We start from the raw sequence: 72,089 nt of genomic DNA on the forward strand, positions 1-72,089 counted from the left end.
GATCCACCTTTCAGGTAGTTGAAAGCAGCTATCAAATCCCCCCTCATTCTTCTCTTCCATAGACTAAACAATCCCAGTTCCCTCAGCCTCTCCTCATAAGTCATGTGTTCCAGACCCCTAATCATTTTTGTTGCCCTTCGCTGGACTCTCTCCAATTTCTCCACATCCTTCTTGTAGTGTGGGGCCCAAAACTGGACACAGTACTCCAGATGAGGCCTCACCAGTGTCGAATAGAGGGGAATGATCACGTCCCTCGATCTGCTGGCAATGCCCCTTCTTATACACCCCAAAATGCCATTGGCCTTCTTGGCAACAAGGGCACACTGACTCATATCCAGCTTCTCATCCACTGTAACCCCTAGGTCGTTCTCTGCAGAACTGCTGCCTAGCCATTCGGTCCCTAGTCTGTAGCGGTGCATTGGATTCTTCCGTCCTAAGTGCAGGACTCTGCACTTGTCCTTGTTGAACCTCATCAGATTTCTTTTGGCCCAATCCTCCAATTTGTCTAGGTCCCTCTGTATCCTATCCCTCCCCTCCAGCGTATCTACCACTCCTCCCAGTTTAGTGTCATCCGCAGACTTGCTGAGGGTGCAATCCACACCATCCTCCAGATCATTAATGAAGATATTGAACAAAACCAGCCCCAGGACCGACCCTTGGGGTACTCCGCTAGATACCGGCTGCCAACTAGACATGGAGCCATTGATCACTACCCGTTGAGCCCAACAGAGAACTGCCCCAAAATAATTCCTTTTGGAACTGGAACTTTTAAAGGTATTTAAGCACCTAGTGGGATTTTCAAAATCATCTAGGGACACCTAAATTTTAATAGGTGTTAAGCACCTGGACGTTTTTGCAAAGGCAGAAAGTCCCCTAAATACATCCTGATGATGATGATTTAGGGTAAAATTCACAGGGCCAGCAAAAGGTCTTTGTAACCCAACTGTCAGTGTGTGTACCTGATCTTCAGAGGATATGAGTCGGCTACTGTCATAGCTAAGCAGACTTGGCACTTTAGAGCAACTTGTAATAGTTTAAACTTTTTAGCTCTGTGGGTCTCAGTTTCAAACCCCAGTGTGTTGGCTAAGATGATGGCCATTTCACATGCATCACATAAGTCCAACCTAATTGGCAAGGACTGGAGAACATAAAAGAAATCAGAAATTTTGAAAGCTGCCTAATGGAATTGGGTGTCAAAATCCCCTAAGCATCTTTGTACATTGCAGCCTCAGGGTGAAATTAACTGAATCACTTCAGTCCCACCCAACCTCTAATTTGAGGATTTAAGGGCGATTTAAGTATAACAAAGGCCTTGTGCTGGTCCTGTGCACAGCAGTGAATTTCTCTCTTGTCTATTTAGTCTGGATTTTAATAGAGCCTAAGGGAGTTGGGCACTCAATGCCAGTGAACACTTTTAGTCTCCTTTGACAATCAGAGCCTGAGACTACAAAGCCTTTGGAGCCTGGGATTGTCTCACTATGTGTTTTTTCTGGAGCCTAACACAAACGGTCCTTCATCCCTGCTGGAGCTTCTAGACACTAAAATCATCATCATCAATCATCATCTCAAAGAAGAGCACAAGGGAAAGATTTGACATCTTTCCTAGGCCAGATGAATGGAAACTCTGTAATTTGGGGTATGGAAAGCAATGCACGTTCCTTGGTCAAAGTCACTCTCCAGATTTCTTTTACAGCAAAAATAAGAGAAAATCAGCACATTTTCTCTGCCCCTTCCTGCCAGAAATGCTGATGCAGGCTGTGTCTAAGCCATATCTGGTTTAGGTATGTCTTTACAGATCCGAATCCAGACTGGTTAATTCTAACTGTTTTTTTCAACCAGCCATTCAAACTTTTGTGAAAATTCAAATTTTCAGACCCTTTGGAAAAATTCAAGAATATTTTGCATTAACATTTTTTCACCATTTTTCAACCAAGTTCATAGGAATTGAATATTCACATCTGTTAGGCAGCTCTAATATGTCTTATTGATTGATAGAGGGTGTGTATGGAGAAAGCGAGCCAGAGCACTATTTGATTGTAGCCAGAGTACTCCCCATGGATGTGGGAGTCCCCCAGTTCAAGTCCCCCCTCCGCCTGAAAGGGAGAAGTAATTTGACTAGTGATCTTCTATCTCCTACGTAAGTGACCCAACCACTGAGCTATGGGATATTCTGATGTGGGTTCCATCAATCTTTTCTGTGGAAGCTGTTCCAATGCCTAAACCCTAAGGGCTAGATTTATAAAGGGGACTCAGGCTCAGTGCTGCAATGGCCAACTTTAGGCGGAATCTAGAGCTCTGAGTCAGGTGCTCAGAGTGCTTATACAATGCAGGGGCAGAGTTAGGTACCTAAGAAAGGTTTTAACAAAGGCCAGCACGCTGAGCGGGTAACTGCCTGAGTATCTTCACCCTGATGAGATTTGAAAGCATCCATGAGCTACAGATCCTGCTCTTCCCAGTGTTTCTCATCTACCTTTCCATCGTGGCCATGAATTGCCAGATAGTAGCTTTCAGTGTAGTTGACCATCACCTTCACACCCCCATGTATTTCTTCCTGGGGAATTTGTCCTGCTTAGATGTCTGCTACATATCCTTCATTACACCCCATATGCTGAAGTATTTCCTGACAGGGATAACACTGTTTCTGTTAGTTCCTGTTTCATGCAATTATATTTTTTGGGGGTTCTCAGTAGCTACAGTGTTTCCTCTTATCAGCTATGTCTTACGATTGCTATTTGGCCATATGTGACCCATTGCTCTGTTCATCCCTCATGGACTTCAAGGCCGGCATCCAATTAGCGTCTGGGTCAGAGAGGCACGAGCAGCAGGTGGGGGCGAGGGGGCCTTGGGGGAAGGGGAGGCGCAGGAATGGGAAGAGGCAGAGCAGAGGCGGGAAGCGGAGCAGCATGGGTAGGGCCAGGGGGTGGAGAGGCACCCGTTCAGTGACAGTACTCCAAAGGCAGCAGGACAGGGCTCCTCCAAAGGGAGCTGTACTGCGTCCCATCTGGGAAGGCTTAGCCTCCCTTGGCCTAATATACCCCTGTTTCTGGTGAGAAAAACCTCTTCTGTGTCTTGTTGCCTCTGAGATCTGCACCTGAGACAGGCACCAGTCCACCCCTACAGTTCTTCAGAGGATGGGTTTATTGCCACTGATTTCACAGATTCTTTGATCCTAGCTCCAGCCTTAGCACAGGGGGCAGATATAAAGTATGTGGATGTTTTCTGGGGCTGTTTTTCTATGGATCCAGGTTCCTTTCCCCTGCCTGTCAGGAGAGAAAAGATCAGCTTTGAGATCATAGACGCAATAGTTTGTAGGCAGCTGACTCTGGGATGTCAGACATGGCAGCTTGTGGGAGGTAACACCAGGGATATGCATCACTGTTGTAGGGGGAGATGCATAGAGACCATGCTGACAGGGAAGGAAAGATGTGCTTGCAGAGATTACATTTTTAAATGATAGATCCTTTTCTATTCTAAAGGGGTTTACAGGTATTAGGAAGATAACAGCCCACAGGCCTATTACTGCCATCACTGTCTGAGACCTTCGCATGATTAGTTCTGTGTCACTAGTCTTCTTCCATGGCAAGGGCTCTAGGTTGCTAAAACCTGCAATGCATTTTTCTCTGCGGCAGGTTGGAGATGGAAAATGGACCAGAGAAGTGCCCAGATCTGCATATAAAACCAGAGTGAAATTCCCACCGTGGACTTCTTTCAGTTAGAGTCTTTCATGTTTTTAAGCTTTTGAATAACTTTAGACTGGAATTTTCTCAGTCGGCCCATTTCAGAATTGTTCATGGAGTCACACATTCTGGGACCAGAAGAGGCCAGAGAATTTTCCCCAGAATAATTCCTAAAACTAGCTCTTCTTTTCTATAAGATCTATCTTGATTTACAAACTGTTAGTGTTGGAGAATCCACCACAACCTTGATAAGTTGTTCCAATGGAGTTGGGCACCTAACTCCCTGAGAGCTGAGAGCACCTCCCATTTACATGAAGATCCTAAAATGCTTAAAGGTGACTTACTTCACAACAGATCAAGGTGTAGCCCACGCTGAACTAATGAGGCACCTCTCTACTGGCTAGAGCACATACAGAGCACATCTGCTACAGGCTTTGAATTAATGGCTCTGATCTTTTATCTCAGCCAGTAGACACTGATGTGTTTCTATTGAGAGGTTATGAGTTCAACCCTTGTATATGTCCCTCTAAAATTCCCACAGCAGCCTAAGAGATGCAGCAGCCTCTGGAATCTCTGAAGTCTAGATAAGGGAGTGATCATTCCCCCACTGCCTTCCACCCAAGTTCTCCACCTAATTACTTGCATGGCCCCAATCATCATGGTACCCATGTGCCTGACAATCCTTAATGGATTAACCTCCCCAGACCCCTGCAATGTAGGGGAACTATTGCTAATCTCAATTAAGAGAGGAGGAGCAGAGACAGGGATTTTCAAAGGACCTGAGGAGTTTAAGCATCCAACTTCCAACAAATATCAGCGGAGGTGGGCACCTAATCTTCTTCTGCCTTGAAAAGCCAAGACTGAGAGGAGGTGAGAGTTATCCGTAGTCACAGAAAGTTGTCTGTAGCAAAGCAGAGACTGAACCCAGCTCCTGAGAGTCTAGTGCTCTACCTTCAACGCCATCTTCTCCAACTACTCAGACCAAGCTGAAGCCATCCTAAATGGTCAAGGTTTTTAGAGACAATTAACATCCTTTTGCAAGACATGTCAACAGACTGCAGATGGGAAAATCTGTTTGTGGGAGTTTTTTTGCCCAATGTTTTTCATCTGAAAACGTCAATCAAAATTAACGTTTTCCTTTAATTTAAAGCAACATTTTCTTTTGAAAAGACTGTCATGACAGGAAAAAAAGGTTGGTTGGAATCAAAATATTTAATGAGAAAATTGTTTTTTTCAATTATTTCTTTTCGCTTTTTCACGAGAAATTTTCAAAATAAAATGAAGCTTTTCATTTCACTTGGATACAAAATTTTCACTTCTTACACTTTGCATGGTGAATTGTGAGAGAAAGTCAAACTTTCTCCCACTTTTCATACTTTCCTTTCCACAATTTTAGGGTGGAAAAGTGGGAGTTTTATTTTTTTTAAAGGAGGGGAAAAAGAAAGAGACTGAAAATCCAAAGCCTAAACATCGAAAAAAAATGGAGAGGTCTAGAGCATCAAAGTTGAGGATGGATGAATGGACACTGTAAGGAACAGGGACACTTTTGCAGAGCAAATCACTCCCTGTCACTCCCAGGAGAAGATCACCACTGGAGGAGTGAAGAGGGTCTGCTGAATCAGGATTCTCCTGAATGCAGCTGAGCACACAGTGTTTAATTGAGAAAAAATATGAAAATTCCCAAACAAAATTTGTTTGCTAACATGGATTTAAGAAAAATGTAATATCAGTCACTTAGGCTATGTCTACACTACCGCACCGGATCGACGCTCCAGGGATCAATGCACGGGGAGGGGGTCAATTTAGCGGGTCTACTGAAGAACCTGTCAGACCACAGATTGCTCTCCAGTGAACCCCAGTACTCGATCCTGAAAGAGAAGAGTAAGGTAAGTCGATGGGAGAGCGTCAGCCTAAGCTATGCTGACTCCAGCTACATTATTAACATAGCTGGAGTTGCATAACTTAGGTTGACTTACCGTAGTAAAGTATACATAGCCTTAGAGCAGTGGTTCCCAAACTGGGGTTCATGAACATTTTTTTTCCAGAAAAATTTCACTAATGGCGGCCAGAGGACCCCAGGCATTGGAGGCAGCAGGTGGGACCCAGTTGCAGGGCAGACAGCCCGAGCCCCAGGGAGAGCAGGGCCAGGCAGTTGGGGCTGGCAGCCTGAGCCCCAGGGAGAGTGGGGCCAGGCAGTTGGGGCTGGCAGCCCGAGCCCTGCCCCCATCAGCGGGGGAGCTGGCAGCCCAAACCCCAGCGCTCTGCGCGGGGCTGGCAGCCCGAGCCCCAGGGAGAGCAGGGCCGAGCAGTTGGGGCTGGCAGCCCTAGCCCCAGCAGTCAGCGGGACCTGCAGCCCGAGCTCAGCGGAGCTCAGTTGACTGTGGCGGTCAACGGGGTCCAGCAGCAGGAGCCCCACGGAGTGCGGAGGAAATTTAAACTTAAATCCCTGGAAATATTCATTTTTAGGAGTGGGTTCATGAGATCTCAGAATTTAGAGAAAGGGGTTCGCAGGCTGTTAAAGTTTGAGAACCACTGCCTTAGAGGGAGAAGTGGGTAGAAGTACAAAAAGGCCATAATTGTTGTTGTTATTGCTGTTTAATTGCAGATATATTTTAAGTCCACAAAATGGACCAGTAGAACCTCACCACTACAATGACTGACTTTGTGCTCCTGAGACTCACCCAGAGTCCTGAGTTACAGCATTTTTTTGTCATTGCCTTCTTCATAGTATATGTGACCACTTGGTTGGGAAATTTCACCATCATCACCACGGTGATCTCTGACCGCTGGCTCTCCACCTCTATGTACTTCCTCCAGGCCAACCTGGCTTTCCTAGATGTCAGTGACTCATCAGTCAATACTCCCAGATTGCTGTTGTGTCTCCTCCTACCAGTGTAAAACTATCTTGTTCAATGCCTGCCTCCTCCAGATCTTCTTCTTCCACTTCATAGGGGTCGCAATGGTATTTTTCCTTATAGGGATGGCAGTTGATTGGTATGTGGCCATCTACAAATAACTGAGATACTTGATTATCATGAACCGGAGTGTGTGTGTGGGGATAATGGCACTGGCGTGGCTGGGTGGATTTGCTCACTCTGCTGTTCAGATTGGACTGCTCCTCCAGCTACCATTCTGTGGGCTGAATGTCCTGGACAATTTTTACTGTGATGTCCCACAGGTCATCAAACTGGCCTGCACTGACACCCATGTGATCAAGCAGAAATTGGTCTTCAATAGTGGAGTACTCCTAACTGTATTCATCATTTTGCTCATTTCCTACATCATCATCTTAGTCCAGATCAGGTTGCATGTCACCGATGGGAAGTGCCAGTGTTTGTCCACCTGTGGAACCCAGATTACTGTGGTGTATTTAATGTTCATACCCACCATCTTCATCTATGCTCAGCCCTTCAAGAAGCTTGCCCTGGACAAAGTGGTTTCTGTCATTGACACAGTAATCACTCCAGTGCTGAACTCTATGATCCACACACTGAGATGAAAAAGGCCATCAAGAAACTGATGAGCAGATTCCTGTTCTCATGCAGGAAACTAAAAACATAATTTATTTTTGAATGTTCATTTCTATTAGAAACTAGACCTTAACATATCAGAGAGGGGATGGATATGCCACATGAATTGTGTATCCTATCGAAAGAGATCACATCCTGCACACTATTATGTTGTGTTCATAAATAAATTATGGAACAAGGGCCATAATCTCCACTGAAATCTGTGGAGCCAGTTGGTGCAAATCAGCATAGCTCCATTGGAGTAAATAGATCATATCCCCAGCTGGTGTAAATCAATGTACAGTAGTTGTTATGATGAAGTGAGGTTTTTTTCCACCTTGTTATGTTGCATGTGTCTTACTGTCCTATACTAATACTGTGTGTACCTCAGTTTCCCTGTGTCTAGGTGGTGGGAATTGGGTGTGTGACTTTTGTCCTCAGGTCAGGTGAGGCTGCCCAGCTGTCTGCACATAGGCGACGGCCGGTGCCCTTCAGAACCTGAGATCCAGGAGGGGGATGAGACCAGGTGACACTGCCCAGGAAGCAGGACAAAGCCCGGGGAGGAGCAACAGGCCTGTTGGAGGTCAGGCAGTGGGGTTCAGGGCATTTTGTGGTGTGGGACTGGAAGAGGGAGAGTCCAGGGTGTCTGTCCTGGGCCCCCCCCAAGATGAACTTGGCTGAAAGTCACTGATTTCTGTGCTAACAAGTTCTGTTCCATGCTGTGTACCTCTCGACTAATAAACCCTCCATTTTACGACGTTGGTTGAGTCACAGCTGACAGAGGAGTTGGGATGCAGGGCCCTCTAGCTTTCCTAGGAGCCCCACCCAGGCAGACTCGCTGCGGGAAGCACCCGGTGTGGAAAGGGATGCTGAATGCTGTGAGGTCAGATCCAGGAAAGTCGAAGCTGTGCAAGCTTCTTGCCCTGGCGACAGTGTGCTCAGAGAGAGGAGGCTCCCCCGGAGTCCTGGCTGGCTTCATATGGAGTAGTTCCAGAGCATCGGCCCGGTGACTCCATGACAGTTGCATTGGAGCCAATAGACCATATCCCCAGCTGTAAACCTGCATAGCTCCGTTGGAGTCAATGGGTCAGATCCCCAGCTGCTGCAATTCAGTGTGTTCCCTGAATATTTTCCAACAGCAGAGGATTTGACCCTGAGAAGTTTTGGTAAAAAAATATTCTATGAATATTTCCAATACTGAAAATAAGATCATAGTCTTCTCAGGAGAAAAAAAATCAAATTAAAAAATATATGTAATTTAAATAATTCTTAACAGGTAGGAGTCTTTTATTATAAAATGTTCCTCTAAATTAACTAGAAAATTCTAATATTTTATGGTTTATCCTTTTCTCTCTTGTACAATTATACAGCTTATTTATATTTCCCATGTGACAAGCCGGCAGTATGATTTAACAAAATTCATCTTTATTTTTACTAAGAATTAGTGGGTTGGATTGTTTGTTTGTTTTAACACAAACCTTCCATTTCTATTTCTATCTTTACAGGTTCAACTAAAGTTGTCTTTGACTATCTAATCCTGATGTAAAGGTGTATTTATAAATAAAGCTGGGCAATCTTTGTTCTTTAGTTGAAAAGGTTTTTGTTAATGTGTGGTTTTTTTTAAATTGACAATTGGGAAATAAAATTTTTTATACTTTTCCAGATTTTCAGAGAAAAAAAAATAAAAAATATTCTCTCATTTACTTCTTTAGGTTTTATTTTTTTCCCCACTTTTCTCCTTCTCTACTGCCCTTTTTCCTTAGAAAAAGAGGAGAAAGTAAAAAAGAGAAAACCAGGAGAGAAGTAGGGAAAAAAAGGAAAACTGACAAAAACAAACTAATAGTTGTTAGATAAAAGTGCTATTAATACTACTACCACAAATAACTACTTTCCAAAACTTTTGCAATGAAATGTTTTTGAAATTGTTCCGTAATTTTCTGAATTTTTGTTTGTTTGTTTTCCAATCAGATCAAAATGTATAACTTTAAGTAGTTAAAATGCAGCTCCACTTGTAAAATCTAATTAAGTAACAAAAGACCTCTTTGTAATCCACAGACCTGCAATCCAGGGGTATCAGAGTTGGATTGTCAGGGTCAAAATAATTTTGAATTTTGACCCCTGCTAGCCCTGCAGACCCAGCAGAGCTCTGGGATGGTGGCTGGATGCTATTTACAGCTGAAATATCAAGAGAATTATTAACTAATTTCCAGCCTATGAAACCTGTGAAAAACCACTGACTCATCAGGGATGCCCATGGCTGGAGATGGGACAATTGAGGGTGTGAGATGGGCTCTGAGGTTTCACTGAGCATTCTCCCTCTTAGGTGCTTGGCTGGCGGGTTTGAACATGCTCAGGGTCTAACAGATGGCCATATGTGGGCTCAGAAAGGAGTTTTCCCCCAGTTCAGATTGGCAGTGAAGTTGGGGATTTTTCACCTTCCTCTGCAGCACTGGGTGATGGTCACTCACCAGGATTATCTGGGTATACCTCAGTCATTTTCCTACCATTGAGGTGTCCTCTGTCATTGGTGCATCCCTGTCCCTCCTATTCTCTGCCTGTGGCACATAACAGCCTAGTTTCCTGTGCGCCGTAATACTTTGTTCCAATTTCAGTGGCTGGATTTAGTGTGAGGGCGCTGAGTGATGTTAGCAGCCTGGGCTACGCAGGGAGTCAGACCAGATGATGTAGCAAACAAAACATGTTTGAACACAGCCAAATGCAAAGGTATTCATCAAGGAACAAGGAAGAAAGAGCTAAAGGGCTCCTTAATCTAGGGGAGGAAGGCAGAACAGGAACCAGTGGCTGGAAGCTGAAGTCAGACAGATGTAATTTAGACACAATTTTTTAACATTAACCATCACAACATGCTACCAAGGGAAGTGGTGGATTCTCCATCTCTAGATGCCTTCAAATCCAGATGGGATGCCCTTCTAGAAGATGCCGTGGGGCACAGGGGCCATTGAGTCCTCACCAGACCACAGTTTGGGTGGCTTCCCTTTTCTAGCACTCACTGACTCCTTCCCCTGCTTGGGGCATACCAGAGTGTCTCAAAACAAAAAACAGTGCAGGGACAATCAAAGTAAATAAAGGGGAAAGGGGGGTTAGTCTCTTGGTCACTCCTTTGGGGCCCAGCTTGTCTGTAGGCTTTTTAGTGTCCTGCTAAAGATTAGAGTCCATCCTTAGACCCTCACCCCACCTTTTTGTAACCTTCATTCTGTATCAGGGGCAGACAGTGTCAAGGGCAGCTGGGTCCATGACTCACTCTCCCTTTGCTGATCTGCCCTTGTAGCCAGCTTTCTCCCAGCTGTCTGCTCCTACTTGCCAACCCTTCCTGTGGCAGGCTTTCCCTTTTTGAATCCAGTCCTGCACGTCCCTGTCTAACACACTGTACCTCACTCTCCTCCCATATTTGGGAATATAGTCCAGGAATATGGACATAGACTTCTCTTGTTATAACTCACTAGACCCACTCCCCACCCGGAGGGGAAAGAAGCAGGAGCCTTTCTATTAATCATCCTCCATACATTTCTTAAACAAGCACCTAAGTGACAAAGGGATGTAAGTCCCATTGACTTTTAATGAGACTTAGGCACTTTGGAAAACATTACCCAAGTGTTCTGATCACTCATTCCCACTTCCCTCTCAGAGCCAAGGAAAGAAATAAGGGGTTCTGACTACCGCTATCCTTCTCAAAACACTTCATCATGTTCCCCTCCCAGGTAGAGAGGGAGAACCCAGGAGTCCTGGGTTTTTCTCTCTCTCAGGAGTCAAGGAAACATCTAACTTTTCTCTGAGTCTCACATGCTTTCCAGCAACTCAACACTCAGTTAACTCCACACAAAGAAAACACTTGCAAAATTTAAATCCAAAAACTGAAACTTGTGTGAACTTTTTCATAATCCCACTTGGAATCAAAATGACATGTGCATAATGCCCAATGTAGCATCTTTCTTGACCATGTCTAGTGAAACTCTGATGGATTCCAGAGGATTTTTCATCCTAATACCAGTGTTAGTGGAAGGGTCAGAAATGATATAATAAGATGACTTTTGAGGCTAATTCCTCTTTCAGCCTAGTGTGACAGTCTGTATCCCTATGTTCACCCTTTTCACAAAACTAGAATGGATTTTGTACAAAGTATATCTTGTGAGGTATCATTTAAAAACTCATAATGTGCTGATCATTATTGTCATGGTAAAATATGTGTGGTAACATTGTAGGTAAAGTTATAAGATTCTACTGTATAACGTTATTGACGCATATTCCAAGCAGGCACAAACCAGTCCCTCAAAAACAAAAGGCAAACTGATGCCTCAGCCAGGTGTCAATGAAATTAAATGGACTATCACATGGTTAAGCGGCCATTCTTTGGCAGGAAAAAGGATGTGAGCAAGGAATTTACATGCTGGCAAAGAAACAGGTGGAAGTTCCCGTCGCGCAGACTTTCTGTCTCCTGAACCCCTGCTGGAGATGATTCTCAAAGAGGAGGAAAAAATATAAAAATGGAGAACAGACGCCCCAGATGTTCTCTCCCTTCATCTCTACTCATGTCAGCCACAACACCTGAAGAACAAAGGAAACAGCTTGGGACTGGAGGGGTGTTCCTGATGGACAGATTCAGCCAGTAAGGCTGCTAGAACATGTGGCGAGAGAGACTTGCACTTTGAATCCATTGAACTTGTTTAAGGCTGCTAAGTTGGCAGTGCTACCGGTGCTACTGTTCTTGGAGCTCTGGTGTTAGCTGCACAGAGAGTGAAGCGTGCTGATTCAGCAGATCTCCATGTTATGCATAAAGAAAGACCACAGGCGCTGTACAGTGGGGAGGGCACTTTGCCCGGTTAATTGTCGCCAAAGCACAGTACGAGGGCCTAATAGAAACACTTAACATACGTATGCCCATGAGAATGGTACTGGTTCAGTCAGGACACCAGAATCCTGTCCCCCTACACCTGCCCAAAGATGCTCCTCCTATGACTTCTCCTTTTATACAGTGAGTCATAGGACTGGAAGGGACCTGGAGAGGTCATCTAGTCCAGTCCCCTGTATTCATGGCAGGACTAAGTATTACCTAGACCATCCCTGATAGGTGTTTGTCTAACCTAACCTGAAAAACCTCCAATGATGGAGATACCACAACCTTCCTCCTTGATACAAACAAGTTACGTATCACACTCCAGATGTTGTTAGGTTTCAGAGTAACAGCCGTGTTAGTCTGTATTTGCAAAAAGAAAAGGAGTACTTGTGGCACCTTAGAGACTAACCAATTTATTTGAGCATAAGCTTTCGTGTAGCTCACGAAAGCTTATGCTCAAATAAATTGGTTAGTCTCTAAGGTGCCACAGTACTCCTTTTCTTTTTGCAGATGTTGTTAGTTACCATCCTCATCTGGATACCTGCCAGTTTGAATAAAACATCCTTATCCATTATCCTCTCATCCCCTCCTTATCTTTTGAGGTGTCCACGTGTTCCTGTGCCATCTCTTAGGAATGCATTTATGTGGTTACCTGAGAAATCTGGGTATTTTGGTCAGGAATATGCTTGATTGGTTTGATGACACCTAGTGTGTGCTACTACCTTGCCAAGTCCAGGCCTACTCTGGTTCACGGCCTTTGGTTCATGCTGCTGGTTTTGCCGAGGGCTCCAGCAAGGCCTGCGGGTGGCATTGACCATTCCATTCTCCAGGTTACACTGCTCATCCAGCTCCCCTTCTGTAGGCCCAATATGCTACACAGTTTCTCCTTTGTTGCCCCCCTGGTCATCAAACTGGCCTGCACTGACATGTACATGATGAAACTGCTGCTGGTCTCCAGCAGTGGGCTGGTCACCACAGGAGCCTTCATCGCGTTGTTCATATCCTGTACCATCATCTTGGTCCAGATAAGGGCACACGTCATGCAAGGGAAGCACAAAGCCCTGTCCACCTGTGCCACTCAAATCAAGGTGCTGAGATTGCATTTTGGGCCCTGGATTTTTATTTATGACTGGCCTTTCCAGAAGTTCTTGATGGACAAGCCAGTGTCTGTGCTGCACAGTGATCACTCCAATGCTGAACCTGAAGATCCATACCCTGAGAAACACTGAGATGAAAAGCCCATCAGGAAGTTAATAGAGAGGAAATCAAAACTTTGATAGACTTGTGTAGTGATTAGTCGGAAGGCTCCTGCTTCTTTCCTCTGGCTTCAGGTGGGGAGTGGGTCTAGTGAGATATAGCAAGAGAAGTCTGAGTCCAGATTCCTGGGCTATATCCCCAAATCTGTGAGGAGAGTGGGATCCAGTGGGTTAGACAGGGGTGTGGGGGACTGGATTCATAAAGGGAAAGCCTGCCACATGAAGGGATGGCAAGTAGGAGCAGATAGCTGGGAGAAAGCTGGCTACAGGGGCAGATCAGCAAAGGGAGAGTGAGTCATGGACCCTGCTGCCCTTGACACTGTCTGCCCCCAATACAGAATGAAGGTTACAAAAAGGCTGGGTGGGGGTCTAAGGATGGACTCTAATCCTGAGCAGGACACGAACCAGCCTACAGACAAAGGGCCCAAAGGAATGACCAAGAGACTAAGCCCCCTTTCCCCTTTATTTACTTTGATCCTCCCTGCACTGTTTTTGTTTTGAGAGACTCTGGTATGCCCCAAGCAGGGGAAGGAGTCGGTGAGTGCTAGAAAAGGGAAGCCACCCAAACTGTGGTCTGGTGAGGACTCAATGGCCCCTATACCCCACAGCATCTCCTAGAAGGGCATCCCGTCTGGATTTGAAGGGATCAAGAGATGGAGAATCCACCACTTCCCTTGATAGCTTGTTGTGATGGTTAATGTTAAAAATTTGTCTAAATTACATTTGTCTGGATTCAGCTTCCAGCCACTGGTTCCTGTTCTGCCTTCTTCCCCTAGATCAAAGGGCCTTTTAGCACCTTCCTTTCTTGTTCCTCGATGAATACCTTTGCATTTGGCTGTGGTCCAGCACATTTCATGTGAGTTGGCCTGACTTGTTAAGTGATCCAGAGCACGCTGTGTCACTTCCCTGTCCTCATCATTATTTACCACTCCACCAATCTTTGTGTCATCTGCAAGTTATATCAGCAGATGTATTTACTTCCAGATCATCGATTAAAATGCCGAGTGGAATCAGCATTGAAGAATCTCACTAAAGCAGGGGACAGCAACCTATGGCAAGTGTGCCAAATGAGCTGATTTTCAGTGGCACTCTGCTGCTGGCTTGGTGTCCCATCTGCTGGCCCCGGGTCCTGTCTGCCGGCCCCCTGCCAGCCGGGGTCCCGGCCACCAGCCCCGGGGACTCTGCTGCTGGCCTGGGGTCCTGGCTGCCAGCCCCCCTCAGCCTGCTGCCGGTCTGGGGTCCTGGCTGCTGACCCCGCTCAGCCTGCTGCCAGCCTGGGGTCCTGGCTGCTGACCCCGCTCAGCCTTCTGCCAGCCTGGGGTACTGGCCGCTGGCCCCTGCTAGCTGGGATTCCATCCACCGGCCCCGCTCAGCCCGCTGCTGGCTGGGGTCCCAGCCGCTGGCCTAGGGCTCTATTCCTGGCCTTGGCCTGGGGCTCTGCAGCCGCTCCCAGCTTTGGCCCACTGGCCCCAGCCTGGGGCAGTGAGGGGTGCAGCCAGGGGCAAGAGCGGGCTCAGCTCAGCACCCGCACCATAAAAATGGTTCCAGCGCCACTGCAATGCTTTCAGCATTTGGATCCACATACCTGTGTAAACAGGTATTTTCACACATGAAATCTGTCCTCTGTCCCTCTAAGAGCCAGTTAACAAATGATAACTCAGAAGCCTGTGTACCCATTAAAGTATCCAAATACATGCCAGACATTGGAAAACTCAGCAAGGAAAAGCAAGGGCAAGGATCACACTAATCTGATAAGATCTGCATTTTCATTTAATTTTAAATGAAGTTTCTTAAACATTTTAAAAACCTTATTTACTTTACATACAACAATAGTTTAGTTATATAATATAGATTTAAAGAGAGAGACCTTCTAAAAACGTTAAAATGTATTACTGGCACGCGAAACCTTAAATTACAATGAATAAATGAAGACTTGGCACACAACTTCTGAAAGGTTGCCGACCCCTGCACTAGAGGATGAGTCCTCATTAATGACTTTTTTTTTTTAAAGTATGCAGTGTAGTTGCAGCCATATCAGTCCCAGGATGTTAGAGAGACAAGGGGGGTGAGGTAATGCTGAGAGAGACAAATTTTTGAGTCACACAGAACTCTTCTTCTGGTCTGTGTGGAGCTCTGTATGGCTTGAAAGCTAGTCTTTCTCACAAGCAGAAGTTGGTCCAATAGAAGATATCGCTTCACCTGCTTTGTCTATTTTTTTAAATCAATCAATTAACCAATTCTTAATCTGTTTAATATGTGCTGTATTGATGTTCTGAAGTAACATTTTTTTTAATTAGAAGGTCATGTAGCACTAAGTCAAACACGTGTGATGCCTAAATACAATACTAAGCTCTTCAAAATCTCTGCTTAGCTCGCAGGAGTGTGCACTGTCTCTTCTTCTGGCATATTTTACAAAAATCGGAACTTCAACAGGAGGGAGGAAAGACACCCACCTCAGTATACCCTACAACCCAGCGGTTAGGACAGTTATGTGGGAGGTAGGTGACCTGGGTTCACATTGTTGCTCAGAATGAGGCAGATTGGAGGTTTAAACTGGGGTCTCTAACATGCTTGGTGACATCTTAAAACACTGGGCTTCTGGATAAAATGGTGCACATACGTCCCTTCTTTTTGTGCAAGAAAGGGCTGACCTGGGTTAGCTGTCTGAGTCCAGGAGAGTGAGCATAAGAACATAATATAAGAAAGGCCATACTGGGTTAGGCCAGTGGTGCATCTAGTCCAGTATCCTGTCTACAGTAGCCAGTACCCGAAGCTTCAGAGGGAATGAATGGGACAGGGAAATTATTGAGTGATCCATCCCCTATTGCTGAGTCCCAGCTCTGGGAGTTGTAGGTTTAGGGAGACCAAGAGCATGGGGTTGCATCCCTGACCCTCTTGGCTCATAGCCATTGATGGACCCATCTTCCATGAACATATCTAATCCTTTTTTTGAACTTGGTTATACTTTTGGCCTTCACAACATCCCCTGGAAACGAGTTCCACAGATTGGGTGTGAGTTGTGTGAAGAAGTACTTCCTTATGATTGTTTTAAACCTCCTGTCTTTTAATTTAATTGTTTGACCCTTCGTTATTGTTTTATGAGAAGGGGTAAATAACACTTCCTTATTCACTTTTCTCACACCAGTCATGATTGTATAGACCTCGGTCATATCCCCCTTGGTCGTCTCTTTTCTAGGAAGAACAGTCCTCGTCTTTTTCCATCCCCTTAATCATTTCATTGCTGTTTTCCTCACTTTGTCGAATTCTAACATATTTTATTTTGAGACGATGTGACCAGAACTGCACGCAGTATTCAAGGTGTGAATGCACCATGGATTTCTATGGGGGGCATTATGATATTTTCTGTTTTATTATTTATCCCTTTCCTAATGGTTCCTAATATTCCATTAGCTTTTTTGACTGCCACTGCTCATTGAGCAGAAGTTTTCAGAGAGCTATCCATGGTGATCTCTTTCTTGAGTGGTAATAGATAATTTAGATCCCATCATTTTGTATGTATATTTGGGATTATATTTTCCAATGTGCAGTACTTTGCAATGATCAGCACTGGATTTCAACTGCCATTTTGTGTCCCAGTCACCCAGTTTAATGAGATTCTTTTGTAACTCTCCAATCATCAGATTTGGATTTATCTATCTGGAAGGCATGGGATGCACTGTCTGGGATGGCATGGGATGCACTGTCCTAGAGTTGGGGGTTCCACGACCACCGCTCCCAAGAGAAGGAGGTGAGTGGTGGTGGTCGGGGACTCTCTCCTCAGGGGGACTGAGTCATCTATCTGCTGCCCCGACCAGGAAAACCGAGAAGTCTGCTGCTTGCCAGGAGCTAAGATTCACGATGTGATGGAGAGACTGCTGAGACTCATCAAGCCCTCAGATCGCTACCCCTTCCTGCTTCTTCACGTGGACACCAATGATACTGCCAAGAATGACCTTGAGTGGATCACTGTGGACTACGTGGCTCTGGGAAGAAGGATAAAGGAGTCTGAGGTGCAAGTGGTGTTCTCATCCATCCTCCCCGTGGAAGGAAAAGGCCTGGGTAGAGACCGTTGAATCGTGGAAGTCAACGAATGGCTACGCAGGTGGTGTCGGAGAGCAGGCTTTGGATTCTTTGACCCTGGGACGGTGTTCCAAGAAGGAGTGCTAGGCAGAGACGGGCTCCACCTAATGAAGAGAGGGAAGAGCATCTTCGCAAGCAGGCTGGCTAACCTAGTGAGGAGGGCTTTAAACTAGTTTCACCGGGGGAAGGAGACCAAAGCCCTGATGTAAGTGGGGAAGTGGGATACCGGGAGGAGGCACGAGCAGGAGCGCGTGAGAGGGGAGGGCTCCTGCCTCATACTGAGAAAGAGGGGCGATCAGCAGTTTACCTCAAGTGCCTATATACAAATGCACGAAGCCCTGGAAACAAGCAGGGAGAACTGGAAGTCCTGGCACAGTCAAGGAATTATGATGTGATTGGAATAACAGAGACTTGGTGGGATAACTCACATGACTGGAGTACTGTCATGGATGGATATAAGATGTTCAGGAAGGACAGGAAGGGCAGAAAAGGTTGGGGAGTTGCACTGTATGTAAGAGAGCAGTATGACTGCTCAGAGCTCAAATATGAAACTGCAGAAAAACCTGAGAGTCTCTGGATTAAGTTTAGAAGTGTGAGCAACAAGGGTGATGTCGTGGTGGGAGTCTGCTATAGACCACCAGATCAGGGGGATGAGGTGGACGAGGCTTTCTTCCGGCAACTCGCAGAAGTTACTAGATCGCAGGCCCTGGTTCTCATGGGAGACTTCAATCACCCTGATATCTGCTGGGAGAGCAATACAGTGGTGCACAGGCAATCCAGGAAGTTTCTGGAAAATGTAGGGGACAATTTCCTGGTGCAAGTGCTGGAGGAACCAACTAGGGGCGGAGCTCTTCTTGACCTGCTGCTCACAAACCAGGAAGAATTAGTAGGGGAAGCAAAAGTGGATGGCAACCTGGGAGGCAGTGACCATGAAATGGTCGAGTTCAGGATCCTAACACAAGGAAGAAAGGAGAGCAGCAGAATACAGACCCTGGACTTCAGAAAAGCAGACTTTGACCCCCTCAGGGAACTGATGGGCAAGATCCCCTGGGAGAATAACATGAGGGGGAAAGGAGTCCAGGAGAGCTGGCTGTATTTTAAAGAATCCTTATTGAGGTTACAGGGACAAACCATTCCGATGTGTAGAAAGAATAGTAAATATGGCAGGCGACAAGCTTGGCTTAACAGTGAAATCCTTGCTGCTCTTAAATACAAAAAAGAAGCTTACAAGAAGTGGAATATTGGACAAATGACCAGGGATGAGTATAAAAATATTGCTCGGGCTTGCAGGATTGAAATCAGGAAGGCCAAATCACACCTGGAGTTGCAGCTAGCAAGAGATGTTAAGAGTAACAAGAAGAGTTTCTTCAGGTATGTTAGCAAGAAGAAGAAAGTCAAGGAAAGTGTGGGCCCCTTACTGAATGAGGGAGGCAACCTAGTGACAGAGGATGTGGAAAAAGCTAATGTACTCAATGCTTTTTTTGCCTCTGTCTTCACGAACAAGGTCAGCTCCCAGACTACTACACTGGGCAGCACAGTATGGGGAGAAGGTGACCAGTCCTCTGTGGAGAAAGAAGTGGTTCGGGACTATTTAGAAAAGCTGGACGAGCACAAGTCCATGGGACCAGATGCGTTGCATCCGAGAATGCTAAAGGAGTTGGCGGATGTGATTGCAGAGCCATTGGCCATTATCTTTGAAAACTCATGGTGATCGGGGAAGGTCCCAGATGACTGGAAAGAGGCTAATGTAGTGCCCATCTTTAAAAAAGGGAAGAAAGAGGATCCTGGGAACTACAGGCCAGTCAGCCTCACCTCAGTCCCTGGAAAAATCATGGAGCAGGTCCTCAAGGAATCAATTCTGAAGCACTTAGAGGAGAGGAAAGTGATCAGGGACAGTCAGCATGGATTCACCAAGGGCAAGTCATGCCTGACTAATCTAATTGCCTTCTATGACGAGATAACTGGCTCTGTGGATGAAGGGAAAGCAGTGGACGTGTTGTTCCTTGACTTTAGCAAAGCTTTTGACACGGTCTCCCACAGTATTCTTGCCAGCAAGTTAAAGAAGTATGGGCTGGATGAATGGACTATAAGGTGGATAGAAATCTGGCTAGATTGCCGGGCTCAACGGGTAGTGATCAATGGCTCCATGTCTAGTTGGCAGCAGGTATCTAGCGGAGTGCCCCAAAGGTCGGTTTTGTTCAATATCTTCATAAATGATCTGGAGGATGGTGTGGATTGCACCCTCAGCAAGTTTGCAAATGACACTAAACTGGGAGGAGTGGTAGATACGCTGGAGGGTAGGGATAGGATACAGAGGGACCTAGACAAATTCGAGGATTGGGCCAAAAGAAATCTGATGAGGTTCAACAAGGACAAGTGCAGAGTCCTGCACTTAGGACGGAGAATCGAATGCACCGCTACAGACTAGGGACCGAATGGCTCGGCAGCAGTTCTGGAGAAAAGGACCTAGGGGTTACAGTGGACGAGAAGTTGGATATGAGTCAACAGTGTGTCCTTGTTGCCAAGAAGGCCAATGGCATTTTGAGACGTATAAGTAGGGGCATTGCCAGCAGATCGAAGGACGTGATCGTTCCCCTCTATTCGACATTGGTGAGGCCTCATCTGGAGTACTGTGTCCAGTTTTGGGCCCCACACTACAAGAAGGATGTGGAAAACTTGGAAAGAGTCCAGCAGAGGGCAACAAAAATGATTAAGGGACTGGAACACATGACTTATGAGGAGAGGCTGAGGGAACTGGGGAAATTTAGTCTCCAGAAGAGAAGAATGAGGGGGGATTTGATAGCTGCTTTCATCTACCTGAAAGGGGGTTCCAAAGAGGATGGCTCTAGACTGTTCTCAGTGGTAGCAGATGACAGAACAAGGAGTAATGGTCTCAAGTTGCAGTGGGGGAGGTTTAGGTTGGATATTAGGAAAATCGTTTTCACTTGGAGGGTGGTGAAACACTGGAATGCATTACCTAGGGAGGTGGTGGAATCTCCTTCCTTTGAGGTTTTTAAGGTCAGGTTTGACAAAGCCCTGGCTGGAATGATTTAGTCGAGGATCGGTCCTGCTTTGAGCAAGGGGTTGGACTAGATGACCTCCTGAGGTCCCTTCCAACCCTGATAGTCTATGATTCTATGATCTTGAGTAATTTTGTATTTTCTGCAAATCTTGCCAATTTATTTTTCACCCTCCTTTCCAGATCATTTATAAATATGTGGTATAGCAGTGGATGCACTATTTACCTCTCTCCATTGAGAAAACTGACCATTCATTCAAATTCTTTGTTTCCTATCTTTCAACCAGATACTTATCCATGAGAGGACCTTCCCTCTTATCTCATGACTGCATAGTTTGCTTAAGAGCCTTTGATGAGGGACTAGAGTGGTTATGCACTTTTCATGCTGCATGGGTGATGTCATTTTCTACAGTGTACTGCCCTGCCCCAGCAGGACGGGGGAGAAAGCAGCCAAAAAAAGTATAGTCTGGTGTAAAACTGGACAAGTGGCCTCACTCCATCCAAACACCCTCAGTGAGGCCCTTCACCCCAAATCCTTGGAGAGTTTTTCCAGTTTCCACTTTTCACCCTCATCCATCTTTATCCAACACTGAGAGTCTCCAAAGGAAGAACTGACTCAGCTTGAGTATCGGATCCCAGGCAGAGTTTGAAATGTGATATGTATGAGAGAGAGACAATGTGTGTGTGTGGTTGTGTGTCTGCTATTCCCCATGGCTGTAACCACTAGACCCTCTCCACTCCCAGTGCTCTGGGTAGAAATTTGGAGTCCTGTTGATCGTTTCCTTTCAGCTCCAGGGCCCTCTGATGAATCCGGCGAATGGCACCATCCCAATGAACAAGTTCATCCTGCTCAGTTTCCACGCCCTAGGCCAGCAGAGCCATGCTCTCCTCTGTGCTCTTCTCTCCTCCACCTACGCTGGGACACTGGCAGGCAACCTGTGCATTGTATGGGCTATCCTGCAGGACCCTGCCTCCAGTGCCTGTCCATATTCATCCTGCTGGGGAAATTCTCCTGGCTGAAGATCTGCTATGTCATAACCACAATGCCACGGATGCTCTCTGACCTGGTGTACTGCAGCATCCCTATCTCTTTCCGTGCCTGTTTCATGTAGGGCCACTGAGTGCTTCTTCCTTTCCACAGGGCCACTGAGTGCTTCTTCCTCTCGGACATGGCCTTGGATAGGTTCCTAGCCATCTACTGTCCCTTGTGCTGCCCTGTATTCATGTCCCACCAGCTCTGCTGGGCCCTGATGGCCTCCTGATGGCTCTCCAGCTTTCTGTGGTTCATGATGCACATAGTCCTCATTTCCCAGCTCTCCTTCTGTGGCCCTGTGGTGGTGTATGCACATCCTGTCCCACTTCAGAGTGGATTGTGGGTGCCCTGACGCCATGGTTACAGTCTGCCAGACTGTCTTGGACCTCAGAAAAGTGTGGCCCAATGGCAGAATCAAAGCAGCGGCCCTTGAGTTATGGGTTGCGTTGCCTAATGGCGCGAGACAATATGGCTGCCTACCAGCCTAGGGTGGTGTGGCCTAGTGGCTAGAGTCAATATAGCCACCCTTGAATGCAGGGCAGCATGTCCTAATGGCCAAACCTGGGGGCTGTCCCCAAAGGGGGGGGGGGGGGGGCGGCAGGGGTAGGGGGACCTGAGTCCATCCAACTCCACCGGGTTCTGACCCAAGGAGTGGCAGAGTGGTCTGCCACTGGGTCAGCAAAGAATCCAACTGCAACACGCTGACTTTACACGGGTAGGAGATACCATGTACCCCATCTCCCTGGGTCACTTCCTACTGGGCTTCCTGAAGCTTCAGCCCATATGACATCAGGATGTCTGGGCTCCTTGGCATAGGTACTCCCTGGACTCTGACTCTAACTGGTCAGCTATAGGCAATAGGTCTACCTGGCCCCATTGCTGGCTGCTTCTTGCACGACAGCTTTCTGGACTAAACAGGCCTGAGCACCCTCATCATCTTCACCACCATCCTCTTCATCCTGGCTTCCTATGGGCTAGTTGACAGGGCAGTGCTGAGGCTGCCCTCAGGGATTGAGCAGCACAAGGACTTGCAGCTGGTGATCATGGTCCTATTCTACGGCTCTATCTAGTCAAATTGGCAGCCTCGGGGAGCAGCAGGAAGGTGGTGACTCTCTTCTACACAGTGGGAACCCTGCTGATCTACAGCCTGCTCAACCTGCTGAGCTACAGCCTGAGAAACAAGGAAATGAAGGAAGCTCTGAGGAGGATGCAGCTGGGGGAGCGGTAGGGGGTTCTGCTCTGGCCCCAGTCTGTAAAGTCCGGCCTGTCAGGCATTGGTCAATGGGGTATGAGGCCTTCCCCTTCCAGGGGGTGCTTGGTCCAGTCCTGCAGGGGGAACACACATAGAATTTTACGTGACCTGCAGGAGTCACTTGTAACATAAAAAATGGCTGTTTGATGATCACCCAGAACACAAGGGGAAATGGGGAGAGTGTGGGGGTATATGTATCCTTGCTCTAGGAAATGAGCCCTGCTGAGTGTGTGTGTGCAGGGGGTAGGAAAGCAAACCAAGTGCATGTGCAGGGAGGCTGGCTCGTATCTCTGCCCTTTTTGTACAGCTGTATTTTACAATTGTTACATGGATAAATGAGTTATCACACTTAGATCCAGAGAGTAAAGTTCTGCTCTTCTTTTCTCTGCTGTCAATCAGGAGCAACCCTGATGATGTCAAGAAACTGACACATATGCAGCGGGGACCAAAATCATGGCAACATTATATTTATATGTTACAGACCACACTCCTTTCCCACAGCCAGGGATAGAACCCAGGAGCACTGACTACCTCCTCCCCTCATTGCTCTTATCCACTAGGCCCAACCACCCTCTAAGAGCTGGAAAAGGAACCCCAGGAGTCCTGGCTCCCAGACCAGTCCTCTGACCACTAGACCTCACACCCACTGCCTGCGCTGTGTCGACTCGTGGCATTAACGGAGGCTGTCCAGGAGGGGCGTCCCTCTGGTATCTTTCATGGGAATTAGAGACCCTTAATAAATCACACAGACCAGACTGCAAATCATAGACTATCAGGGTTGGAAGGGACCTCAGGAGGTCATCTAGTCCAACCCCCTGTTCAAAGCAGGACCGATCCCCGACTAAATCATCCCAGCCAGGGCTTTGTCAAGCCTGACCTTAAAAACCTAAAAGGAAGGCGATTCCACCACCTCCCTAGGTAACCCATTCCAGTGCTTCATCACCCTCCTAGTGAAATAGCTTTTCCTAATATCCAACCTAGACCTCCCCCACTGCAACTTGAGACCATTACTCCTTGTTCTGTCATCTGCTACCACTGAGAACAGCCTAGCTCCATCCTCTTTGGAACCCCCTTTCAGGTGGTTGAAAGCAGCTGTTAAATCCCCCCTCATTCTTCTCTTCCGCAGACTAAACAATCCCAGTTCCCTCAACCTCTCCTCATAAGTCATGTGTTCCAGTCCCCTCACCATTTTTGATGTCCTCCGCTGGACTCTTTCCAATTTTTCCACATCCTTCTTGTAGTGTGGGGCCCAAAACTGGACACAGTACTCCAGATGAGGCCTCACCAATGTCGAATAGAGGTATAGATACAACCCAGGTGCACTGACTACCCCCTCTCCACATTGCTGTTAGCCACTAGACCCAACTGCCCTCTGAGAGCTGGAAAAAGAACCCAGGAATCCTGGTTCCCAGACCAGCCCTCTGACCACTAGAGCTCACACCCTCTGCCTGTGCTGTGTCGACTAGTGGCATTAACGGAGGCTGTCCAGGAGGGGTGTCCTGTGGCGGTTCAATGATGAGACAGAACACAGATTTATTTAAGCAAGCAAGCTGGTTAGCTGAAATGGGCTGCTGCCTGTCAGCTTTTTACCTTCCCCTTTATTATATATATATTTTTTTGCGCATTACTTATTTTCACCGCAAAGAGACACAACAAAGGAATACATGACTTTGATTAATATTTTTATTTTTTAGCCTCTATTTACTACAATTTTAATTTTTAGGCCTTGAGGCCAGGCCAAGGAAGCTTCCCACGATTACTGTGTTTTAATTAACTTCCCAGGGTTCATATCTGGTCCTCGTCCTTGGAAGGAGCAATGTGTTGCTCCTACACAACGGTCAGGGTGTGCCCTGACTGTTTCCAGGTGGATGGACTAAACATGAGCCCTTCAGTGTCCCTCTGGTATCTTTCATGGGAATTAGAGCCACTTAATAAATCACACAGACCAGACTGCAATTAGCTCGTGTTGATGTCTGAACATTTCTTGCTCTGGGTAGTGATGACTTGGGCCGCTGGCGAAGCCAATTAAAGAGCTAAGCTGAGATTGCCACTGGTTCCTGCTTGAAAAGTTGGAACCAGGCAATTCAAAGCAAAAGTTATCTCATCTCCTCAGAGAGCTCAGCACAGATCCCAGTGCTAGGAGAGGGGTGGGGCTGAGGGTCAGGACTGAGGGGCACAGGCAGAGAGGGGAACTGGGCCTCCAGGATCTGTTCAGCTCTTGGTCTCCAGCAATGAGCAGAGCTATTGAATATCAGGTTCAAATGGACCCCTGCTCTGCTGGGAACCAACCCACACATTCTATATGGGACTCACTGCACAGAGTAGGCAGTGATACAGCAGGGAAGAGGTGAGGGTGGAGGGGCCTTGATGGTCTTGCTAGGGGTCTCCTAGTCCCAGTGAGATTTCTTCCCTCCTGGGATCAGCCCTTTCGGTTAGTATATTGGGGCAGAACCTGGGTCTTGCTGAGTGCAAGGGGAGGTAGGACCATCTTTAGCAGAGAGCTTGGGAAACGGGGACTCTCTGTCCTTCTCAATAGTGGGGATCGCCCCATTCTAAGGTACCCTGTACCCCGGCCACACCAGTCCCTCTCTGTAGGGGAAACAGCCCCATTCTGAGCTCCCCATATATGCCCCCAACCCCAGGTGCCCAAGTCCCTTTCCACAGGGGGGATCACGATGTTCTGAGCTCCCCCATCTACACCCCTCAGCATAGCCACACAAGCCACACCCTTCATCCCCACTCCAACCAGCTCCCACATACTGACTCCTCACCTCCACTCAGTACAGCCCCACCAGCCAGGGCCCTGTCGCCCACTCCATCCAGCACCCACAGCCAGGCACCTCACCCCCAATCTGTCCTGTCCCCCCAGTCAGGCCCCTTTCCCCCAATCCATACAGCCCCACCCCACGTCCCTCACCTGCAATCTGTCAAGTCTCCTGAGCCAGAACTCTGACTCCCAATTTGCCCCCCCTCCACCGCAAGCCAGGCCCCTTACCCCCCATCTGTCCAACAGCCCTCCTCCGCAGCAAGGCCCCTGAACCCCACTCTCTCCAGCCCAGACAGCTAGGCCCCTCATCACCCCAATCTGTCCAACCCCCTCCAGCTTGGCCCCACCATTGCATGTCATCAAGCACCCCCCACCCCACCCCACTGCCAGGCCCCTGACTCCCACTCCATCCAGCTCCCCGCCATCCAGGCCCTTCAGCCCCACTCCTTCAAGCCCCCCTGCCAGATGATCCCTCAGCTGCATTTCATCAAGCCCCCCCCTCCCCGACAGCTAGTCACCTCACTCCCACTCCATCCATCACCCCGCTTCATCCAGCCCCGCCAGCAAGGCCCCTGAACCCCATTCTAGCCAGCCACCTCATCTAGGCCCCACACCTCCATTTGATCCAACCCCCCCAATCTCCAGCCAGGCTCCTGTCCCCTGCTCCATCCAGCCTCCAAAACCAGGCCCCTCATGCCCACTGCTTCCAGCCCCAAAGCCCCTGAACCCCACTCTATACACCCTCACAAACACATCCCTCTCCGCCACTTCACCCAGGCCCCCCATCCAGGCCCCTCACCCCCACTCTGTCCTGCCCCACCCAGCAATGCCTCTGAACCCTACTCTGTCCAACCCCCACAAAAAGACCCCTCACCCTAACTCTGCCCAGCCCCCACATTCAAGGCCCTCCCCCCACTCCAATCAACCCCTCCCCCCCGACATGCTCCTCACCCACACTGTATCCAGTCCCCATAGCCAGGCCCTTCACCCACTCCAGGCATCACCCCCACTCTGTCCAACCCCTGTCCAGCTAGGCCCCTCACCTCCAGGACCCCCTCTCCATAGCAAGGCCCCTGAACCCCAATCTGTCCAGCCCCCATAACCAGGCACTTCACCCCCACTCCATCCAGTGCCTCCCAGACATACCCCCCACAACCAGACCCCTTACCCCAACCCGTCGAGCCCCTCCAGTCACCCCCTCACTCCCACTGCAGCCAGCCTTGCTACCCAAGCCCCTTACCCCCCATTGTTAGGGGGCTTATTCCTTCACCCAGTTACTTCCCTGGTCCTTCTCGCATGAACAGAGAGCAACAATACCTGAAGTCCAAAGGTGCAAACAATTCGATGTTTATTGGGGTGAACTTCCAGCAAGCATGATTCCAGTTCCCTTCCTTAGTGTCCCCCTTCCCAGCTCTGACACCACAGAGCCTTACACCTGTGTCCCTGTTCCCATTCCTGCCCTTAGCCAAACATGATTCCAATTTCCTTACCTCCATTCCCTGTTCCTATTTCCCCCTTTACCCAAACATGATTCCAATTTCCCCACCCCCATTCCCTGTTCCCACTGCCCCCCCAGCCATCCACTCACCCACCCTGATTGACTGTAGACTGTATAGTAAAACTTGAGTTCTGCTTAGCTATACCTTAACCAATCATTTTCCTGAAATTTAACTAGCCAATCCTAACATATTGTAACATGATTATGTAACCAATTATATCCCACCACCTTAATTAGTTTACACCCAGCAAAATTAATTATACAGCAGACAGAAACAATCATGGAACCAGACAGAGATTATACAGACAAACAATAGCAAAGTGGGAACTATAATGACAAAACAATACAGAAGTGAGGATTTCACATCCCAGCTATTGACAAGTGAGTTCTTGCCAGACAGGATGCTATCAAACTAAGTTTCCTTTTACATCTTCTAGGCACTTCCTTTTCACGGGAGGTGATAGGCATTATCAGGACAGGATTGTATTCCTAACAGCCCAATAGCACCTGATTTCAATGTGACGGGTTTGGAATGTGAGGATGTGACCTGTCGCTTCCCAGCTTATGGCTGCCTCTGTTGCTTAGCCAAAGGCCTTAGCCAAAGAACAGGGCCTCAGACTGTCACAGTAAGAGAAGGCCCTTACACCGGCAGACAGTGATTTTGATTGTTTCTTTTATACCTCTAGAACTAGCCAAGTGATAAGAATGCACCTAAATTCTTAGAGTACAGGCCTTTACCGACAGGCCTGAATATCTATATCCTAACACCCACTACAGCCAATATTCCTCAGCCAGGCCCCTCACAGCCACTCCATCCACACCCCTGCCAGGAAAGCCCCTGAACCCCACTCTTTCTAGCCCCAAAACCAAGCCCCTCACCCCCACTCCATGCAGCCTCCCCAGCCAGGCCCCCTCGTCCCTCTTTGTCCAGCTCCCGTAATCAGGCTTTTCACACCCATTCTCTCCAGCCCGTTGGCAGGCCCCTCATGCCCACCCCGTCAAGTCCCCCACCCAGCCCCCTCATCCCAACTCTGCCCAGCCCCCACATCCAGGCCCCTCCCCCACTCCAATCAAGCCCCCCAGTCATGCCCTCACCCGCAAGACATCCATTCTCCATCGCCAGGCCCCCTCACCTCCCACTCCATCCAGGCACCCAACCAGGCCCATCACCCCCAGTCTATCCAACCCCCGTCCAGCAATGCCACTCACCTCCAGCACCCCCTCTCCGCAGGAAGGCTCCTGAACCCCAATCTGTGCAGCCTCCACAACCAGGCCCCTTACCTCCCACTCCATCCAGCCCCCCCCCCCGCCCAGGAAGGCCCCTGAACCCCACTATTTCCAGCCCCACAACTAGGCTCCTCACATCCCACTCCATCCAGTTCCCCCAGCCAGGCCCTCACCCCCACTTTGTCTAGCTTCCACAACCAGGCTTTTCACACTCAATCTGTCCAGGCGCCCAGCCAGGCCCCCCAGCTGCACACCATCAAGCCCACCCCGCCAGCTAGGTCCCTCAACTCCACTCTCTCCAGCCCCCCAGCCACACTCCTCCCTGATACTCGGCCCAACCCCCCCATTTCCCGCCCCACCCCACCCCACCCCACCAGGCTGCTCTCCACATTCCAGCCAGCCCCCAGGAGATTACCCTGTTTATTTTGGCGAAAACTGGAAAAACCTGATTTTAAGTGGCAAGTTTTCCAGTTTTCACCCTCATCTATTAGATTCTGACCAGAGTGGAGGTTTGGGGCTGACCATAGTGGGGACAGGGCCCAGCCTGGTGAACAGCTTGGCCTAGAGAAGCAGGGAAGTGTGCAACCTTCTAGTTAATGATTAATGAGGTGCCAGCTAAGTATAGGACCCACACTATGGGAAGCTCGGAGTTTTGCTTTTCCCTTGGCTTGGCAAAAGAGAAACACATCATCTCCCCGCATTGCAAGGTCTACACTTGCCCTGTGTTTATAAAGCATCTTCGCCCTTCCACTCCATGTACATAGCACAGGTGAGATGTAGCCAGCTCTGGGATGGGGCAGCTGGGTGACAGCCGCAGAGTGACACTACATGGAGATGGCGCACCTGCAGCTGAGATGTAGCCAGTTCTGGTGTGAGGTAGCTCGGTAACAGCGACGCAGCAACACTGCATGGAGATGGCTCGCCTGGTGCTGAGATGCAGCCAGCTCTGGGGAAGGATGGCAGGGGAACAGCCACAAAAGGATGCCGCAAGAAAATGGCTCGCCTGGCACTGCGGTGTAGTGTCTGTGCCTGCTGCTGTCTTCTGGAGGGAATGAACCCTGCTCAGTGGGTGCAGAGAGCGAGAGAACCCAGCACCTGGTAGAAGATGGAGCACTGCCTTAGTACTGCCAGCCTGGGCTTCAATTTGTCATGTGTCCGAGGGGCTGGTGCTGGAGCTTTCAATGTGGCCTCATCCTGACACCCCCAAGGCCTGTTTGTGCGAGTTGGGAGCTGTGTGTGTGGAGGTCTCTGTGTGTGTGTGTATTGTGGGAGGGCTGGGGGTTGGGGATGTGTGTGAGGAAGGGCAAGTGTGGGGGGGAGGCTGTGTGTATGTGGGAGGGGAAATCGGTGTGGGATGTTTGTATTAGTGCTGTATGGAAGGCTTGGCAGGGCTCTCCCTGGCACTCATACAGGGATCAAATCCAAACCTGGCCGCTCCTACCCACCCCAGAGACCAAGTCCCAGGGACCCAGTGGGTCAGAGAGTAGATATCAGCCCCCTCTTGCCCAGCTCCCTTCACAGCAGAGGCGGAGAGAGGAGGCTGAGATCTCACAGCCAGGTGGGTTTTCACACATAGCTTCCTTCTTGCTCCCATTCTTCCTTGGCTGCTGCACTGTTCTGCCGCCCGCACCACCCTGCTCCAACACTAACCCAGCCATGCACAAGTGCAGGCTGGAAATTAGCAGGAGGTTTCTAACCATCAGAGGGGGGATGTTCTGCAACAGCCTCCCAGTAGGAGTTGTGGAGTTGAGCAAATTAGTTTTAAGGGTGAGCTGGACAAATATATGGGTGTGATTGTATGATGGGGCTGCTCGTGATGGTGGGGTCAGGGCAGGGCTCAGCAGCCCAGGGGCTCACTTCCAGTAAATGTTCTATGTCCCTGAACCTCATGCTTCAGGGTTCAGCTGGCCATTGGCAGGGGCCAGAAAGGGATTTCCACCATCTGTTCTGAGAGGTTTTTGTTTGGTTGGTTTTTAAATCTGCTTCTTCTGAAGCACCAGGCTATGCCCATGGCTGGAGATGGGATGTTGTGGGCTGGGCCAGGGCTCTGAGGTGGAGTTTGGGATGTGAGATGTATGAAAGAGACTGACTGTGGCTGTGTGCGCGAGTCCCTACTGCGGTAACCACTAGACCCCTCTCCAGTCCCAGATCTCTGAGCAGCCCCTTAGAATCCTGTTGATTGTTTCCTTTCAGCTCCAGGGCCCCCGGATGAATCCAGTCAATGGCACCATCCCGGTGACCAAGTTCATCTTGCTGGGTTTCCCCTCCCTGGGCCGGCTAAGCCGCAATCTCATCTGTGCCCTTTTTTCCTCCACCTACATTGGGACGCTGGCAGGCAACCTGTGCATTGTGTGGGCCGTCCTGCGGGAACCCCGCCTCCAACGCCTGCCCATGTACATCCTGCTGGGGAACTTCTCCTGGCTGGAGATCTGCTACGTCACGACCACCATGCCCCGGATGCTCTCTGACTTGATGAACCCCGGGGTCCCCATCTCCTCCCATGCCTGCTTTGTGCAGTTCTATATCTTCTTTTGCATGGGGACGACCGAGTGCTGCTTCCTCGCGGCCATGGCCTTGGACAGGTACCTGGCCATCTGCCACCCCCTGCGCTACCCCGTCCTCATGTCCCCCCACAGATGCTGGGTGCTGGCGGCCTCCTGCTGGGTCACCGGCTTCTTGTGGTTCGTAGTGCCCGTCATCCTCATCTCCCAGCTCTCCTTCTGCATCCTCACCCTGGATCATTTCGTCTGTGATCCAGGCCCACTGCTGGCTTCCTCCTGCGCCCCAGCTCCCCAGGCTGAACTGGCCACCTACATCCTGAGTTCCCTCATCATCTTTGGTGCTGCCTTCTTCACTCTGACCTCCTACGGGCTAATCGTCAGGGCAGTGCTCAGGCTGCCCGCAGGGGCCGGGAGGCACAAGGCCTTCTCCACCTGCTCCTCGCACCTGGCCGTCGTGGGCCTCTTCTGGGGCTCTGGCATGGTCACCTACATCAGCCCGTCAGCTGCAGGGGGCAGCGGGAAGATGGCGACCCTTTTTTATGCACTGGCGACCCCCCTGCTTAACCCACTGATCTACAGCTTGAGGAACAAGGAGATGAAGGATGCTCTAAGGAGGACCCTGCTGGGGAAGCTGTAGGAGGTTCTGCTCTGGCCCCAGCCTCCAGGGACTGGCCGGTCAGGGGGGTGTGCAATGGGATATGAGTTCTTTTCCTTCTAGGGGTTGCTCACTCCAATCCTGGAGAGTGAACGCACACAGCTTTTTGCATGATCTGTAGGAGTCACTCCCAGTATAAAAAATGCCTGTTTGATGATACAACCAGAATGCAAAGGGAGCTGGGTGGTGGGATTTGTGTGTGTGTGTTGGGGGTGGGGAGGTGGGCGTATATGACCTGCTGCGTGTGTGTGTGTGTATAGAGGCTGGCTCACATCTCTGCCCTTTTTGTGCAGCTGTATTTCAAGATTGTTACCTGGATAGATGTATGTTCACACTTAAAGCCAGAGAGAAAAATTCTGCTCTCATTTTCTTTGCTGTCAATTAGGAGCAACCCCTGTGATGTCAAGAGACGGACAGGTGAGACGCAAATCACGACAGCTGTATATTGTTTTTTTATGGACCTCATTCCCCTTTCACAGCCTTGGATAGAACCCAGGAGTCCCAGACACCCCCTATCTCCTGATCCAACCCACTCAATCCCATTTGCCTCCCACAGCCAGGGATAGAACCCAGGAGTCCCAGCACCCCAGATCTAACCCACTAGACTCCACTCCCCTCCCATAGAAAGGGAACAGAAAGAAGAAGACACTCTCTAACAATGAGAGAAATTGGATTCTGGAATACCCTCCAAACAGGAGTTACGGGAGTAATCAACTTCATTCATTTTGACGATGAGCTGGACAAATCTATGCGTGGGATTTTCTGATTGAGTCTCTTGTGATTGGGAGGAGGGGATAGCAGGGCTTGGCAACCCATAAGGTCCCTTTTGGTTCATGTCTGATGATCCTAAAAGCTCATAGAATCATAGAAGATTAGGGTTGGAAGAGACCTCAGGAGGTCATCTAGTCCAACCCCCTGTTCAAAGCAGGTCCAACACCAACTAAATCATCCCATTCAGGGCTTTGTCAAGCTAGGCCTTAAAAACCTCAAAGGATGGAGATTTCACCACCTCCCTAGGTAACCCGTTCCAGTGCTTCACCACCCTCCTAATGAAATAGTGTTTCCCAATATCCAGCCTAGACCTCCCCCCTTCAACTTGAGCCCATTGCTCCTTGTTCTGTCATCTGCCACCAGTGAGAACAGCCTGGCTCCATCCTCTTTGGAACCCCTCTTCAGGTAGTTGAAGGCTCCTACCAAATTCCCCCTCACTCTTCTCTTCTGCAGACTAAATAAGCCCAGTTCCCTCAGCCTCTCCTCATAAGTCATGTGCCCCAGCCCCCTAATAATTTTTGTTGCCCTCCAGCTTCATGCTTCAGGGTTGCAGCTAGTCACCTGCAGGGGTCGGGAAGGGATTCCCCCCACCAAAAAAAAATTTCTATTGACATTTTCTTCCTCCAAAGCATCAGGAATGGCCACGGCTGGAGATGGGACATCAGACAGAGTAGGCCAGGGCTAGAGATGGGACATTGGATGGGGTAGGCCAGGGCTCGGAGGCAGCATTCTCTGTCTCGAGTGCTTGGCTGGCTGGTTCTTGCTCACATGCTTAGGGTCTAACTGGTCACCATATGTGTGGTGGGAAGGAGCAAGAGAGTGAGTTTGTCTGTGGGGGGGCGGAGGGTGAGAAAACCTGGATTTGTGCTGGAAATGACCCATCTTGATGATCACTTTAGATAAGCTATTACCAGCAGGAGAGTGGGGTGGGAGGAGGTGTTGTTTCATGGTGTCTGTGTATATAATAATGTCTTCTGCAATTTCCACAGTATGCATCCGATGAAGTGAGCTGTAGCTCACGAAAGCTCATGCTCAGATAAATTGGTTAGTCTCTAAGGTGCGACAAGTACTCCTTTTCTTTTTGCGAATACAGACTAACACGGCTGTTACTCTGAAATTTGGTCAGACTGGCAGTGACCTTGGGTTTTTCCATCTTCCTCTGCAGCTTGTGGGTGCAGGTCAGTTGCCATGGGGGGGAGGGATAGCTCAGTGGTTTGAGCATTGGCCTGCTAAACCCAGGGTTGTGAGTTCAATCCTTGAGGGGGCCATTTAGGGATCTGGGACAAAAATTGGGGATTGGTCCTGCTTTGAGCAGGGGGTTGGATTAGATGGCCTCCTGAGGTCCCTTCCAACCTTGATATTCTATGATTCTATGACTAGCTGGGTGTATCTCCTTTAATCATTTCCCTGCCATTGCGGGGGCCTTAAGGAATGGTGCACATCAGTCCCTACTATTCTTTGCCTGTGGCACATCACAGTTTAGCCTTCCAAGCACTGTCCTACTTTGGTCTAATTTCAGCTGCTGGGTGGTGTCAGTGGCCTGTGATCTAGAGGTCAGACGAAATGATCTGGTGATCCTCTCTGGCCTTAAACTCTAACCCAGGAGTCCAGACTCCCACATCCTGCTCTAAGCCACTGGATCCCACTTTCCCACTTCTCTCCCAGAGCAATATATAGATCCCAGGAGTGCTGACAACCCATCCCTCCCCATTCTAAGCTACTGGACCCCACTGCTCTCTGAGATCTGGTAACAGAACCCCGGAGTCCTGGTTTCCAGTACAGCCTTCTGACCACTGACCTCACACCCTCTGCCTGTGCTGTGTCAACTCTTGGCATTAACAAAGGCTGTCCTTCTCTGACGGTTGTCTAACTTTCATGGGAGTTAGAGCCACTTAATAAATCATACAGTTCAGACTGCAAATCCCCTGGCGGAATTAGCTTGTTTTGATGTCTGAATATTTCTCGCTCTGGGTATTGATGATTTGGGCTGCTGGCAAAGCCAATTAAAGAGTTTGATACTGCTTCCTGCTTGAAAAGTTGGAGCCAGGCAATTCAAAGCAAAAGTTATCTCATCTCGTCAGAGAGCTCAGCACAGATCCCAGTGCTAAGAGAGGGGTGGGAGCTGTGGGTCAGGATTTCTGACAGGCCGTGTGTGCAAAAAATTTCTTCTGTGCAAATTTTTGAAGCAGAGTTCAAATTTGTGCGCCATGAGGCAAATGCGCCCAAGCGAGTAAAATGCTTATACATTTAAAAAGTTTTAATTTGCAATTTGTAATAATAATAGTTTTACACCATGTTATTTTATAAATGTCATTTTTAAATACTTAGAAAAAGGAAATTTAACCATTCTTCATGAAGCACAAGTTAGTTTTAAGCATTACGCTTTATTATCTTTTTTATAGACAATCACGAGCATATATCAAGCACATATTAATCATGATCATTATCAGTCCATAGGCTTCTGCTCATTGGTGTCCGCTTTCACCTTTCATTCTATACACATGTCCAAAAAGATTTTGATAAACATATAATAAAGACAATTTAATAAGTATGCCATTATGTCAATTTATATGGGTTTTCAGATAGAGACATCATAAGTAAAAAAACTAAAACAAGAGTTTGGGTTTTAAATTTAAAATTTTCCTAAAAAAATCAATAAATAATTATCAGCCAAGAATAAGATATGCAATTACAAATGCATTTTAATTTCCTTATTGGTTGAAATGTCCAAGACTGCTAAACTAACCTTACTGTTTTTCCCTGCAATCTTTTTTCATTTGCCCATTCAATATAAACTCTGTCCAGATCTATCAGTCCTCCATCCAGCTGGTAACTCTTAATACACATCAGCATGTCCAAATGATCTACTTGTAAACGATTCCGTAGTTTGTTTTTTAGAGTGTTCATTAAGCTATAGCCATGCTCACAGTCTGCACTTGATGCTAGGAATGTTCCTCCAATATCCATCAACTTTGCAAGATCCTGAAACTATTCGTTCTGGTGAGCAAACGTCACCATATCTGGGAAATTTAAAACCAATTGGCTTTTGATTCTTTTGGCTACTGCAAATTTGAAGTCATTGTACTGACTGACTATAACAATCTCTTCAGCAACAAAGTCTTTGTATTTTGAATATAGGGATTTGACAGATGACTCTTTAAGAAATCCAACTTCCATACATCGTTCCACATTCTTCTGGCTGAAAATTCTCCCGAAGCTCTGGCATCTCAATAATATGCACAAACCATTTCTTTGTCCTCATCATATGTGAATATTTCACAAAGTTTAAGAAGCATTACACTATGTGACTTCGGTATAACCGTCTCTATAGTTTCATCCAGCCATCCAGATTTAAATGAAGTTGTTGTTCTCTTACACATTAGACCTCTAGACAGTGACATTTTGGAATTGATTTTTACCAGATTGGTTTATTTAAAATTAAAACGTTTATTATATGACTATCATTTCAATGCGCTTAAGAGCATGACGCAGCAAAAGGGCAAACGGGAGATCATTCAGATCAGGATACCAGAAGTTTGTGCATAGCTCCGATCATGTCCATGCATCTGCGGCAAAAAAAGAAGGAAAGTGGAGATGTGTGGGTCCCGACCGTCCCGACGTGATCAACATTACATGTTCGAAATGCTGGCGGAGAGGGGTACGATTCATTGCCCTCCTTTCCCTTCCCCCCCTTGCCAGCTAGTAGAATCTGGCTGTGTTGATAGATGGCAGGAGAACAATGTCAAAAGTCGCCTGTAAATGGTATTTTGGCCTGGATCCGATTTCTGTGCTCGGTGTTTCGCTGTTTGTGCGGGGTTTAGGATCTGTGTGCGCGTGCACACTCACGCTCAGCTTAGAGGGAATGGTGATCAGGACTGAGGGGCACAGGCAGAGAGGGGAGCTGAGTCTTCAGGATCTGTTCAGCTCTTGGTCTCTGGCAATGAGCAGAGCTACTGAGGCTCAGATTCACATGGATCCCTGCTCGGCTGGGAACCAACCCACTCATAACACATAGGACCCACTGCACAGAGCAGGCAGGTGTCACTACTGCCCTGCAGTGATAGGGAAGAAGTCCAGATGGAGGGGCCTTGATGGGCTTGGTAAGGGTCTCCTAGTCCTACTGAGATTTATTCCCACCCAGGATCAGCCTGTGGAGTTGGTTTATTGGGGTCCAGGGGGCAGAGCCTGGGTCTAGCTGAGTCCAAGGGGAGGTGGGACCATCTTAAGCAGAAAGAGCATGGGAAAAGGGGCATCTCTGTTCCTCTCCATAGTGGGGATCGCTCCATTCTAAGGTACCACGTCTATGCCTTGCACCCCAGCCACACCAGTCCCTCTCTCTAGGGTGAACAGCCCTGTTCTGACCTCCCCATATATGCCCTCCACCCCAGGTGGCTCTCCACAGGGGGAATTGCCACGTTCTGAGTTCCCACAGCTATATCCCCCAGCACGGCTACACAAACCACAGCCTTCACCCGCACTCCATCCATTACCCCCAAGCCACACCTCTCACTGCACTCATCTCACCCCCCCAGCCATGTCCCTGTCCCCCACTCCAGCCAGCTCCCCACTCCCCACTCCATACAGCCCTCCCCCCAGCCACCCATCACCCCCCCACTCAATCCATCACCCCAGAGCCACACCTCTCACCACACTCCAGCCCCCGCCTCCCCAGCCAGGCCCCTCAGCCCCAGTTCATCCAGCCCCACCCACCAAGGCCCCTGAACCCCACTCTGTCCAGCCACCACAACCAGACTCCTCACCCCCACCCCAGCCAGGCCCCTCACCTCCACTCTTTCCAGAACCTCCCTCCACTGCAAGGCCCCTGAACTTCACTTTGCCCAGCCCCCACAACAAGCCATCCCACCTCTACACGATTCACCCCCAGAGTCAGGTGCCTCACCTCTACTCCCTCCATCCCCACAGCCTGGCTCATCATCCCAACGTCATCCAGCCCCCAAGCCTGGACTGTTACCCCCACTCCATTCAGCTCCCCCCACCCCCACCAGGCCCTTCTCCACCACTCCAGCCACCCCTAGGAGATTACCCTGTTTATTTTTTTGCAAAAACTGGAAAAGCCTGATTTTAAGGGGCAAGTTTTTCCAGTTTTCACCCTCATCCATTGGGCTCTGGCCAGAGTGGGTGCTAGAGGCCAGCCATAGTAGGGACAGGGCCCAGCTGGGTGAACAGTTTGGCCTAGGGAAGCAGGGATGTGTGAGACCTTCTAGTTAATTAATAAAAATGTTTAATAAGGTGCTGGCTGAGTATAGGGCCCACTCAATGGGGATCCCATAATGGGTTATGCTTTTGCCTTGGTTTGACAAAGGAGAAACACATCATCCCCCCCACAGCACGAGGTCTGCACTTGGCCTGTATTCATAAAACATCTTTGCCATTTGACTCAATGTACACAGCACAGGTGAGATGCAGCCAGCTCTGGGGTGGGCAGCTGGGTGACAGCCGCAGAGTGACACTACATGGAGATGGCACACCTGCAGCTGAGATGTAGCTAGCTCTGGGGCAAGGTAGCTTGGTAACAGCCACGCAGCGACACTGCATGGAGATGTTTTGCCTGGTGCTGAGATGCAGCCAGCTCTGGGGAAGGATGGCAGGGGAACAGCCACAAAAGGGCGCCGCAAGTGGATGGCTCGCTTGGTGCTGAAGGGCAGGGTACGTCCCTGATGCTGTCTGAGGGAGGGAATGACCCCTGATCTGTGTGTGGAGACAGCGAGAGAACCCAGCACCTGGGAGAAGACAGAGCACAGCCTTAGTAATGCCAGCCCCGGCCGGGATTCAACATGTAACCGAGGGGCTGGTGCTGGGTCTTTCAATGTGGCCTCATCCTGACACCCCCAAGGCCTGTTTGTGGGGACTGGGGGCTGTGTGTATGTTGTGGGGAAATCTGTGGGGTGTGTGTGTGTGTGTGTGTGTGTGTGTGTATGTGTGTGGGGAAATGTGTGTGTGTGTGTGTGTGTGTGTGTGAGAAGCTGAGTGGGCTCTCCCTGGCACTCCCCTGGGGGTCCACAGATCTTTCAGGGATCAAATCCAGATCTGGCTGCTCCTAAACACTCCAGAGACCAAGTCCCAGGGACCCAGCAGTTGAGAGAGCAGATATCACACCGCTCTCACCCTGCATCCTTCAAAAAAGAGGCAGGGAGAGAGGAGGATGAGTTATCACTGACAGGTGGGTTTTCACCAGGGATCCTAGTTTTCCTTGATAAAAACCCCAAATTCTGTGATAAAAAAACATAAAAATCTGTGCTTTTCCATGATTAAAATGGAACACTTAATTTTAGTTTCCCTATCCCCAGTAAAATGTAACCATGCTTATCCAATCTAATAGGGATCAGAGCCAGATTGGATCATCAACAACTGCAATCATCCGTAGAGCTTCATCCCTGGTTCAGTTAATACACAGAGCTGGATAATGGAGACTCTGGTAAAGAGGATACTAAGAACATAAGAACAATCAGACTGGGACAGACCAAAGGTCCATCTAGCCCAGGATCTTGTCTTCTGACAGTGGCCAATGCAAGATATTTCAGAGGGAATGAAAAGAACAGCTAATCATCAAGTGTCGCCCATTCCCAGCTTCTGGCAAACAGAGGCTAAAGACACCATCCCTGCTCATCCTGGCTAATAGCCATTGATGAGCCTATCTTCCATGAATTTGTCTATTTCTTTTTTGAACCCTGTTATAGTCTTGACCTTCTCAACATCCTCTGGCAAAGAGTTCCACAGGTTGACTGTGCGTTGTGTGAAGAAATATTTCCTTTTGTTTGTTTTAAATCTCCTGCCTCTTAATTTCAGTTGGTGACCCCCTAGTCCTTGTGTTATGAGAAGGAGTAAATACCACTTCCTTATTTACTTTCTGCACATCAGTCATGATTTTATAGACCTCTATCATGTCCCCCCTTAATCGTCTCTTTTCCAAACTGAAAAGTCCCAATCTTATTAATTTCTCCTCATATGAAAGCTGTTCCGTTCCCCCTAATTATTTTTGTTGCCCTTTTCTGTACCTTTTCCAATTCCAATATATTTTTTTTGAGATGAGGCGACCACATCTGCACACAGTATTCAAGATGTGGGCACATCATGGATGTATATAGAGGCAAGATGATATTTTCTGTCTTATTACCTATCAATTTCTTAATGATTCCCAACTTTCTGTTACCTTTTTCGACTGCTGCTGCACATTGAATGGATGTTTTCAGAGAATTATCAACAGTGACCCCAAGATCTCTTTCTTGAGTGGTAACAGCTAATCTAGACCCCATCATTTTATATGTAGAGTTGGGATTATGTTTTCCACTGTGCATTACTTTGCATTTATCAACATTGAATGTCATCTGCTGTATATGTTTTTATTTTTTTTACAAAATATAAAACCTAAAAATTCTCTGCAAAAATGCAAATTTTGTGTTTTTTCTAATTTTTCTGTGGAAGACAGATTTCTAGGATCCCTAATTTTCACCTACAGCGTCATTCTTGCTTTGATTCTTCTGTGGCTGCTGCATTGTTCCGCCACCCACCCTTCCCTGCTCCAAGCACTAAGCACTCCATGCACAAATTCAGGCTGCAAATTAACAGGAGGTTTTGAACCATCAGAGGGGGGATGTTCTGCAGCAGCCCCCCACTAAGAGTTGTTGGGGGAGCAACTTATTTTTTAGAGAGAGTTAGAGAAATCATAGAATCATAGAATATCAGGGTTGGAAGGGACCTCAGGAGGTCATCTAGTCCGACCCCCTGCTCAAAGCAGGACCAATCCCCAATTTTTGCCCCAGATCCCTAAATGGCCCCCTCAAGGATTGAACTCATAACCCTGGGTTTAGCAGGCCAATGCTCAAACCACTGAGCTATCCCTCCCCCCCAATGTTTGAGTGTGATTGTACGATGCTTGTGATGCTGCTTGTGATGCTGCTTGTGATGGTGGGGGGCAGGTCTCCGCAGCCCCGGGGCTCACTTCCAGTTAATGTTCTATGTTCCTAAAGCTCATGCTTCAGGGTTTCAGCTGGCCATCGGCAGGGGGCAGGAAGGAATTTCCACACCTTCACCCCATGTATTCGGAGAGGGTTTTTTTTTCCCTTTTTAGTTTTTAAGCTGCTTCTTCTGAAGCACCATGCGATGCCCACAGCTGGAGATGGGACACAAGGTGAGGTGGGGGGGCGGGGTGAGCCAGGGCTCTGAGGTGGCACCGAGCATTCCTTGTCTCAGGTGCTTGGCTGGCTGGTCCTTGCTCAGATGCCCAGTGTCTCACTGATATGTGGCCTGGGGAACCACATCTAGTAACCACAACATAACATTATTAACTTACCATTTTAATAAATTCAGGACAATAGTATAAAATGCACTTATTAATTTAAGATTTTGATCAAATTTAGGCAAAAATAATACATAATTCCTAATTTAGTATGTTAAAATTTGAAAAATAAGAATTTATTATTATTTTAATCATAACAGGAATTCATATCCTATGTAAATATTAATTTAACATGTGAAGTGAATCTAGAAATCAATGCAGTATGGATTTAATATTAATGAGTAACTCTAATATTAATGAGAAAGTATTTCCACTGAATGTAGGAATGAAAACAATATTGAATTCTTAATTTATTATTTTAATCACACAAGTAATGAATATAATATATAGTTATTCATTTATTATTTAAATTGAAGATAGAAATGGTTAGCATATATAGTTACTAATTTATTTTAATTAAATATAGGAATTGATATCTTAGCTAGTGATTTATTTTAATAAAATTATAATATAGTTATTAATTGTATGTTTTAATCAAATCTAGGATTTTTACATTCTGAGTCTCAAAATTAATATGAATTGCAACTCAATCAATCTACCACATTAATCTAATGTGGAAAACATAATGTGTAAATTGTCTGCAGCAGGGACCTTGTTTTACTTCTGTGTTTGTGCAGCAATTAGCAGAATGAAATTGTAGCCTGTGACTGGGGCTCGTAGGGGTTACTTCAATATAAATAAACAATAAAATAATAAATAGTATAATTATCAACCAACTCAATACATTAAAACACATGTACTGATTGTTTGTAGAGTTTAATCATATCACTATATTAATATAGATTTTACTATATTAGATCTAGATTTTCCTTCTGCAGAGCCTTCATGGCCAGTCCATGACTGATGGTGTCCTTGGATCCAAACAAAGGGTAAGGGATTTTTAAAAGTCCTCTTGATTCAATTGTGTGTCACTCATTAATTAGATATGGGGAAAGGTTTGGGGTAAAATTTTCCTAGGTGCTTAAGTCTAATCCCATTTCCAAAAGGGATTTGAGGTCAAAAAGTGAAAGGGATTTAAGTGCCTAAAGATGCAGCCCAAGCCCAAGAAATTTCAATTTAGCATCAGAGTGCAGGGAGGAGGGAATGTTAAATCAGCTCCCTGTGCTTCTCTGAGCATCATCTACTGTTTTGACCTGCACAGATGGGGTTTGTGATCCTAGACTGGTCCAGAGAAGCTGATCCAGCTATGGAATGAGGAGCAAGAGTTCATTGGCCAAGAAGAACAGCTGGCTGAATGTCTCATAGAAGGAGCTTTATCCAACCAAAAAGGTTTCGAAAGGCAGAATAAACCCAGTTTAAGCATCAGATCCCAGGTAGTTTGGAATGTGATATGTATGAGAGAGAGAGATTGACTGTGACTTTGTGTGTTTGTGTGTGTGTGTGTGTCTGCTATTCCCTACTACAACTTCTATCCCAGATCTCTGGATAGAACCTTGCTACCCTGTTGATTATTTCCTTTCAGCTCTTGGACCCCTGAAGAATCCAGCCAATGGTACCATCCTGGAGACCAAGTTCACCCTGGTGGGTTTCCCCTCCCTGAGTCAGCAGAGCCGCACTCTCCTCTGTGCCCTTCTCTCCTTGGCCTACGCCGAGACGGTGGTAGGGAACCTGTGCATTGTGTGGGCCGTGCTGCGGGACCCCCACCCTCCAATGCCTGCCCATGTACATCCTGCTGGGGAACTTCTCCTGGCTGGTGATCTGCTACGCCACACCCACGGATGCTTTCTGACCTGCTGTCCCTTGGCGTCCCCATCTCCTTCCACGGCTGCTTCCTGCAGTTCTACTTCTTCTTCTCTCTGGAAAGCACCGAGTGCTTCTTACTTTTGGTCATGGCCTTAGATAGGTACCTGGCCATCTGCCACCCCTTGCGCTACCGCGTCCTCATGTCCCACCAGCTCTGCTGGGCCATGGTGGCCTCCTGCTGACTCTCTGGTTTCCTGTGGTTCATAGTGCCCATCGTCCTCATCTCCCGGCTCTTCTTCTGTGGACCTGACACCCTGGATCATTTTCTCTGTGACCCAGGCCCATTGCTGGCTGCCTCCTGCACCCCAGCTCCCTGGACTGAACAGATCTGCTCCACCCTGAGATCCGTCATGATCTTCACCACCATCCTCTGCATCCTGGCCTCCTACGGGCTTGTCATCAGGGCTGTGCTGAGGCTGCCCACAGGGGCCAGGTGGCACAAGGCCTTCTCCACCTGCATCTCACACCTGGCCATGGTAGGACTGTTTTATAACTCCATCATGGTCACCTACGTCAACCCGTCAGCATCCGAGAGCAGCAGGAAGATTGTGACGCTTTTCTACACAGTGGGGACCCCGCTGCTCAACCCGCTGATCTACAGCCTGAGAAACAAGGAAGTGAAGGAGGCTCTGAGGAGGACCCTGCTGGGGGAGCAGTAGGGGGATCTGCTCTGGCCCCAGACTGCAGGGCCTGGCTGGTCAGAGGGTAAGCACTGGGATATGAGGCCCTTCCTCTCCAGGGGGTGCTGGCTTTAATCCTGCAGGGGAAACACACAGCATTTTACATGATCTGTAGGGGTCACTTGTAATGTTAAAAATGACTGTTTGTTGATACAGACAGAACACAATGGGAGCAGAGGGAGGTGTGGTGGTGTATGTGTCCTTGCTGGAGGACATGAGCCCAGCTCAGTGTGTGTGTGTGTGTGTAAGGGATAGGAGAACAAACCGAGTGTGTGTGCAGGGAGGCTGGCTCCCATCTCTGCCCTTTTTGTGCAGGTGTATTTTTGTGCAGCGAGATAAATGTGTTATCGCACTTAAATCACAGGGGGCAACATTCTGCTCTCCTTTTTTCTGCTGGCAATCAGGAGCAACCCTAGTGATGTCCAGAGACTGGCATCTGTGTAGCTGTTGCCAAAATGATGGGGACATTATATTTGTATGTTATGGACCACACTTCTCTCCCACAGCCAGGGTTAGAACCCAGGTGTCCCAGTACCCCTCCCCCCCAATCAAACCCCGTAGACCCCACTCTCTTCCCATGGCCAGAGACAGAAATGAGAAGGTCTCTAACCATCAGATGTGTAAGGTCCTGGAGCAACCTCCCAAAGGGAGTGGTGGGGGTTAAAGAAATTAATGAGTTTAAATGGATCATCAGATAAATTAATGAGTGGTATTGTATGGTGGTGTTGGCAGCCCTGAAGGTTCCTTGTGGTTCATGTCTTATGTTCCTAAAATCTTCAGGGTTTCAGTTAGTCACCTGCAGGGGTGAGGAAGGGATTCCACCCCACAAAATATCTATTTTGGAAGGGAGGGGGTTGTTTGTATTGTCTTCTTGTTCTGAAGCTCTGGGATAGCCCCAGCTGGAGCTGGGGCACTGGGTGGGGTGGGTCAGGGCTCCTATGTGGTACTGAGCCAAACTCTCAGGTGCTTGGCTGGCAATTCTTGCTCACATGCTCAGAGTCAAACATGTTGCCTGATCCTTTTAATGGTCAATAATACTTGTATTGGTTGCCAGTTGATCTGATTAATGAACTGGGTGTCAGACAGTTCTTGTCCCAGAATCAGGCTACCCTGAACTAAAACCAATAAGTTCAATATCTTGTAGGGAACCTAAAGGTGTAGAGCAAAGCAAAGCCTTGGAGATCTTTATTAAAATCAGTATAAAAGCCAGAAAAGCTCCAAGCCACATGAACAGATAGAAATAATACAGTACGGGGGATATCTGTTGTATCAGTATGAGCATAGGATCTTTGATTTGAATACTACACCCTTCCTTGAGGACCTGGTGGAAAGTGACAAAGGACCAGCCCTGTCTCTGACATGCCAAACAAGTCCGATGGTCGAGGTTCCTCAATGCCCAGAATTGATGGTAGATAACAATAGAGCCGAAGGGTCAAATGATGGAAATCTCAGGTTGGTTTGCCCTATTTTGGTTGGTTTGTCCCAAGCACTATCATGAATATTCATGCTTATGCTTAGCCTTCCATATCCAAATCTAACTTCCTCACCCCCCTAATATTGGGGTGCACTGATCCGATAGGTTACCATCTTAATATATATTAAGGCCATTTAACTCATTACCATGCCTGTCGCCTCTTGCTGAGACAGATTTGCGGTTATCACTTCCATGGTCCTATGGTTTCCATTTACTGTTAGGTTCCAACTTCTACCATTAAGCAAGCTATCCCTAGTTCCCCCAAATCCAAGGGTAACTGTGGGGCATTTATGTATACCAGACATCACAGGGAGGCCTACTATACTTGACTATACTTATGCTAACTTGCTTAAGTTAAAGTCTGACAGGATACAGGCCTGTAGGTTCCTTGCATAGGCGCTGACTCCATGAGTGCTCTGGGGTTGGAGCACCCATGCAAAAAAATAGAGGGTGCTCAGCACCCACCAGCCACCCTCTGATCAGCTGTCTGGTGGTGGGCAGGAGGCACTGGGGGGGAGGGGAAGACTGGGGTAGGAAGAGGCAGAGCAAGGGTGGGACATGCTCAGGGAAGGGGCACAGGTGGGGAGGGAAAGGGCAGGGTCTTGGGGAGAGGGTGGGAAGGCGCAGAGCAAGGGTGGGGCCTTGGGAGAAGGGGCGAAGTGGGGGTGGGTTCTTGGGGCACAGCAGGGGTGGAACACCCACCGGAAAGAAGAAAGTTGGAGCTTGTGGTTCCTTGTGTTACAGCTGGGTATAATGAAGACAAGCAAGCCCGACTGGCCAGAAACTGGTCACCGTATGTGAGGTGGGGCAGGAATTTCCCCCCAGCTCAGACTGACAGTGACCCTGGGTTTTTCAATCTTCCTCTGCAGCATGTGGGTGTGGGTCAGTTGCCAAGATTAGCTGGGTGTATGTCCTTTAATCATTTCCCTGTCATTGTGGGGACTGGTGCACATCAGTCCCTGCTATTCTCTGCCTGTGGCACATCACAGTTTAGCCTCTTGAGGTCTGTAATATCTTGGTCTAATTTCAGTTGCTAGGTGGTGTCGGTAGCCTGAGATCTACAGACAATGAGCCTAGGTGATGTTCTGGTCCCTTTTGGCTTTAAACTCTAACTCAGGTGTCCAGACCCCAACCCCACTGCTCTAACCCATTGGACCCTCTTTCCCACTCTCCTGCCAGATGTATAGATACAAGCCAGGTGCTTGGTATCGGTCTCCCAGTCCAGTGGTTCTCAACAAGGGGTACGTATACCCCTGGGGGTATGCAAAGGCCTTCCAAGAGCGACATCAACTCATCTAGATATTTGCCTAGTTTTACAACAGGCTACAAATAAAGCACTACTGAAGTCAGTACAAACTAAAATTTCATAGAGACAATGGCTTGTTTATACTGCTCTATAGACCAATGTTTCTCAAACTGGGGTCTGTGGACCCCCGGGGGTCTGTGAGGGTACTCCACAGGGTCCGCGAGTCATGGCCAGCTCCAGGGGCCCACGAGTCATGTCCTGGGCTGCCAGCCCCACTGATCAACTCCTTCCCCTCTCTCACAGTGCCTCCTGCACGCTGGGGAACAGCTGTTCAGCGGTGTGCAGGAGGCGCTGGGAGGGAGGAAGAGGAGCGGGGATGGGGCACGCTCAGGGGAGGGGGAGAAAAGAGGTGGGGAAGAGGAGGGGCAGGGGTGGAATGGGGACAGGAAGAGATGGGGTGGCCTTGGATAAAAGGTGTGGGGCGGGGGCAGGATCTGGGGCTGAGTGGGGATTAAGCACCCCTGCAGAAAATTAGAAGCTGGCTTGGGGGTCCGCAACATTTTTTAAATGAAAATGGGGGTCATCAAGTTGCTTAAATTTGAGAACTGCTACTATAGACTATCCACTGAAATGTAAGTACAATATATTCCAGTTGATTTATTTTATAATTACATTCTAAAAATGAGAAAGAAGGAATTTTTCAGTACTAGTGTGGCTGTGACACTTTTGTATTCATATTTCTGATTTTGTAATCAAGTAGATTGTAAGTAGATTGATAATTTGCCATTATCCAGTTCGAGGTGAAACTTGGGAGTACGCAGGACAAATCGGACTCCTGAAAGGGGTACAGTCATCTGGAAAGGTTGAGAAACATTGTCTTATCCCAGTGAGATTTCTTCAAACCTGGGAACAGACCTTTGGGTGGGTTTATTGGGGTACCAGGGGGCAGAGCATGGGTCTAGCTGAGTGCAAGGGAAGGTGGGACCAAATTAAGCAGACAGAGCATGGGAAAAGGGGAATCTCTGTCCCTGTCCTTGGTGGGGATCGCCCCATTCTGAGGTCCCCTGTCTATGCCTCGCAGCCTGTTCACACCAGTCCCTCTCTGTAGGGGGAACAGCCCCATTTTGAGCTCTCCATATTTGTCCACCCACCCCAGGTGCCCACCGCCCTCCATTCATCTCCACCCAGCCAGGCCCCGGAACCCCACTTGGCCCAGACACCAGAACCAGGCCCCTCACCCCTACCCCAGCCAGACCCTTGCCCAGGCTGGCCCCTCAATCGCACTACATCCAGCACCACAACCAGGCACCTGATCCTCACTCCATCCAGCCCCCACACACACAGTCCTCTCACCCCACCCAGCCCCCCAGCCACACCCCTCAGCCCCGCTCTTCCCATCCCCCCAGCAAGGCCCTCACCCACACTCCATCCCAGCCAGGCTTCTGACCCCCCCACATCAATTACTCCCACAGCCAGGCCACTCACCCGCACTCCATGCAACCCCCCAGCACACACCCCTCACCTCCACTATATCCAGCCCCACCCCCCAGCCCCTCACCCCAGCTAGGTGAACAGCTTGGCCTAGAGAAGGAGGGAAGTATGTGACCTTCTAGTTTACTAACAAGAATGTTTAATGAGGTGTCAGCTGAGGAAAGGGCCTACACAATGGGGATCCCATAATGGGTTTGCTCTTCTCTTGGCTTGGCAAAGGAGAAACACATCATTCCCCCCAGCGCGAGGTCTGCACTTGGCCTGTGTTCATAAAGCATATTTGCCGTTCCGCTCCATGTACACAGCACACATGAGATGCAGCCAGCTCTTAGGTGGGTTAGCTCAGTAACAGCCACAGAGTGGCACTGCATGGAGATGGCTCAGCTGGTGCTGAGATGCAGCCAGCCCTGGGGAAGGATGGGAGGGGAGCAGTCACAAAAGAATGCCGCAGGGGGATGGGTCGCCTGGCACTGAGGGGTGGGCTAGGGTATGACCCTGCTGCTGGAGGGAATGAACCGTGCTCTGCTGGTGGACAGAACAAGAGAACCCAGCACCTGGTAGAAGACGGAGCACTGCTTTCTAACTGCCAGCCCCTGCCTGGGATTCGCCATGTGCCCCAGGGGCTGGCGCTGGGACTTTCAATGTGGCCTCCTTGGTACTCCTCTGGGTGTCCATAGATCATTCAGGCATCAAATCCAGATCTGGCTGCTCCCACCCGCTCCAGAGACCAAGTCCCAGGGTTCCAGCAGCTCAGAGAGCAGATATCAGCCCCCTCTCGCCCAGGACTCTTCACAGCAGAGGCAGAGAGAGGAGGCTGGGATCTCACAGCCAGGTGTGTTTTCACACACAGCTTCCTTCTTGCTTTGATTCGTCCATGGCTGCTGCTCTGTTCTGCTGCCTGCCCCTCCCTGCTCCAACCACTAACCCAGCCATTCAAAAATGCAGCCTGGCAATTAGCAGGATGTTTCTAACCATCAGAGGGGGGGAGGTTCTGCAGCAGCTTCCCTGTAGGAGTTCGGGGGGCAACATAGTTTTAAGAGAGAGGTAGAGAAATGTACGAGTTTGATTGTATGACAGGGCTGCTTGTGACTGTGGGGGGCAGGGCTTAGCAACCCCAAACTCACTTCCAGGTCAATGGTCTATATTCGTAAAGCTCATGCTTCAGGGTTTCAGCTGGCCATTGGCAGGGGCCAGGAAGGGCTGTCCCACCCCCCTCAACCCATGTATTCAGAGATGTTTTTTTTGTTGCTGTTTTTAATTGGCTTCCTCTGAAGCACCAGGAGAGGCCCACAGCTGGAGATGGGACACAGTGGGGAGGGTGAGGGGGAATCAGGGATCTGAGGTGTCACCATGCATTCCCTGTCTTGGCTGGCTGGTACTTGCTCACGTGCCCAGCATCTGAGTGATATGTGGGCTGTGGAAGGAATTTCCCCCCAGTTCAGACTGGCCATGACCTTGGGACGGTTTCACCTTCCTCTTCAGCGTGGGGGGTGGGCCACTCAGCAAGACGAGCTGGGTGTATCTCTCATAATCGTTTCTCTGCATTGTGGGGGCCTCAGGCACTGGTGCACCCTAGTTCCTCCTATTCTCTGCCTGGGGCAAGCAATAGTCTAGTCTCCTGTGGGCTGTGATACGCTGTAGGTGGGTCAGTGTGCAGATGCTGGGTGTCAGGAATATACAGAGGGTCAGACTAGATAACCAGGTGGTCTCTTCTGGCCTTCAGTTATATGGCTCCATACCATTGCCCTCCTGAGCCAGGAATAGAACCCAGGAGTCCAGGCTCCCAATTGTTTGTGCCCTAAACCACTTGCCCCCTGCCCTCTCAGGCCCTAGACTGAGACACGTTCAATTCCAATGGCTAGTTTACATGGTGGAGAAAGGTACTGTGTTTTCAGATTCTAACCTCTTCACCTCTTCAGTGCAGGTTAGTGCTTCCAACAAGCATCCCCCAGTCCTCCCAGTAATGACCCAGTAAAACCAGGGATGACCATACCTTCAGCAGGTATCGGCAACCTTTCAGAAGTGGTGTGCCAAGTCTTCATTTATTCACTGTAATTTAAGGTTTCATGTGCCAGTAATACATTTTAACGTTTTTAGAAGGTCTCTCTCTATAAGTCTATATTATATAACTAAACTATTGTTGTATGTAAAGTAAATAAGGTTTTAAAAATGTTTAAGAAGCTTCATTTAAAATTAAATGAAAATGCAGATCTTATCAGTTTAGTGTAATCCTTGCCCTTACTTTTCCTTGCTGAGTTTTCCAATGTCTGGCACGAATTTGGATACTGCACACAGGCTTCTGAATGATCAGTTGTTAACCAAGAGGGATAGAGGACAGATTTCATGTGTGAAAATACCTGTTTACACAGGTATGTGGATCCAAATGCTGAAAGTATTGCAAACACAATTTTCTTCAAACAGTTTAATTTCACTGGCAGGGACGTCCAGCAGGTCAGAAGAGAGGCCCCATGATCTCTCTCGGTAGCTTCAAGTGCGCTCTGCAGCTCTCCAAACTTTGATGCCTACAATTCTGAGCTTTTTAACTGAATGAGCTGCATCTTGAAATCTTCCACACCCATTCACTGAAATACAGACAAATCTAAGTCACTTTCGTTGAACTTTTCAGGTTTAATTAGAAAAGAAAGCATTGGGCCAAATCGCTGGAAATCTTGAAATCTGTCAGAAAATCCTGATTCCAGTTCTTGCATGTACATTCCAATCTCATCAACACTGACAGTGCAATGTGTCGATAGCTCTTTTATGTGTTGGAAGTAGTGCAAAATCGAAGTTCGAATATCCTGAGAAAAAACCGCTAGCTCTACAACAAATGCCTTCCAGGCTTCATAAACATCCAGAGCCATTTGCCCAGCACCCTGGAGGCAGAGGTTGAGTTTGTTTAGGTGAGTGGAGATGTCATAGAAACATGAGCTTACACAGCCATTTGCCATCATCTAGGTTGGGGTAGTTTTGTGCTTTTTCAGACAAAAAGGCCTCGATTGTATCAAAACAGTTTACAAAGCACACCAAAACCTTGCCACAACTTAGCCACCGAATGTCGCTATGAAGTGGAATGTCATTATAAGCACTGTCCCTCTCTTCTGGCAGTGCTTGAAACTGTCTGTGAGTCAAAGCAGATCGAGCAACAAGGAAATTCTCAATTTGCATCACTGCATTCATCACATTCTTAAGCTCTGAATTAGAAATTTTAGCATACAGGGTTTCTTGATGGATGATACAGTGAAATTTGACTGTCGGGCAGCCAATTTGATCTTCAGATAACTTTACAACTCCCTTCTGTTTTCCGACCATGGCAGGAGCACCATCTGTTGTCACACAAAATATTTTTCTGATGTCAACTCCTCGTTCTTTAAAATGGTTTACAAAACTTTCCACTACATCTTCCCCCTTTGTTGTGCCATGCAGTGGTTTTAGGCAACAAAGTTCCCCTGGGATTTCATCAGAAGCACAATATCTTGCAACAACTGCCAAACGTGGAACTTCATTTATAGCCACGCTCTCATCAACTGCAATGCTAAACACTGCTCTGTCTTTTAATGCAGTCGTCTGCTTTTTGTAATGTTTTCTGCCATCTCGCTTATGAGTCTCTCAACTGTTCTGGCAGAGACAGGCAGTTCTTTTATTCTAGATACGCACATGTCTTTATTTGGCAAGTCATTGAACAAAACCTCCGAACTGCTGAGAAAAACTTCTTTTATATATTCCCCATCTGTAAACAGCTTTCCTTTGTTTGCAGTGCACTGTGCAATCTTGTAACTTCCTTCTGTAGCTTGATTTTTACTTACACTTAAGCATTTAAAAACACTGCTTTGCTTCTCCTATCCTTCTACTGCCTTTTTGATCGATTCTGCCTTGTCTGCTTCATCAAGAAAGGTTTTCTCGTGCTTCGTTTCAAAATGTTGTTGAACACTTGATGTGCGACAAACAACACTTTCACAACAGAAAGCACAAAGAGCAAGGCCCTTCTTTTGAATAAATCCAAATGTGTCTGTCCAAGAAGGCTGAAATGAATGGACATCTAACTTTGCTTTCTTAGGAGCTGGTATTTTGTCAAATGTACCCCTCAATTCACAGTGAGAAAAAAAATCGCAACAGACGGCACGCACACCATCAAACGCAGTGCGCTGTTCCACGTGGCGTGGTATAAGCAGCAAATCAGAACTTAAAAATATCCCAGTGGCGCTGGAACAATTTTTATGGTGCGGGTACTGAGCTGAGCCCGCTCTTGCCCCTGGCTGCACCCCTCACTGCCCTAGGCTGGGGCCAGTGGGCCAAAGCTGGGAGCGGCTGCAGAGCGCCAGGCCAAGGCCAGGAGTAGAGCCCTGGGCCAGTGGCTGGTACCCCAGCCAGCAGCGGGCTGAGTGGGGCCGGTGGATGGAACCCCAGCTGGCAGGGGCCAGTGGCTGGTACCCCAGGCCGGCAGCGGGCTGAGTGGGGCCGGCGGCCAGGACCCTGTCTGGCAAAGGGCTGGCGGCCAGAACCCCAGAGTGGCAGCGGGCTCAGCGGGGCCAGCAGCCAGGACCCCAGACCGGCAACGGAGTCCCCGGGGCTGGTGGCCAGGACCCCAGCTTGCAGGGGGCCGGCGGATGGGACCCCAAGCCGGCAGCAGAGTGCCACTGAAAATCAGCTCACGTGCCGCCTTCGGCCCAGGTGCATAGGTTGCTGACCCCTGCTTTACAGCCTTACCCATTTCAACCTGACCCAGTATCACTCACTGTGAATTTAAACCGATATAGCTAAATGAATGCAAAATGTGTTGTGGATATTCTTACTTCAGTTTAAACCTGATTATTCTGGGTTAGTTTAAATCAATTAGGAATAGGTTTTAGTTAACCTGAAATCATCTTCTCTGAGACCAAAGTAAGTGTGTCCACACGCTGTTTTAATTATACCCGTTTAAAGGCCAATTCAAGTTATACCAGTTGCTTAGGCCTAAATTGTTAAGAGAGCCCAGTAAACATTCTTATACTGTCCAATAGTTCTTCAGCAAAAAGTAGATTTACATTTTAGACTAACAGGCAGACTGCTAGATAATTTTTAAAAAGTAATTGTGAGGATAGATAGATACAGAGATAGATATGTCCAATCCTTAATTTGTAATGAAAGAAGTACTGGGGCTCAAGCAATTCTTTTAATTTCATAACTGATGCGGCAAGCCCAGAGGTACTGGGGCAATGAACCGCCAAGCCCAGAGGTGCCGGGGCTCAGCCCTGGCAATCTCTGGCACAAATGAAGCACTGGATATGTCTACGTTTAATAGAAGGAAAAAATGCTTTAAAGCATTGTGGGTGGACATTTTTTTCTCTTTCATAAAGAAGCAAGAAAAGAAAAAAATCCATTACCATTCCTCTGTAGATCAACTTTCTAAAGAGATTCTGATCTGTTGTATATTCTCTGTACTCCAATGATCAGAGCAGATAATTCTCTGGGTTTGTCTGGATCCCAGAATTTACGTGGGACTATTACAATGAAATCTAGAAATACATAGAAAATATATCTATTGATTTAACATTTCCTATCTCACTTTGAATCTTACAAATCTAATCTATGTATTAATAAAATATATATTTACTACTTTCATATTTGACTTTAACATGGAAATTAGCACAATATACTGTTCTTAACCCAATATTTAACTGATTCTTGAAATTTTTCAGATATAGAATTATTAGCTCAATATTTGAATCGCAAAATCTAAAAATATATGTAGCTGTTAACTGAATATTTTAATCAAATCTAGAAAATTATGTACATATTAGTTTAATATTTTAACCAAGTCCAGGAGTTACAATGTATCATTATTAAGTTAGTATTTTAATCAAATCTGTAAAATAGTACAAAATGTACTTATTAATTTAAGATTTTAATCAAACATGGACAAATGTAATATATCATTCATAATTTACTATGTTAATGAAAAATAAGAATCTATGAATATTAATTATTGTAAACATAGTAGGAATTCATTTCCTATGTAATTACCAATGTAATATGTTTAACAAATCTGGAAATCATCACAATATATACTTATTAATTTAAGGTTTTAATAAAATCTAGGAATTAACAGGATAAGTAAATATTAATTTAACATGTGAAGTGAATCTAGAAAACCATACATATGTATGTCATGTTAATGACTAACTCAGTAATATTAATAAGTGAATATTTTCATTGGAGGTAGGAATGAACAAAATATCTAATTCTTAATTTATTTCAAAACTTAAATAAAGATAATATCTAATTATTATTTATTATTTAAATTGAAGGTAGTAATGGTTAGCATATATAGTTATTGATTTATTTTAATTAAATATAGGAATTGATATCTAAGGTAGTTATTTGTTTTTTTTTAATCAAAATTGTATTATAGGTATTAATTTTACATGTTAATCAAATCTAGGAATTTATATAGCATGCAATGATTAATTTTACATTCTGAGTCTCAAATTTAATATAAACTGTAACTCAATCGACCATTTTGATCTTATTTGGAAAATATATTGTGTAAACTGCTTGGGGCCGGGGCTGTCTTTTTCTTCGGTGTTTGTGCAGCACTTTGCACAATGAGGTCCTGGTCTGTGACTGGTCTGCGACTGGGAGTGGCTGGGTCATTACACATATTGAATCTATTTCCCCCATGTTAAGTATCCTCACACCTTCTTGTCAACTGTCTGAATGGGCCATCTCGATTATCACTACAAAAGTTTTTTTCTCCTGCTGATAATAGCTCATCTTAATTAATTAGCCTCTTACAATTGGTATGGCTACTTCCACCTTCTCTGTATGTATATATATATCTATATCTATCTATCTATCTATATATATATATCTTCTTACTATATGTTCCATTCTATGCATGCGATGAAGTGAGCTGTAGCCCACGAAAGCTTATGCTCAAATAAATGTGTTAGTCTCTAAGGTGCCACAAGTCCTCCTATTCTTTTCTCGGATACAGACTAACACGGGTGCTACTCTGAAAACTGGTCTGTGACTGTGGTTCCTAGGGGTTACCTCAATTATTAATAAATAATAAAATAATCAATAAATAGTATAATTATCAATTGACTCTACAAATTCATTCATACATGTACTGATTGTTTGTAGAGTTTAATCTTATTGCTATATTAATATAGATTTTTCTATATTAGATCTAGCTTTTCCTTCTTCAGAGCCGTTAGGCCAATCCATGACTGATGTCGTCCTTAGATCAGTCCAAACTCAAGGCAAGGAATTTTTAAAAAACCCTCTTGATTCAGCTCTGTATCACTCATTAGTTAGACAAGAGGAAAGGTTTGGGGTAACATTTTCCAATGTGGTTTAGGAGTCTCATCTTGTTTCCAAAATGCATTTAGGTGCCTAAAGATACAGTCCTAGCCCAGTCAATTTCACTTTAGCCTTGAAGTTTGGGGAGGAGGGAACATTATATCAGCTCCCCCAGCTTCTCTGAGCATCATCTGCTGTTTTGACCAGAACTGATGGGGTTTGTGATCCTAGACTGGTCCAGAGGAGCTGATCCAGCTATGGAAGGAGAAGCAAGAGTTCATTGCCCAAGCAGGATAGCTGGCCAAATGGCTCAATGCAGGATCTTTATCCAGTGCTGAGGGTTTCCAAAGGAAGAATAAACCCAGCCTGAGTGTCAGATACCAGGCAGTGTTTGACATATGATATGTATGAGAAAGAGAGACTGAGAGTGACTCTGTGTGTGTGTGCGTGTTCTCTACTACTCTAAAGACACTTCCCCACCCAGATCTCTGGGTAGAACCTTGGCGTCCTGTTGATCGTTTCCGTTTACGTCCAAGGTCCCCTGATGAATCCAGCCAACAGCACCATCCTGGTGACCCAGTTCATCTTGCTAGGTTTCCCCTCCTTGGGCCTGCTGAGCCACACCTTCCTCTGTGCCCTTCTCTCCTCCGCCTATGCCGGGACGCTGGTAGGGAACCTGTGCATTGTGTGGGCTGTGCTGCGGGACCCCCACCTCCAATGCCTGACCATGTACATCCTGTTGGAGAACTTTGCCTGGCCAAAGATCTGCTACATCACATCCACGGTGCCACAGATGCTCTCTGACCTGGTGTCCCCCGCTGTCCCCATCTCCTGCTTTGTGCAGTTCTACTTCTTCTTTTCCACGGGGGCTGCTGAATGCCTCTTACTCTCATCCATGGCCTTGGATAGGTACCTAGCCATCTGCCACCCCCTGCGCTCTCCTGTTCTTATGTCCCTCTGGCTCTGCTGGGCCTTGGTGGCCTCCTGCTGATTCATCGGCTTCCTGTGGTTCCTGATGCCCATCATCCTCATCTCCCAGCTCTCCTTCTGTGGCCCCAACACCCTGGATCATTTTTTCTGTGACCTGGGCCCATTGCTGGCTGCCTCCTGCACCCCAGCTTCCCTGACTGAATAGACCTTCTTCACCCAGACCTCCCTCATGATCTTCACCAGTGTCCTCCTCATCTTGGCCTCCTATGGGCTAGTCCTCAGAACAGTTTTGATGCTGCCTTCAGGGGCCAGGCAGCACAAGGTCTTCTCCACCTGCAACTCACACCTGGCCATTGTGGGCCTGTTCTACGGCTCCATCATGGTCACCTACGTCAACCCGTTATGAAAGTTGTGATGGGAAGGTTGTGATGCTCTTCTACACTGTGGGGACCCCACTGCTCAACCCGCTGATCTGCAGCCTGAGAAACAAGTAGATGAAGAAGGCTCTGAGGAGGATCCTGCTGGGGGAGCAGTAGGGTGTTCTGCTCTCGCCCCAGCCTGCAAGGACTGGCCAGTCAGAGGGTGGGCAATGGGTTATGGGGCCCTTCCCCTCTAGGGCATGCTGGCTGTAATCCTGCAGGGAGAACACATACAGCATTTTGCATGTTCTGTAGAGGTCACTTGTAATATAAACATTTATTGATGATACAACCAGCGCATGGGGGGCTGGCGGGAGGTGTGGGGGTGTATGTGTCCTTGCTGGAGGAAAGGAACCCTGCTCAATGTGTGGTTACAGAGGGCAGGAGAACAAACTGAGTGTGTATGCTGGGAGTCTCACTCACATCTCGATTGTTACCTGGATAAATGTGTGTTCACACTTAGAGCCAGATGGAAAAGTTCTGCTCTCCTTGAAACTCCAGTGATGTCCACAGATGGACACTTGTGCAGCTGGGACCAAAATCATGGCGACATTATATTTGTGTGTAATGAAGCACGTCCCGCTCCAACAGGCAAGGATAGAACCCAGGAGTCCTAGCACCATGTTCTAACTCACTCAATCCCATTCACTTCCCAGAGCCAGGGATAGAACCTAGGAATCCAATTTCCCCCAATCCAACCCACAAGACCCCACTCCTCTCCCATAGCAAGGGACAGAAATGAGGAGGTCTCTAACCATCTGAAACCACCTCTAAATAGGAGCTGTCAGGGTAAACAATTAGTTTTATGGAAGAGATGTATTCTATTTTTATTTTGTGGGGTGGTGTTTTCTTCCTCTGAAATATCAGGGATGGCCACTGCTGGAGATGGGACACCGGACAGGGTGGGCCAGGACTCTGAAATGCCAAAAAGCATTCTGTCTTGGGTGCTCAGCTGGCTGGTTCTTGCTCACATGCTCAGGGTCTAACTGGTCACCATATGTGGGGTGGGAAGGAATTCTGCCCCCCTCCACCTGGGTCAGATTTGCAGTGACTTGGGGGTTTTGCACCTTCTTCTGCAGCATGGAGTGCAGCTCACTCACCAGGGTTATCTGGGTGTATCTCACTTGGTGCACGTCGGTCCCTGCTGTTCTCTGCCTGTGGCACATAATAGTTTGGTCTCCTGTGAGCTGTCCTACTTTGGTCTAATTCAGTCGGCGGGTCGTGTTGGTGGCCTGTGATCGACAGAAGGTGAGACTAGGTGATCTGGTAGTTCCCTCTGGCCTTAAACTCTGACCCATGAGTCCAGACTCCCAAGCCTTGCTCTGACCCCCTGGATCCCACTTTCCTACTCCCATGGTGCAAGTAGATTTTAACTCTTACCGGTACAGCAACTCATGGGAGGGACACAAAGGGGGGCACCAGCTAAAGGGGGCACGTGATCTCCTCATGTGACCCCTCCACGTGACCCCCCCCACGTGATTCTGGCCCGTCCCCGAAACAGTGACGCCGAGCTCTCTCCGTCCTCTCCCCATCCTATGTTACCTGGAGGGAGGGGGGCTCTGTCCTCCCACTGCGCCTGCCCCCTCCCCCCCCCGGCAAGTTCTTCCTGGCAGTCAGGCCCTGGAGTCACTCCTGGATGCTGCCTGCTGCATGCCTGGGAGAGTGCCTTGAGCCTTGGGAGGGTCACTTGGCCTTTTGTGCCCCTCCTACGAGTCACCCTGCGTGGATATAAATTTATACTGCGGATGCGGATATCTGCAGATAGAAATCGGTATCCGCTGAACCGTAGGGCTCTCCCAGGAACTGTGGCAGCAAAAGGAGCAGAATATGGGGCTGGCAGCTCCTCCAGTGCAGCTGTACTGCCCCCAGCCCTGTCCTCCGGCTGGATTGTACAGACCACAGACAGGAGACACAGCTGCGTGGAAGGGCTGTGGGTGGTACAGCTGTGCCGGAGGAGCTGCCGGTGGGCTGCCCCACGTTCTGCTCCTTTCGCTGCTGTGGTTCCTGGGAGTGCCATGGTGTTCAGTAGATACCGAATGTGTCTTTCCAGTATGGCATACCGGCAAAAAAGTCCTAATCGTCCTGCATACCTAACCATACCGGCTTACTTGCCTCACTGCCTACTCTCCTCCCAAACCAATGGGTAAAACCCAGAAGTGCTGACTACCCTTCCTCCCCAGTTCCAGCTGTGACCCACTAGAACCCACTGTCCTCCCAGAGCTAGGGATAGATACCAGGAGTGCTGACAACCCATCCCTCCCCTCTAGCCTACTAGACCCCACTGCTTTCTGAGAGCTGAAGAAAAAGAACTTTCCAGTTTAAAACTGGACAAGTGTTTTCCCCTTGAGGGCCCTTCTCAAAGGCATTCTGAAAGTCCAATATACTATATCGACTGGATCACCCTTGTCCACATATGTATTGACTCCCTCAAAGAATTGTAATAGATTGGTGAGGCATGATTTCCCTTTACAAAAGTCCTGTTGACTCTACCCCAACAAATCATGTTCTGTCCATGTGTCTGATAATTCTGTTCTTTACTATGGTTTCAGTCAATTTGCTTGGTACAGAAGTTAGGCTTATCTGCCTATAATTGCCAGGATCACCTCTAGGGCCTCTTTTTAAAACTAGACATTACCCCTCCAGTCATCTGGTCCAGAGGCTGATTTAAATGATAAATTACATACCATAGTTAGTAGTTCTCCGATTTCATATTTGAGTTCCTTCTGAACTCTTGGGTGAATACCATCTGGTCCTGGTGACTTATTACTGTTTCATTTCAATTTGTTCCAAAATGTCCTTGATTGACACCTCAGTCTGTGACTGTTCTTCTGATTTGTCTCCTAAAAAGAATAGCTCGGGTGTGTGTAACTCCCTCGCTTCCTCTGCAGTGATGATCGATGCAAAGAACTCATTTAACTTCTTCACCACCACCTTGTCTTCTTTGAGTGCTCCAGTAGCACCTTTATTATCCAGTGACCCCACTTACTGTCTGGCAGTCTTCCTGCTTCAGATGTACTTAAAAACGAAGAGGTATTTTGTGTGTGTGTCCTTAGATAGTTACCCTTCAAATTCTTTCTTGTTATACTTCCTTGTTATACTTTTTACTCCTGGCTTGCCAGAGTTTATGCTCCCTTCTATTTTCCTCACTAGGATTTGACTTCCAATTTTTACTCTAATCACCTCTTTTACTCTGCTGTTTAGCCATAGTGGTATTTTTTTATCCTCTTGATTTATTTTTTTTATTTGGGGGTATACATTTAGTTTGAACTTCTATTACGTTGTTTTTAAATAGTTTCCATGTATCTTGTAAGCATTTCACTCTTGTGACTGTCCCTTTTAATTTCCATTTAACTACTTTTCTCAGTTTTGGGTAGTTCCCCTTTCTGATGTTAAATGCTACTGTGGTGGGTTTCTTTTGCATCCTCCCCCCTTACAAGGATGTTACATTTATTTACATTATTGTCGCTATTACCGAGCGGTTCATCTATATTCTCCTCTTGCCCCAGATACCGTGTGCCACTTAGGAGTAAATAAAGAATTGCCTCTCCTCTTGTGGGTTTTACGACTAGCTACTTCAAGAAGCAGTCATTTTTCATGTCTAGAAATTTCCTCTCTGCATCCTGTCCTGAAGTGACAAGTACCCACTCAATATGGGGATAGTTGAAATCCACCATTATGATTGCAGTGATCACAGCTGTGACTTGTCAGTGCATATAGGCTCCTCCCTATGGCTCAGACTAGGTGCCAAATTCCCTTTGAGGTGCAAGGCTTAGGTGACATACCTCTCCTTGGAATTTCCTATTGGCTAGGTTCACTGGCTCCTTGTTTAGTGTGCTAGCATCTTTGAATCCCATTCATGGGCATCCATTCCCTATGTTATTTCCAAAGGTGACATAATGCACCCAGGTAACAGAACCACTGTGAGAAAATTCATCCTCCTGGGCTTTGAGAGCATCCGCTCCATTGAGCTCCTGCTGTTTACTGTCTTTCTCTTCATGTACACCCTGACTCTGGCAGGAAACCTCACAATCATTGCCCTGGTGCTGAATAGCCATCAGATTCGCTTGCCTATGTACTTCTTCCTGAGCAACTTCTCCTTCCTGGAGCTCATGATCACCTCTGCCACAGTGCCCATGATGCTGGTGAACATTGTTTTGGGAACCAGGACCATCTCCTTCATAAGCCATCTGATGCAATCCTTTTTCTGCTTCCTCCTAGGATTCACCAAGTTTTTGATCCTGGCAGTCATGTTCTTTGCCTGTAACCTGGCCATCTGTAACCTGCTGAGATATGCAGGCATCATGAACAGCCAGACCTGCCTCAATCTCCTGTTGGCTTCCTGGGCTGGAGGTTTCTTGATTATCCTGGTCCACAGTCTGGTCATGGATAGGCTGCCCTTCTCTGGCCCCAATGACATCAACCACATAACATTCCACTCCTGAAGAAGTACTGAAGTTTGTTTGTGAAAATACACTCACAGACAGTTTTGCAAACATTTTTATAGCTCTATGCATTCTTTTAACTTTGCCAGTTTTTGTAGCTAGTGGGGAACGTAGCTTCTCAGTGTTAAAATTGATAAAAACATATCTGCGTTCAACAATGGTGCAAGAGAGACTTGTTGGGCTTGCCACAATGTCAACAGAGCATGAAATAGCTGGAAGACTGGATCTAAAAGAACTAGTGACTGAATTTTCAAAACTTAAAGCAAGAAAAGTCATGTTTTAAGAGCCCAGAGTGTTTTTTATTCAGAGTGTTTTGTAAATACAGGTTAAAGTTCATTGAAGATTTTTCTTATTTATTTTTATATTGGATGTGGTGGTAATGGCAGTTAAAGCACGATAGCATAATGGATGATTTTGGATTTGAAATAATAAAAATTATAATTAACATTTTTAATGCATTTTTATTTGAAATTCGACTGAAATATCATCTAGCTGTCATGTACAAATCTATTCTGAAAATTTTGTGTCTCTATTTTTTGTGATCCCAGAAAATTGGTTGGACAGACGGATGGATGGACAAACAGAATAAATAAGCTTCTGTTTAAAAAAAAAAAGCTTAAAAAACATTAAAAGGAAAAAAGGGGCAAAATGTTTCCCAGTTTACCAAAAACCTCAGCCTAGATCTGCCCTCGAGGTTTGGGGATTGCATGGTTCACTTAGACGCCAGTTGCTGGCAGCTAGTCTAGGGCTGCCCCTGGCTGTACCTGTGGATTTAAACACTGAATGAAGAGGACATTTCATCAGAGTATGGGGATGTGATATGGAATCTTTCCTCTCTCAGTCAGCAGTTGCAGTACAGGGTCGGTGGCTAGAAAATTGAAGCCACTGCTTGGCTGCACAAGGCCTACAATACAATGATGAGAGGAAGGGATGATCCGGGAGTTAAGGCATTGGACTGGCACTCAGAAGACCTGGGTAAAACTCCTGATTCTACCACAAACTCCTTCTGTGATCTGAGGCAAATTCCATAATCTCTTTATGCCTCAATTTCCCTCATTGTTCCTTTGTCCTCGTTAGATTGCAAGCTCTTGGGAGCAGGGACTATCTCTCACTATGTGTTTGTGCAAAACCCAGACCAATGGAGCCCTGATCTCACTTGGAGACTCTGGGTGCTACCATCATAGAACTTATAGGATATAGAAGAAAGCCCTGCCCTTCGCTGTCCCACCCCGTGGTCCTGTCCAATTTTATCCCATCACTGCAAAGCCCTTTCCCTCTACTGCCCCTTCATCCTATGTATCCTCCATTTTGATCTGCTCCTCACTTACTGATACTGCCTCTATGTACTCCCACATTATTACCCCTTCTTTCTCCTTCATTATCTCCCCACAAATAATCTCATCTATCTATTTTACTATCTACCTATCTATGTTTCATGCCACCCTCGTCACTGTGGTAGCTGAGAGCCTCACCCACTTCTTCTTCTTATCTCATTCCCTTATTTTCCCACTTGCTGTCCACCCCTTTCCAGGATCTCAGAGATGCACAATCTGTATCCTTTCCATCTTCCCGCGACCACTGTCCTGACACTCACCCCCCACTGGTTACCCTCTGCAACTGGAGCAGAAACCAGCCAAACCTGCTGCTGCCCTTACTGAGCCAACCATCTGAAGGGACTGTGCACCAGGTGCTCAGCTAAGAACTGGTGGAAGAGAAAGCTGGTTAAAACATACCGGTTATATATGGAAGGAGGGTTCTTACCCAATAATGTTTTTAGGTTTGGAGGTTCCTCAGTTCAAGCACAGTGTCAACCAAGATGACAGCTATCACACACACACGTGTTGATTTCAGTGACATTTTCTACAAGGGAATGTGTTGATTTCAATGGACTTTTAAGAGAAAGTCAACACAAATTCTTTCATCTTTCTCATTTCATTTTGAGAATGCGGAAACATTTTGTGCTGATAATGTTGAAACGTTTTGTTTTCAAAATGTCAGAACTTTTTGTTTTGATTTTATTGTTTAGAGATTTATCCTATATTTACTATCATATTACATTTTATATACACTATATTTTAAAATGGCCTTTTATACTTAATATTGCATATATTAGGTGTAGTACTCTATATAATATTATGTTTGAACATTATCAAAATAAAATGTTTAGATGCTTCCAAAATGATTTTTTTCAGAATTTCCATTTTGTATTAAATTTAAACATTACTTTCCATTTTGTATTAAATTTAAACATTAGACTTTTCATTTCAGAACAAAACCAGATTTTGAAATATAGGTATTTCCCACACAATTCCATTTCCCAACCACCCCTAGTGGAATGTATTGGTGCTCTGGTGACACCCCGGTTTGTCCCTGAACCAACCCCAATCTGTGACCTCTTGAGGGGCCTGATGGGGGCGATGGGGTGGGAGGCATTTCTACCACTTTTCTACCAGTCAAGATCTTCCCCTAACAGGGGCACTGTCCAAAGGCCAGTTACCACTTATATAAGGACCCTTTGCCCTGCCTGAATCACACAAAGGGTCAGATCAGTGGCCAGGTCTTGCCCAATGGCCCATCCTTAGGAGCTTGATTTACACTATGAGACCCAGAGGAAGATTGTACCTTAGAGACATTTATTTTCTTTTATTCACTGATAGTAACAGCATGGATAGGAGTCAGCATTTGTGGGCATTCCAACTCATTTCAATAGACATTGCTCCTCACACATTTTGTTGTCTCCCAAATGAAGCCGATGCATAGGTTACAAACCCCCGTCTTCCACCTTGGTGTAATTATTTACACCTTTGCAAAGTATTGTCCAGCATATAGGGGAACTGAGCTAGGAGTCAGGAGATCTGCATTCGATTCCTCTGCTACTGACCTGCTGTGTGACTGTGAGTAAGTCCCTTCCCCACTCTGGTTTTATTTCCCCTCCCACCCTTTGTCTGTTTACACCGTGACTCTTCAGAGGCAAGGACGATCTCCCATGTGTGACTGTACAGAGCGCACTGGGACTGGGATCTTGATTGGTGCCTGTACATGTTACTGTTATTCAAATAAATATAACAAACTGTCACATTCTTATTGTAGCATTCAATACCCGCTTTAGGGAGATGGAAAAGCCCATGCCAGCTGCAAGGCAGTGGAGAATCAGGCCCATAGGTCCTCACCCTGCAAACTTCTGGATTCACCATTTCCCAGGGAGATCAATGAGAGATGCGTGCTCAACACCCCAAAGAAATATGTCCTTGATAGCAATGTACATACGTTTTGCATGCATGGTTGAGAACAAGCCCCAGTATTCTTCACAAGGTAGAAGATGCTTAATGGAGTTTTGTGCATCATCTTTTGCTAGCTTCTGACTTGAGGTGATTGGGATGTTTTGAGTGTTGAAAAAAATAGTTGAAATTTTAAAATAAATAAAAGGAGAAAACAAACAAACTTCTGAGACCATCGCTGATATAAAACAAAGAGTCATAGAACTGTAGGGTTGGAAGGGACATCTAGGGGTCTTCCAGTCCATTCCCACTGTGATGGGTTCAGTCACATAGACATCTTGGGACTGTCACCTGACGTACTGAAACTACCTCTGACCCCATTTTCCCTGCCAGCCTGGGACTCCAGAACCCTGCCTTGTTGAGCCAGACATGCTAGCCTGCTGCAACACAGACCCAGGGTCTGAACCACGTCCCCAAAGCTGAAGGCTTTAACTGAAAGCCACTCTGCAGGTACTCCTGTCTCCAGCACCCAGAAACCCAGCTCCCAATGGGATCCAAACCCCAAATAAATCTGTTTTACTTTGTATAAAGTTATACAGGGTAAACTCATAAAAAGTCCGCTCCCTATAACACTGATAGAGAGATAAGCACAGCTCTTTGCTCCCTCAGGTATTAATCACTTACTCTGGGTTCAATAATAAACAAAAGCAAGTTTATTAAGAATAAAAAGTAGGATTTAAGTGGTTCCAAGTAATAACAGACAGAACAAAGTAAGTTACCAAGTAAAATAAAGCAAAAACATGCAAGACTAAGCCTAATACATTAAGAAACTGAATACAGGTAAATCTCACCCTCAGGGATGTTCCAATAAGCTTCTTTCACAGACTAGACTCCTTCCTAGTCTGGGCCCAATCTATCCCCTGGTACAGTTCTTGTTAGTTCCAGCTCAGGTGGTAACTAGGGGATTTCTCATGACTGCAACCCCTTTTGTTCTGTTCTACCCCCTTTAATAGCTTTGGCACAAGGCAGGAATCCTTTGTCTCTCTCTGGATTTCCACCCCTCCTTCTAAATGAAAAAGCACCAGGTTAAAGATGGATTCCAGTTCAGGTGACATGATCACATGTCCTGTGAGACATCATTACCCGCTCACTGGCACACAGGTGTACAGGAAGTCTTACAAGTAAACAGAGCCATTTACAACCAATTGTCCTGGTTAATGAGCAGACAGTAGGACCTCAGAGTTATATTTCATATTTCTAGTTTCAGATTCAAGAATGATACATTCAAACAAATAGGATGTCCACACTCAGTAGATTATAAGATTTGTAATGATACCTTACAAGAGACCTTTTGTATGAAGCATATTCCAGTTACATCATATTCACACTTATACATATTTTTATAAAAATATGGAGTGCAACATCACACCCTCCTCCTGAACTTACTGCCAGAGACATGGACACTGTCCATGGCAGAGTCAGTACTTGTAAAATCCCGGTTTGTCTTTGGTTACGCATTCTTCCAGTACCTTTAAACTCTGTGATGTCATTCACAGGTGACCTAGCAAAGTTCTGGATTCCTGGTACCTGGGTGCCTGAAAACACGTTGGCGTGTAGCATCGCTAACAGACTGCAGACAGCACTATCTGTTAACGTGTAGGTGTCTTGGCATTCAGCCACCAATGCCATGAGGTGAAGTCCCTCAGTTTCCCCTTCCACACAGCAACGTAGGCCTGTTATGCTTCTGCTGCTGTGCCAAGCTCCAATCCTGTTTACAGGTATAAGCTGAAAAGGAACATGCTTGTGGGACTGTCTTGTTACTGTCCCTAGCATGTACAAAAGTATTTTCCACAAATGAGGTATCTTACACATCTTTAAAGGGTTTACCATTAGTATTAACCCATAGATGAAATAGCAAAAGACACAAGATTAACAGCCAATTTATGTCAGACAGCCTTTGTTCACACAGTTTGGCTTGTTCAGTGTCTATTCCATTTTCCAATCCCTTTGTGTACCATGGTAGGTGCTCAGATACAGATTATTCTGCCTCTTTGGAGAAGGCATGTGTTTGAGGCTTTGGCAAGGAAAGGGTGCACTGCAACCATGCCTACCCCCTGGAATCTCTTTTTGTTGGACCCCACCCCCTTGTGAAGCTTCCCTAATGCAAAGTTTTCCTTCTTACAGCCTTGAAGAAACAGTGATATCTCTCACAGTGGTAGCAGGAACAACATTTTTTTAATGGAGTGCTTTGGATTGGTAAGATTCCCTTGGTTACCCCATTCTCTGTTTCCAAAAGTTTAGCTGGGTGGACTCGCCCCTCCAGGACATCTGACCCCCAGTCTTCCCTTAAAACCTGATCCACAAGTGAGGGGTCTGGCATTTCAGATGCAGATCCTTCACCCTCCTCCTGGGGAAAAGCCTTCCTACAAAAGGTGGGCAGACCCTCCTGTCACTCCTCACCTTCTGTCTGGACTTCCCTCTCTGGACTCCCCTCTGAGGCAGACACTCCTGTGTCCTGAAAAAGGGAAGGTGACCCTGATTTAGCTGTGGGCTCACAGCTACCAGTTATGACAGACCCTTCACTGGTCAGCAAAATCCCCACCCCCCTTTCACTCAGGTTGGGCTTGCTTCCAGCTACAATGCCCTTGGGGTCTTTTTCCACCGCAGCAGTCACCAGGACCCCAACTTTCATCTCCAGGATACGTGTCTCTGTGCACCCCAGGGCAGGACCTGTCCCCTGCTGACCTGTAACTTCCTGGCAGTCAGCAGCTGGGAAGGCCAGTCTGTTAGAAGGTGGAACATTCCCCTCCCACAGGGAGATGATCACAGGATAGGAACTGGCTCTATCCAGACCCTCCCACAGGGACTTGCCTTGAGCCCTGGGGCTACAGGAACTGGTTAGGACCACACCTGCTGCTACCAAGGAATTAAAGAGACACTCCTATTTCCCCAGCAGCACTTGTAACTTTACCCTCCCCTCTGGGGCTTTTAGCACAAGATTCTTTCTTGCTGCTAACAAACCCTGGGACAGATTCTGCCAATCAAAAAAATCATTCCCCAGCAGAAACGGTGCAAAATTGTGTGCCAGTGCTGCAACAGTCAGGTCAGCCTGCAAATCACCCGTTTCCATGTGTACCTTAGCTAAGGTGCAATGACTTTGTAACCTCCCATCATTCTAATTCTGCCATTTTTCCTGGTAACAAATTCTTCTCCTTGATCAGGTTCTTCCTGACCACACAAATTTCTGCACCAGTGTCTCTCCATCCTTGGAGCACGTTGCCATTAAGCTTAACAGCATGCATATGCTTACTGCCTGGTTGTGCAACAACAACCTTTACAAATCCTGTGTGGTAAGTGGCAGTAGCCTGGGATACCCCTGGGCTCTGAGAAGCAGCAGCTTCTTGTGTTACCTGCTGCCTGTTTCCACTCAGCCAAGGACATTTATTCCTCAGGTGCTCAGTGGACTTACAATGACAGCACCTTCTGGGCTTCTCTGCGTGTACTGGAGACTGGGGACGAGTAACAGGGGAATGGGGAGGTGAAGGCCCCGCCTCCTTTTCCCCAGGGGTAAAATGGTGATTCTGCTCCCCCGCCCCGCCCCGTACCCCTCTGCCGGTGGTTTATGCTTAATTGCAGCTTGTGACTGCTCATAAGAGTCTGCAAACCCAGCTAATTCACCCTCCAAATCCACCTTTTTGTCCCACAAATACTGTTTTACATCATTACTGCACATATTCAGGAACTGTTCCTGAGTAACCAAATCACACATTTTTCCAAGCTTGTAATTAATGCCTTTTCCCCTCACCCACTTGTCTAACAAATCTCTCATTTCATTTACATAAGCCACATTACTCAATCCAGATCCCCTCTTAAGACTCCTGAATTTTACCCTGTAGGTTTCTGGTATAATCTGGAATTGTTTTAAAACCATTTCCTTAAATTTACCATAGTTTTAAGCATCAGCAATAGGCATCTTATTGAATATGTCCAGAGCTTTCCCAGACAATTTTTCAACTAAAGTGGTCATTTTTTGATCTTCAGGAATCGCATGGAGAGTGCACAGTCTCTCAAAGGTGGTGAAATATTCGGCAGTATCACTGGATTAATCATACTGCTGGCATAGTTGTTCCCATTTGTGGATTTTTGGGGAAGTAGAGCCAGCTGCTGAAGGGTTTTATCTCTTTCACTCCATTACAGCCAGTTCATGCTACTGGGTCTCAATTTGGCCCTCTATTTCTCTGTCTTTTAACTCCAGGACTAGCTGCCTCTCTCTTTCCTTCTCCTCCTGGGAGATTTCTGGACTTCAAGCTCTTTGTCTTTTAACTCGATGGCTCTTTTGCTAGCAGCTTCCTCCCTGGCTTCAGCTGCTTCTTTGAGCCTTATTTGAAACTTGCGGTCCTTTGCCTTTTCTTCCGCTTCCAGTCTGGCCAGCTCTAATTTTGTAGCTGCCTCACTGGTAGTTTCCTGCTTTCTTGTGATTATGTCCCTCACCAAAATAAACAAACAGAAAATAAGAAACCAGTAACCACTTTGTCTGTTCTCCCCACTTCAATAGCTTTGGCACAAGGCGGGAGTCCTGTGTCTCTCTCTGGATTCCCACCCCTCCTTCTAAATGGAAAAGCACCAGGTTAAAGATGGATTCCACTTCAGGTGACATGATCACAGGTCCTGTGAAACTTCATTACCCATTCGCTGGCACACAGGTATACAGGAAGTCTTACAGGTAAACAGAGCCATTTACAACCAATTGTCCTGGTTAATGGGAGCCATCGAGATTCCAAACCACCATTAATGGCTGTGATAGGGTCGGGCCAGATGGCTACAGGAGAGTGTTAGAAGGCACATATATTAGACCCAGATTAAGCAGGTCCATTTTCCCTGGGTAAGGTAACAGGGGCAGTTCCAGAACAAGAAGGAACTTGCTGGAACAAATTCGGGCAGGCAGGTTAATTAGGACACCTGGAGCCAATTAAGAAGCTGCTATAATCATGAGAATCATAAGAGTGAGAAGGCGTACTGCTTGTATGATACATGCATACAAATAGGATGGATACATTCAGTAGAACATAACCTTTGCAAAGATATGTTATATGGCATATCTAGCATAAAACATATTCCAGTTATATCATATTTACACACATAAGCATATTTCTAAAAAGTATTATGGGGTGCAACGTCACAGGCTTTCCCTTCACTTCCCTGGTTCTTGTCACTGTCAAAGTCAGATTCAGGACTCACATCATTTGTCAGACCACTCTGTTTATTAGCAAAGTGCTTTGCCAATGCACCCAGATATGTGAGTCCCTCTCTGAGGCTCAAGCTAAGTTATTTACACAAATAAGCCAAAGCCAATTTAACATAAGAGACAAAAGGAAGCCGAAACTGACAAATATACATACATATCTTATTTGCATAGTAACGTTTACCAATCTCCTAGCTCAGTAGGAGCTCTAAATTAATTAGTTTGAGGACCCATTGTCTCACACTCCTTAATGTTTCTCTTCCTGACAACTATATTTCAACAAACCCTTCAAGTAGCATTTCTTTAATGAATTATAATTTCAATATAATTCATTCTACTTTCACATCACACAGACAGGAAGCAGCAAAGGACCAGAAGTCCAAAGTGCAGAAAATGCTATGTTTATTGGGGTTAGTTCCAAACAAGCCTATCTATATCTATAAATGCTGGCAGAGTCTGTTTCCCAGTGTTCCATTCCCAGCTCTGACACCGCAGATCATGTCCCCCTTCGCAGCTCTGATGCCACAGAGCCTTGCCTGTGTCCCTGTTCCCTATTGCCCATTCTTGTTTCCCGTTCCCCATTTTCCCTATTCCCACCTCCTCCTTCTTAGCAGGTGCAAATATACCTGCAATGCATGCCCACAGTCTCACCCCTTATAACTTAGGGTCATGTTCCATTTTGGGTCTGGGATCTTCATCCCACCCCTTTGGTACCCCATGGGAGGCGTAAGGAGTGAGTTTGTACTGTGGTCAGGGACGGGCATTTCTTTGGTCTTTTAGTGTTTTATACGTTCCCCCCCCCCCTCCCATTTGCTCCTCCCGACTGGTTGCTTGACTTTCCTTGAGATAGGGGTTGAGGAAATTTTTAAGTGTGCTCTCAAGTTACACTTTAACTGCTCTTATCTGTTCCCATTGCACTAACAAATCCAGCTGAGTAGGCAGAAGCAACATCACAGTGTCTTTGTCGCTTGTTTACACTGTGACATTGCACTCCATAATGTTTTATGGAAATATGCTTATGAGTGTAAGTATCATGTAACTGGAATATGCTTTATGCAAAAGTTCTCTTGTAAGGTATCATTACAAAGCTTATAATCTACTGAGTGTGTTCATCTTATTTGTATGTATGTATCATTCTTGTCTCTGAAGCTAGAAATTTGAAGTAGAACTCAGAAGTCCTATTGTAATTATACAAAGTATGGGCCCTTCATGGTGGTTTGGAAACTTGATGGCTCCCATTGACTAGGACAATTGGCTGTAAATGGCTCTGTTTGCTTGCAAACCTCCCTGGGTAAGTGTGGGCCAACCCTGGAAGAATGAAGAATGAGGTCTCACAGGACATGTGATCATGTCACAGGATACTGGAATCCATCTTAAACATGGTGCTTTTCCATTTAGAAGGAGGGGTGGGGATCCGGAAAGACAAAGGTTTCCCACCATGGGCCAAAGTTATAAAAGGGAGAGGAGCAGAAAAAGGGGGGTTCATGAGAAAGCCTCTGCTTTTCACGTGAGATGCCTGCTGGAACTAACAAGGACTGTACCGGGGAAAGGATTGGGCCCAGACTAGGAGGGAGTCTAGTCTGTGAAAGAAGCTTATTGGAACATCTCTGAGGGTGAGATTTACCTGTAAACAGTTTCTTAATGTATTAGGCTTAGACTTGCGTGTTTTGTTTTATTTTGCTTGGTAACTTATAAAATCACTTTTGTTTATTAATGTATCCAGAGTAAGTGATTAATACCCAGGGGAGCAAACAGCTGTGCTTATCTCTCTATCAGTGTTATAGAAGGTGGATATTTTATGAGTTTACCCTGTATAAGCTTTATACAAAGTAAAACGGATTTATTTGGGGTTTGGATCCTATTGGGAGCTGGGTGTCTGGGTGCTGGAGGCAAGTAACCTGTTGAGCAGTTTTTGGTTAAAGTCTGTAGCTTTGGGGGCATAGATCAGACCTGGGTCAGTGTTGCAGCAGGCTAGTGTGTTTGGATCAACAAGGCAGGGTTCTGAAGTCCCAAGCTGGCAGGGAAAACAGACTCAGAGGTAATCTCAGCACGTCAGATGACAGTCCCAAGGGGGTCTCTGTGGCCGAACCCGTCACATACACATTTTAGTTTCAGAATATCAAATACTCAAACCCAAAATTCTACCTCAGGCTAACAAACAGACCTATATATTAACACACAGTTGTGACTAAAACATGCTGTAAGTTTACAGCGGGGATTACAGTGGATGAGAAGCTGTATATGAGACATCAGTGTGCCCTTATTGCCAAGAAGGCCAATGGCAAATTGGGCTGTATTAGTAGGAGCATTACCAGCAGATCGAGGGAAGTGATTATTCCCCTCTATTCTGCACTGGTGAGGCCACACCTGGAGTATTGCGTCTAGTTTTGGTCCCCCCACTACTGAAGGGAGGTGGACAAATTGGAGAGAGTCCAGTGGAGGGCAACAAAAATTATTAAGGGGCTGGGGCACATGACGTACAAGGAGAGGCTGAGGGAACTGGGGTTATTTAGTCTGCAGAAAAGAAGATGAGAGGGGATTTGATAGCAGCCTTCAACTACCTGAAGGGGGATTCCAAAGGCGATGGAGCTAGGCTGTTCTCAGTGGTGGCAGATGACAGAACAAGAAGCAATGATCTCAAGTTGCAGTGGGGGAGGTCTAGGTTGGATATTAGGAAAAACTATTCCACTAGGAGGGTGGTGAAGCACTGGAATGCGTTACCTAGGGAGGTGGTGGAATCTCCATCCTTAGAAGTTTTTAAGGCCTAGCTTGACAAAGCCCTGGCTGGGATGATTTAGTTGGTGTTGGTCCTGCTTTGAGCAGGGGATTGGACTAGATGACCTCCAGAGGTCTCTTCCAACTCTAATATTCTATATATAGGTGCATAAGATCCAGATAGGGTTGCCAGGTATTGAGATTTCTACTGGAATGCCCGGTTGAAAAGGGACCCTTGCAGCTCCGGTCAGCACTGCTGACCAGGTCACTAAAAATCCAGCTGGCAGCACAGGCAGGCTCCCTAACCTGCTCCGCATGACTCCCGGGAAACTGTTGGCATTTCCCTCTGGGTCCTATGCAGAGGCATGGCCACAGTGGTTCTGCACACTTCTCCTGCCCCCAGCACTAGCTCAGCAGCTCCCATTGGCCAGGAACCGCAGCCAATGGGAACTGAGGGGGTGGTGCCTGCAGGCGTGGGCTGTGCACAGAGCCACATGGTCACTCCTACACCTAGGAGCTGGAGGGAAATATCGCTGCTTCCTGGGAGCCGCCTTAGGTAAGCGCCACCCGCAACCCACATGCCCTCCCACACCCCAACCCCCTGCCCCAGCCCGGAGCCCTCTCCTGCACCCCAAACCCCTTATTTCTGGCCCCACCCCTGACCCCAAACCCCTAGCCCAGAGCCCATACCCCCTCCACACCCCAAACCCCTGCCTCAGCCCAGAGCTCCCTCCCACACTCTAACCCCCTGCCCCAGCCTGGAGTCTCCTCCTGCACCCCAAAACCCTCATACC

General features: G+C 47.1%; 1 protein-coding gene and 4 pseudogenes across 1 annotated transcript; all 5 read left to right on the top strand.

Annotated features, from left to right (window-relative positions):
* Positions 1-6,302: 6,302 nt before the first annotated feature.
* On the top strand, positions 6,303-7,238 carry LOC119567939 (annotated as a pseudogene).
* A 13,959-nt stretch (positions 7,239-21,197) lies between these two features.
* On the top strand, positions 21,198-21,778 carry LOC119567855 (annotated as a pseudogene).
* An 8,600-nt stretch (positions 21,779-30,378) lies between these two features.
* LOC102944482 (olfactory receptor 11G2) lies at positions 30,379-31,308 on the top strand. The gene has a single exon (XM_007052856.2). It carries the CDS (start codon positions 30,379-30,381, stop codon positions 31,306-31,308), a length of 930 nt encoding a protein of 309 aa, XP_007052918.2.
* Positions 31,309-35,691: 4,383 nt separating this feature from the next.
* On the top strand, positions 35,692-42,816 carry LOC102944257 (annotated as a pseudogene).
* A 12,057-nt stretch (positions 42,817-54,873) lies between these two features.
* LOC102944035 lies at positions 54,874-55,795 on the top strand (annotated as a pseudogene).
* The last annotated feature ends 16,294 nt before the right edge of the window (positions 55,796-72,089 follow it).

Source organism: Chelonia mydas, chromosome 13, assembly GCF_015237465.2.
Source record: "Chelonia mydas isolate rCheMyd1 chromosome 13, rCheMyd1.pri.v2, whole genome shotgun sequence".
Lineage (NCBI taxonomy): Eukaryota > Metazoa > Chordata > Testudines > Cheloniidae > Chelonia > Chelonia mydas.

What these genes read in the sequence shown, in the direction of transcription:
- LOC102944482 (XM_007052856.2), top strand. Translation starts at nt 30,379, where the DNA reads ATGAATCCAGTCAATGGCACCATCCCGGTGACCAAGTTCATCTTGCTG.